This window comes from Equus asinus, chromosome 20, assembly GCF_041296235.1.
Source record: "Equus asinus isolate D_3611 breed Donkey chromosome 20, EquAss-T2T_v2, whole genome shotgun sequence".
NCBI lineage: Eukaryota > Metazoa > Chordata > Mammalia > Perissodactyla > Equidae > Equus > Equus asinus.
The window spans coordinates 110976732-111048820 of record NC_091809.1 but is presented as its reverse complement, the minus strand read 5'-3'; the positions used below and the strand labels follow the sequence as shown (position 1 = coordinate 111048820).

The following is a 72089-nucleotide window of genomic DNA, read 5'->3' as shown; positions in this document are numbered from 1 at the left end:
AAGCTAAAGAGTCTATCTACTCAATACAGACTGTTATATGCATAGTATATTAAATAGGATCCTCATGGTAACCACAAACCAGAAACTATAACAAGCAGGAAAAAAAGTAAGACAAAACAAGTCAAACATATTACTAAAGATAGCCATCAAACCACAAGGGAAGAGAGCAAGAGAAAAAGAAAGGAACTGAGAAGAACTACTAAAACACCCCAAAAAAAGAAAAAGTGACAAAATGGCAATAAATACATATTTATCAATAGCTACTTTAAATGTCAATGGATTAAATGCTCCAATCAAATGCCATAGGGTGGCCAACTGGATAAAAAAACAAGATCCATGTATATGCTGCATACAAAAGACACATTTCAGACCTACAGACACTCACAAACTGAAAGTGAAAGGATGGAAAAAGATATTCCATGCAAATAGCAAAGAAAAGAAAGCGGGGATAGCAATACTTATATCAGACAAAATAGACTTTAAATAAAAAACTGTAATAAGAGACAAAGACGGGCACTACATAATGATAAAGGGAACAATCCAACAAGAAAATATAACACTTGTAAATATCTATGCACCCAACATAGGAGCACCTAAATTTATAAAGCAATTATTAACAGACATAAGAGGAGAAATAGACAGTAACACAATAATAGTAGGGGACTTTAACACTTCACTTACACCAATGGATAGATCACCCAAACAGAAGATCAATAAGGAAACACTGGCCTTAAAGGACACATTAGACCAGATGGACTTAGTAGGTATATACAGTACATTCCGTCCAAAAACCACAGAATACACATTCTTTTCAAATGCACATGGAACATTCTCCAGGACTGCTCACATATTAGGCCACAAAACAAGTCTCAATAAATTTAAGAAGATCGAAATAATACCATGCATCTTTTCTGACCACAAAGGTATGAAACTGGAAATCAACCACAGAAAGAAAACCAGAAAAGCCACAAAAATGTGGAGATTGAACAAAATGCTACTGAACAATGATTGGGTCAATGAAGAAATCAAAGAAGAAATTAAAAAATTCCTGGAGGCAAATGAAAATGAAAACACGACATGCCAAAATCTGTGGGATACAGCAAAAGCAGTTCTACGAGGGAAGTTTATAGCAATTCAGGCCTACCTCAACAAAGAATAAAAATCCCAAATAGACGATCTAAAAGTGCACCTAAAGGTACTGGAAAAAGAACAACAAACAAAGCCCAAAATCAGCAGAAGGAAGGAAATAATAAAAATCAGAGCAGAAATAAACGAAATAGAGACTAAAAAGAAAATAGAAAAAATTAATGAAACCAAGAGCTGGTTCTTCGAACAGATAAACAAAATTGACAAACCCTTAGCTAGACTCGCCAAGAAAAAAAGAGAGAAGGCTCAAATAAAATCAGAAATGAAAGAGGAGAGATTACAATGGACACCTCAGAAATACAAAAGATAATAAGAGAATACTATGAAAAGCTATACACCAACAAATTGGATAATCTAGAAGAAATGGATAAATTCTTAGAAACATACAACCTTCCAAAACTGGACCAAGAAGATGTAGAAAATTTGAATAGACCGATCACCAGTAAGGAGACTGAAACAGCAATTAAAAACCTCCCAAAAAATAAAAGTCCAGGACCAGATGGCTTCCCTGGTGAATTCGACCAAACACTCAAAGAAGACTTAATACCTATCCTTCTCAAGCTCTTCCAAAAAATTGAAGAGGAGGGGAGGCTTCCTAACTCCTTCTACGAAGCAAACATTATCCTGATACCAAAACCAGACAAGGACAACACAAAAAAAGAAAATTACAGGCCAATATCACTGATGAACATCGATGCAAAAATCCTCAACAAAATACTAGCAAATCGAACACAGCAATACATTAAAAAGATCATACATCATGATCAAGTGGGTTTCATTCCAGGGATGCAGGGATGGTTCAACATCCGCAAATCTATCAACGTGATACACCACATTAACAAAATGAAGAATGAAAATCACATGATCATCTCAATAGATGCAGAGAAAGCATTTGACGAGATACAGCATCCATTTATGATAAAAACTCTAAATAAATTGGGTATAGAAGGAAAATACCTCAACATAAGAAAGGCCATATATGACAAACCCACAGCAAATATCAGTCTCAATGGAGAAAAACTGAAAGCTATCCCTCTAAGAACAGGAACCAGACAAGGCTGCCCACTGTCACCACTCTTATTTAACATAGTATTGGAAGTCCTAGCCAGAGCAATCAGGCAAGAAAAAGAAATAAAAGGGATCCACATTGGAAAAGAAGAAGTAAAACTGTCACTTTTTGCAGCTGACATGATTTTATATCTAGAAAACCCTAAAGAGTCCACTAAAGAACTTTTATAAACAATAGAGGAATACTGTCAAGTCGTGGGATACAAAATCAAAAACGAGAGAAAGTTCAGACAGACAAAATTTGAAATGAAAAAGGAGAAATAACAACACATATCACAGAAATACAACGATTATGAGAGAATACTATGAAAAACTATATGCCAACAAAATGGATAATCTAGAGGAAATGGATAAATTCTTAGACACTTATAACCTCCCAAAGCTGAATCAAGAAGAAACAGACAATCTGAACAGACCAATCATAAGGAAAGAGACTGAAACAGTAATCAAAAGCATCCCAAAGAGTAAAACCCCAGGACCAGATGGTTTCCCTGGGGAATTCTACTGAAATTTCAGAGAGGATTTAATACCTATCTGTCTCAAGCTATTCCAAAAAATTAGAGAAGATGGAACACTTCCTAACATATTTAATAGACCAACATCACTCTGATACCAAAGCCTGACAAGGACAGCACAAAAAAAGGAAAACTAAGGCCAATATCACTCATGAACATAGATGCAAAAATCCTCAACAAAATTTTGGCAACCCAAATACAGCAAGACATCAAAAGAATCATACGTCTTGGTCAAGTGGGATTTATATCAGGGACACAGGGAGGGTTCAACATCTGCAAATCAATCAACGTGATATACCACATCAACAAATGGAGGAATAAAAACCACATGATCATCTCAATAGATGCAGAGAAAGCATTTAACAAGATCCAACAGCCATTTATGATAAAAAAAATCTCTTAACAAAATGGGGATAGAAGGAAAGTACCTCAACATAATAAAGGCCATATATGACAAACCCACTGCCAACATCATACTCAATGGGTAAAAACTTAATGCCATCCCTCTGAGAACAGGAAGAAGACAAGGATTCCCACTATCACCACTCTTATTCAACATAGTGCTGGAGGTTTTGGCCAGAGTAATAGGCAAGAGAAAGGAATAAAAGGAATCCAAATACAAGGAGGGAAGAAGTGAAACTCTCACTGTTTGCAGACGACATGATCTCATATATAGAAAACCCTAAGGAATCCATCAGAAAACTATTAGAAATAATTAACAACTACAGTAAAGTTGTGGCGTACAAAATCAACTTACAAAAATCAGTTGCATTTCTATATTCTAATAACGAGCTTACAGAAAGAGAACTCAAGACTACAATTCCATTTACAATCGCAACTAAAAGAATAAAGTACTAGGAATAAATTTAGCCAAGGAGGTGAAGGACTTATACAATGAAAACTATGAGACATTACTGAAAGAAATAGATAAGGACATAAAGAGATGGAAAGAGATTCCATGCACATGGATTGGAAGAATAAACATAGTTAAAATTTCCATAAGACCCAAAGCAATCTACAGATTCAATGCAATCCCAATCAGAATCCCAATGAGATTCTTCATGGAAATAGAACAAAGGATCCTGAAACTTATATGGGGCAACCAAAGACCCCAAATTGCAAAAGCAATACTGAGAAAAAAGAACAAAGCTGGAGACATCACAATCCCTGACTTCAAAATATACTACAAAGCCATTGTGATCAAAACAGCATGGTACCGGTACAAAAACAGGCACACAGATCAATGGAACAGAACTGAAAGCCCAGAAATAAAACTGTATGTTTATAGATAGCTAATCTTCAACAAAGGTGCCAAGAACATACAATGGAGCAAAGATAGTCTCTTCATTAAATGGTGTTGGGAGAACTGGACAGCCACACGCAAAAGAATGAAAGTAGACCGTTGTATCATGCCATACACTAAAATAAACTCAAAATGGATCAAAGACTTGAAGATAAGTCCTGAAACCATAAAATTCCTGGAAGATAATATAGGCAGTACACTCTTTGACGTTGAACTAAAAAGGATCTTTTTGGACACCATGTCTTCTCAGACAAGGGAAACAATAGAAAAAATAAACAAGTGGGACTTCATCAGACTAAAGAGCTTCTGCAAGGCAAAAGAAACTAGGATCAAAACAAAGAGACAACCCACCGATTGGGAGAAAATATTTGCAAATCATACATCTGACAAGGGGTTCATCTCAATAATATATGAGGAACTCACACAACTGAGTAACAAAAAAAAAACAACCCAATCAAAAAATGGGCAGAGGACATGAACAGACATTTTTCCAAAGAAGATACACAGATGGCCAATAAACACATGAAAAGATGTTCAACATCACTAGTATCAGGAAAATGCACATCAAAACTACACTAAGATACCACCTTATGCCTGTTAAAATGGCTATAATCACTAAGATTAAAAATAGCAAATGTTGGAGAGGGTGTGGAGAAAAAGGGACCCTCATCCACTGTGGAAAACAGTATGGAGGTTCCTCAAAAAACTAAAAATAGAACTACCATATGACCCAGCTATCCCACTACTGGGTATCTACCCAAACAGTTTGAAATCAACAATCCAAAGTAACATATGCACCGCTATGTTCACTGCAGCAATATTCACAATAGCCAAGGCATGGAAGCAACCCAAGTGCCCATCAACTGATGATTGGATAAAGAAGATGTGGTATACATACAAAATGGAATACTACTTAGCCAGAGAAAAAGACAAATTCGTCCCGTTTGCGACAACATGGAAGGAGCTGGAGGGAATTATGTTAAGTGAAATAAGCCAGACTGAGAAAGACAATCACCAGATGACTTCAGTCATGTGGAATATGAACAAACATATGGACAAAGAAAACAGTTCAGTGGTTACCAGGGGAAGGGGGTGGAGGGTGGGCACAGGGGGTGAAGGGGAGCAATTATATGGTGATGGTCAAGAAAGAATGTACAGCCGAAATTTCACATTAATGTAAACTATTATAAACTTAACAACAACAAAAAAGGAATCAACCGTTCCTGCTCTTAGCTTCTCTGAACACCTTGACTCCACAGCCCCTGGCTCCAGGCTGGCGAATGTGCTTGCTGTCTATTTAAATCACAACTTAAATTTGTGAACTATACTTTCTTCAGTAAGCAGGCAGGGAAGTAAATATGGGAAACATTTACTTTTAAAAGAGATCAATTAGCCAATGACAATGCGTGATACATTGGTACCCTGACTGCAGGTGGCAAGGGCGGCTTTTCCTCCCAATGACAGTGGCTGAAATATCCATATAAGATGATCTTTAAATATTTGACTGTTGCCTTAAAATAGCTACCCCGGTTTTTTAAAAAGAACATAATTTTAAAACCCTTAGCTTATTTTTAATTTATAGTCCTTGAAAAAAAAATAAGTGGCTGGCCCAATCATTTATATGCCTGGGCAAAAGCAATACATCTATATAAAAGCACAGTGATGTATTTCTGTTGCTGGTTTAATGTGCTGCTCCTCGCCCTGTATGTTCTGATTCATTGGAGAGCAGCAATCATGTCGACAGGCGCTGTTCTTCAGTTCCCATCAGCGACAACTAAAGGCCAATTCAAGGTTGTGGTGGGGTCATGAATCTAACACAGTTGCTGATAGAACAATTTCCCTTCCGCACGCATTGTCAGTGGGACACACCGGGAATAGCCGGGGAGGCCGGCTGTGTGTATCTCTATCTTCTCTCTTCTCCTTTTGTTTCTGAGCCAGGGTCTGCGGTGTGTACCAATCCAGCATCATTAGGGAATAGACGGCCACTCCGTGGAAAATTGCTAAGGGAGAAAATTTCTAATGCCTCAAGAATTTGGGGGAAAAAAATCCTGTCCCTCTGTGCAAACAAGCCATCTAGCCACGCATTACAGCAGGGGCGAAGGCAGAGAGAACACGAGAGGCAGAAAGAAAGGCCTGCTGGCTGGAAACAAGAAAGGTCTCTGGGCTTACAAAGAAAATGTTTACATTCCAGAGACTCCGAGGGTTAATTAAATCACTGAGTTCTCTGTTCTTTCATTTCCCGAATTGTGGAATGGTGTCTGGTGAGCGAGGAGGCTGCCTCTGCTCCTTTCCTTCTAGGCTGCAGCCTAAGGTTGGCCAGAAAGCCGAGGCTTGCCCCATCGGTCCCCAGGGGAAGGCAGGTTTCATTTAAAACAAAGTCCAAAGGTACAGCATCTTAGGCGGGGCTTCCCTGGGCGGCGGGGTAACTTTTGTCGGCTGAGTCAGGTTTCTTGGAGATTAAAGCCATCTGGGAAGTGGGGTGAAGGCGGAGGATGAGGAACTAAGCTGCTTGTGGGACAGTCCCCTCAAGCAGATGGTCCCAAGTCACGGTGTTCAGAGTGTCAGGCGGCAGCAGCGTTTCGTAGAGGTTTAGACACAGGCCTGGGATCCAGAGGGGCCAGGACGGTTTAGAACCCACTCAAGGACAGGCGTCCAGAGCTCGGTCCCCAGTGGCTCCCAGTCTCAGACTCCACAGGAAGGGGGGTAACCTGAGCATCTCTCTCCTCGGGTCCCTCAGGGCCCCGCGCAGCAGCTGCCCCACGCAGTCCTGCTTGTAAGAGTGGGAATTCGTTGATCTAATGGAATCAAATGTTTTTAAAACATAAGGAAACAAATTTAAAATGAGTGGGTAAAATGCTTTTGATAGCTATAAGTTGGCAAAGATGGAGCTAGTTCCAGCCACCAGAACATAGCTAACCAAGATAACTAACCACAGCGTAACTAGCCACGCCTTTCTTCCTACAACAGACAGCTACCTAAAGGAATAATAATAAACCTTGATTAAACTCAGCTAATAAGTCCATACAAGAGACAAATGCCCCACGACAGGTCTGAGCTCACCTTAGGGACAGCTGCTCTATTTTCCTTTCCTTTTTTTTTACAAAAGAAGAAAGGCTTACTTTTTAAATGCTATTTCTCCCCATGATGACATGAATACAGTGTTGTGAGAGAACGCTTTGGAAGTACTGAGAGATGGAGGAAAGAAATTCACCAGCCATAGGCCCACAACACTGTGAACATTTTAGCGCTTTTCTGCTTCACCTCTTTCATATGTACGATTTTAGTCAGTTTTCTAATAGTCATACTGCATACGTAATTTTGAACCCTAATTTTTGAAATTTAACATTCCCATGTAAGCATTTTCCCATCTCTTTATGCTGAATAAATATCATTTTAATGGCTGCTTAATGTTCCAACAAGTGGATATTCCGGAGTTTACCTAATGACTCCATTATTACCAGACATTAGGTGGTTTCCAATTTTTTGCTGTTACAAATAGCATCATGATAAATATTTGGGGACATTTTCCACATTTCAGATTATTTCCTGAAGGCCGGATCTACAGAAGTAGGATTGCAGGGACAGAAGTAGGATTGCAGGGTCAGAAGTTGTGAAAACAGTCAACACTCGAGAAATGTTGCCGCATATCTTCATGAAAGGGTTGATCTCATTTTCAGCGCCACCCGCAAGGAGTCCCCGAAAACTTCGAAGTGACTAAAAGCCATTACGGAGTTTGGCCAGGGCGTCTCGGCCTCCACCCAGGTGACTCCCAGGGCAGGGGAATTCTTTTGTGGGGGCTGCCCTGTGGGTGCGGGATGCTTAGCAGCATCGCTGGTACCCACCCACTGCACGCCCCAGTTGTGACAATGTCCACAGGCAGTGCCAAGTGTCCCCTGGGGGCAAATGCACCCCCCCCCAGTTGAGATCCACTGTGTTAGACAAACTTCTGCCTGGAGGAGCTCCCTCTCATGCCAACATGCCAAGGGGGCGTGTGTTTGATCCCCGTGGCTCGTCCCTCATGCCTGTAAACCAGGGCAATCATGCTCGGTCCAGGGCTGGCTGTAAAGGTGAGTAAGATAACACGTCAGGTATTTCACGTGAGGCCCAGCACGTGGTGAGGGCTGGTAGCCATTAGCAATGAAGGTCGTGGTGTCAATGCTTCCGGTGCCTGTGAGAGGGGCTGGCCCTTGCGTGTGAATGATGGAGAGCTGGCTATCTCCCTCGGTAAATCACTGATATTCATTCATTGACTCATTCATCCAATATGTACCCATTGAGCCCTTATTACACACCAGGCATTGTTCAAGGCACCAAGGATGCAGCAGAGAATAAAACGCTGTCCCCATGGAGCTTACATTAGAGTGGGGGATGACTAAGTAAGATTGAAGAAGTGGATTAACTGGTATGTTAGGAAAGGGGACAGGACTTGTTCGGGGATGGGGGAGGTGAAATTTTAGGCAAGGAGGCACAGGACATCTCTACTGAGAAAGCAACATTTGAGTTAAGACCCGATTTCACCACAGCAGTGTGAGCAACCCACACAGAGGGAACAGCAAGTGCAAAGGCCCAGAGGCAGGAACAGCTGCGAGTGCTCAGGGCTAACATGGGGGGAGCATGCCTCAAGGAGGCTGGAAAGGAAGGAGGATGGTGGGTGAGTGGCTGGTGGCTTGTTGATGGGGACAGAGCCTTGGCTTTTGCTCCAAGTGAGATGGGAAGCCATGAGATATCACTGTATCCTTGAAAATAATCTCTGATAAGAAGTCATTGAAGGAGGACCAGGTAATGTGGGAGGGTCTGTCGAGGGGCTGCAGACTGCAAGCTAAGGGTGGAGAGGTAGGAAAACCTGCTTCTGCTTGTTGACAGCACTGATGCAGCCAAGCTCTGAATCTCGCCAATTTGGGAATTCCATCTTATCTCCACGGAAAGACCCGACTTGGCTGAAGGTGAAGGTTCAGGTTTCAGAAGAGAGTCGAGAGCGGGAACCTGGCTCATCATCCCAGGATGTGGGCTTGTTTGATTCCCTTCTTGTTTGTGTGTGTGACGCCCACTGTCGGACTCAGGGCTCCCCTCAGAGTGTGGGACCCGGCCCTCTCTCCCCTCTATCTACTAGCAACAAGGCTTTTCAGCAACCAGGAAGGTATGTCCATTTCTCTTTCTCCTTAAATGATGGGAAAACGAAGACCTGGGGGGGAGAAACTGAGACAATAACTAAAAAGATCGAAGCGAGGTAGGGAGGGTTGAGGGCCCTCACCCACAATTTGTTCTTATGGCCGCTGCGCAGCTGGACGAATCATTGGAGCCCACTTCCCCGTCTCTCGGGGGATTTGGAACGCTGACTTTCTCGGTAAGGCCGTGTCAGGGGTGTGCATTTCCCAACAGGCTTTTCTTCCAGGATTCTGACTCAGATTTAAGGTGTATCCTTTATGCATGTCAACAAGTATAAACACATGCTTGAATGTTTTTTCTCCTTTCGTCCAAGTTGATATTAATCAGAATTCATTTCAGATAAAAATCTCGACATGCACTTGAACTCACAGGTGAGACTGCCTTCCGTTCCCTTCTTGTGTTATGGAGCGGCTCTCCGGCTAGCTCCGGCTGGGCAACTTGACTCTCCTGCAAAAAATGGTCCTCAGGAGGGGCTACAGAGTTGGGGACATCTCTGACACCCACTCTCGCCCCGTCTTGAAGGTAAGAGCGATTGACGGCTTGATGTTTCATAAGGTTTGCCGCATTTGAGGCAATTCTGTGAATTTCAAGCTTTTAAAACATCTCTTTATATTTTGTAAAAGTAAAATTGTTCAGTCCAATACTGCCTCCTGCTATTCACGTCAGGGGTATCACGGCAGGATTTGTTAAAGGACCAAGGACCCCTGCACACCCCTTACGAGGCAGTTCTCCTCCAACAACATCGCACAGGCAGATTGCTCGGGACTGCATTTACTCATTCCCGACGCTCATTACCATACTGCATCTTGGATTAATCTCTTGACGATGCTTGCTCGTCACTTTGTGAACTTCATCCCCAAACAGGGAATTACTCACGCTTCCGCCCAGTGGACAGCCTTCATTTACTTAGGCTGACAAAGGTCTGTGGTCCCTTGATCCAGTCACCTGTTCCTGACTCAGTGTACCTTCTGCAGAGGCATCTGAGGTATTGGGAGCACTCTGCCAGCCTGTCTGATGACTATTAAGTCTTTCCTTGTCACCTAATGAGCCTGCCTTTTAAATATCTATAACCTTGAATGTGAAGAAAATTGGCTATTTGTGTCGCCATAAATGCCTCCTGGCAAGTGAACACTCCCCCCCCGCTGTGTTAGGATGGTGTGCGTTTCCACCGTTTGCCTCAGTTACTATCACTCCACAAGGTGTTCCAAGAGACGCACCAGAATTCCCTCCCTGGGCTCTCCAACCACAGTGGGTGACTTCCGTGGCCTCGGGAAGCATCCACAACAGCAGCCGGGCTCATTATTTGGTTTCACGGTGTAGGGGCTGGTTTCTGATCATCTACAATAGTGGACCAGACCTCCGGACCAGGAATGGAATCTTGGCAAGTGACACAAAAGGATCTTTGCAAAGGGGATAAGCAGATATGGGTTCAGCTGGAGAAATACTAAACTTGAACCAATTGGAGTACTCAGAACGATCTATACTAATGTGCTGAACTCTGAAAGGAAGGAAATTCAAATATTTTCTTCCACTGAAACCATGACCCAAACCAGTATCACCACCACCCCACCAAACACAGGCTCTGGGAAGGGAGAGAGGGTGCAGAGTGTTGAACCAGTGAGTAAGGACCCGTGGGTAAAAACAAGGACCAAAAGATAAAAAGAGAATTTCAGATAATTCTGCACAGTAAACCTGAACTAAAGCAAAATAATCTCAGTCTTCCTTTTTCAGTCAAAGACTGAGCATTCTGGTAAATAAAATGGAATGATTTGGGGAAAAGGAATTCACTTTAATGGAAATACAATATTCCAGCTCAAGAGTAAACTTACATATAATCAAGTACATGAGCGACAGTGGGTCAAAGTGTCCTTTTAATCTGTAATAAAGCAAGTGTCCTAATGAGAGCGGTATCTAAACTGCCCTCCCCTTCTCGGGGGCCACACTGAAGGTGAACAGCCAGGCTTAGGGGCAGCGAGGCGGCCTCCATGGCAGGGAGGAGAACGCGTCCTTCCTGTGCACGCAGTGCTGGGAGCCAGGAGCACGTAAACATCAAGGGACAGGAGTGTCCCTTTTCTGCTCTTTACGGTTGTGAATCTGGAACATTCCAACTGCCTCCGAAACTGGCAGCAGATAGGGTTAACCAGCTATGAAAGAACGGAAAGGCCGTCTCTGAAGGGACAAGCCCTTTCAGGCCCTGGGCCTTCTTCCACCTCTTGTACGAGGCTGTGTCCACCCCACATCCTCCCAGCCGAGGGGGCGCTGATGCTCGCCAACCCGGGGTTCAGAAGTGTGTGCATAGCTGCTCCACGGCTTGTTTCTGAAGCAGTCCAAACCAGAGACAGATCAAGATCCAGCCCAAATAGAGAAGTTTTAGGCCTGGGGTGAAACTCAGATTTTCTGATTAGAGAAAGGAGAACTAAGGCGAGAGTGTGCTAATGAAAGATTCCAGGCAGAGACGTCAGGGCTGGCTGCCAGCTCACAGACGGAGCTTGGCAGGCAGACAGTGGGCTCTGACAGGAGTTTCTCTGTGCATTTTAGAGGAGGAGGATAGATCTAAACGCAGCCAACCTATTGATTTATTCTCTCTGGACTGGACATGGCTTTTTATTAAAGAAAGCAGATATTCAATAGTGTTAACTAGTAATGAGAATTGACTTTTTGCTAATTGCACAGACCTTGGCATTAATACACTTTAATGGAACCTGGGCTCTGCGTCCCTCCGATCAATCCTGAAGTTTTTCTCTAACTCTTTCTGGTCAAAGGACATGAATGGCATTGTAACCGAGGGCGATCTTTTTAATCCCTTTTTTTTTTTTAATTCATGGAATGAATACGCTGAGGACCTTTCTTTATTCCAGAGGAGCAGAGAGAGGATACTTTGTGACCTGTAAAATCCACAGACACTCTGTGGTCTGCACCGACTGCGGATGCCGGTGCCGGCTGTTTGGAATTCCGCTCGGAACGCAGGAACAGAGCTTGGCTTCCATGCACCTGGCTGGGTCCTGCCCTTGCTGGATTCTCTGAAGCAGAAGACTCATCACTTATTTATCATTCATTTGTTAGATTTATTAAAAGTAAACAGGATCCCTGACAGCTGCTGGGCTCGCATACGGATCCGGAACCAGGGAAGTGGGAATATATGCTGCTCTCACGGACTTCTCATAGAATCGACCTCAGCCAAAGGCAGAACAGCATGGGACTCCAGAGCCTGCCAAGCGGGAGGACATCCCTGGAGTTCCCAGGATGGCAAAGCCCCGTCTCCAGTTCTCAGGACTCACTGCTGGATTCTTGCTCTGGCCGTGCAGCAAAGATGCCCCTCTAAGCTGAGGATGCTTCACCCGCCCTGGGCCTGTGAGGGGGAGGGTTGCGTCGTCTTCATCTTTGAACACGGCAGCGCTTGGAGTCAGAGTGACACCCAGCTCAATTCATGGCTTTCCCTCTTTCTAGCTGCACGGCATTAAGTAAGCCGGGCTCTCTGAGCCTCTGTGTCCTATTTGCAAACAAAGGATAACAGAAGCACGTGCTCTGCAAGGTTGTTGTGAGATTAAAGAAGATGTTATTTAAAGCTGTCAGTTCACTGAGGGCACATAATCAACCCCAATGCATGGTAGTTGTGATTACGATGTTATTCTTTGCTGAGGAAGACTGGCCCTGAGCTAACATCTGTGCCCATCTTCCTTTACTTTATATGTGGGACACCTACCACAGCATGGCCTGATAAGCGGTGCGCAGGTCCACGCCTGGGACCCAAACCCAGGAACCCTGGGCTACTAAAGCAGAGCGTGTGAACTTAACCGCTACGCTACTGGGCCAGCCCCATGATTATCATTATTGTTGAATCTTTTGCACTGAGACACTGGGCATTTGGTAAATATAAGTTCAGTGAATGGTTCATTCTTTGATCCAACTCTTTCTGTGCCTCTGTGTGCCGGGCACTGTTCTGCAGTGAACAGACACATTCCCTGACCTCACGGAGTTTACAGTTTGGTGGGACACAGGCAATGAACACGTAAATGAGCGAGTAAACTATCTGAAATGTAATTTAGGATAAAAATAGGTTCTGTGAAAGAAATTAAGCAAGATAAAGGAGACAGAACAATGACTGTGTATAAAGTGTGAGAGAGGGAGAGAGACACACAGACACACCAACACACAGAGACACAGAGACAGAGAGAGAAGGCGACAAGTGAAGGATGTTGGGGAGACAGTGAGTATATGAATGCAGAGGGATTTCCCCAGGTACCGTAATGCACCTTGATTCATCTGACCGTGTAATTAACTCAACAACCTCTCCTCTCCTCGCCTGGTGGGTTTGTGCTGTAGAGTCTCCCTACACAGTGAGCTGAGAGAACTCCCTTGCCTACACCTCCTCACTCCCTTTCATTCTTGGCCTTGCATCCTTTCTCCTAAAGTACCCACACCCAAACCCAGGACTTCACCTCAAAGATGAACACTATAACCTGGAAATTCTCCTACCACACCTTTACTTGAGGGAGTCGGTGAAATGCCCCTTTCTATGTCTGACTTCCGTACCTCCAGGCCTGCCTTCTGGAAGTGGACAGCTGTGGATTCAAAACGTCTTGAAATTGGAGGGAGTCTTGCTTTCTGTTTGGCTCTGCAAAGCGTTACACAACTGGACTGCCATATTGAATTATTTTCAGCAGTAGAAATTCTTCAGTGCCCCAACTCAGGCCAGGCTCTAATTAGAAAGTAATAATGTTTGGGCGAAGCTCAGATGCACTAAGTTGGTGCCGAGGGCTTGGTGGGTTTTGAGGTAATTGGTTTTACTCAGTTGCTGATGCTTCACTTGGACAAATGAGAAATCAAACTACAGCTCAGTTTGCAGAAAAGCCCATGTCAGCAGTTTAGTCTGACTACTATTTCAGAGCTTGTTATGTTATTGGCAATAAAATGCAACTAATATACTGTTAATTAATATTGCATCCTACAGCTAATTTATCACATTATTAATCAGAGCGATAAAGCCCAGGAAAATGAGGCTCACCTTTCGTGTCTTTTCATCTCTTTTAAACACTTGTATTTATGCACAAATACACGTATTGGTCAACACTGCCAAGTGTTTGGTTGTTCCTGGACGAGTGTATTCTATTTTCAAACAGTAACTTGCCCCTCAGGAATATTTTATTTAGCAAGACAAGACTTAAAGTGAAAGGGTAACCATTTCTGATCGTAACCTTGGCTTGTGCTTCGAGTAATTATCCTTTAATTGCATTACCCTATTTGAAATAGAGTTGTAATTGGAAAAAAACAATTTGACATTCCCTGATGCTTACTCTGACATGCACTATTTGCTTTTTATTCAAATGTAAATTTTCTCCATAATACTATCAAAGAAAGAAAAAAAATTAAGCAAAATTGAAATGTCAGTAGCAATTTCTGACATGCAGGCAGTGTCATTCACTGGTGCTGTCTGGAAGGCAAGACTTTCAGTTCAGATGGAAAAAAAACACCAAACTATGAAATTAGCATGCTCTGAGGAGACGGAGAGATGGATGGCAGAGCCACAGACTGAGCCCTCTGGGACACGTGTCCACTTTGCACAATGGCTTCAAAATATCAAACAAGCCGCCAGCTATAATTTTTGGATGAATAATCCTTTTTTGCTTTACAATAAAAAATATTTTTTCCTTAAAACCCGAAGGGTAATAAACTTAACTCCAGAGTTTTTTCACCTCAGGCTTCCTGAGGAGGTAATTTTAATTGGGGGCCTGTGATAGGTGACAGGCAGCCGCTAAGACGGCTCTGATGATTCCGGTCTCCTGATGGCCGCAACCTTTTGTAATCTCTTCCCTTTGAGTGAGGGCTGGACCTCTTGACTTGGCTTCTAATGAACAGAACACGGCAGAAGTAATGGGATGTCACTCCCGAGATTAGGTCGCACAAAGTCCTGTGGCTTCTACCTGGAGCTTCCCTGTGTTGCCCTCTCGTGTGCTCACTTGGGAGGAAGCCAGCCACCATGTTGGAGATGCCATGTGGTAACGGAGGCAGGCCTCTGGCCACAGCCAGCAAGGAACTGAGGCCCTCATCCAACAGCCCACGAAGAACCAAAACCTGTCCACAGTCTGGAAGCAAATCACTCCTCAGCTGAACTTTCAGGTGAGCCTGCAGCCCCAGCTGAAACCCGATAGCAGCCTCAGGAGGGAGCTTCAGTCGGAGGCACCCAGCTGAGTGGCACTTGGGTTCCTGACCCACAGAAGTTGTGAGGTAATAAGTGTTTGTTATTTTAAGCTGCTAAGTTTCAGAGTAATTTGTTATGTGCAATAGATGACTAACACAGGGCAGGAGAGAGTGGTCATCAAACAAATAGATAATTGTAGATATGTCTGGCTTGCCACATAGTTTGGTAGAGAAAGAGATAAACAGGGGTGGACGAAAACAGCATCCAGGGATGTCTCCTCAAATAAGTCAACCGACCTCACTGTGCCTCAGGGTCCGTGTCACGCAGGTGTAATTTACTCACACGGTTTTTGTGAGTTGGGAATGAAATGATGACTGCCAGAGCACAGCACACACACGAAGTGATTGGGATGAGACACGGCCTGTAGGGTGGACCACGCCTCTCTCATCCCCTCCCGGCATAGGGCTCGCAGGTGGAGGACGAGCACTGAGTCAGCCGCCTGAACTCCAATGCAGGCTTTGTCACTACGTGGCTGTACGACCTTGAGAAAGCCCCGTAAGGTCTATCAGCTCAGTGTCCTGATCGGAGCAACCTTTGGGACACTGAGAGGGAGGGAAATAGGACCAGTAGGTTCTGACCGTGAAGAGCAGCCTAAGAGCATGGGTATAGTAACTGGGACTCTGGTCAAAAGTGACAGAAGTCCAGTTTGAAACAGATTATCTCTAGGATCTACTTTAGGTTTAAAAATGTTGATTTTTAGTATTTGGCTTTAAGTAGGTTTCCAACAGACTGGCATTGTAATTTTCCTTCACCTAAGAATCTACTTTTAAGGACATTTGTGTGTCAGCAAGAGTGAAAAAAAGGTGTTCTTCGAGAGCATGTTAGCTGAGTGAATCAGTGATGCACGTGGGCACTGAGTGAAGGCATCGATGTCACATGCCAGGCCCAACAAGGTTGACCACCCATGCCCGGCCCTGGTCATCCAACTGCTCCCCGCAGCGTTTCTCCTCATGCCCAGCCTAGAAGACATGTCTTCATTTCAGAAGGCAGCTCACAGCCTCTGGAGTCTGAGTTGTGCAGCTGTGACCTTTATGATGTCACGGGGTCAGCGCAAGCCCCTGCACCACCCGGAGAGGAGAGTCCTCAGCTTGTCCCCTTGACAGCTCACTCGCCTCACCCTGGCCCTGGCCTGTGCACGTCCCCTGGTCCCATCACAGAGCAGTAGCACCACCGTCTCCCGCAGGCAGAGAGAAGGCTGCCCCAGCGGACGGTTCCGAGGATCTCGTGGCGGTCTCTCTGACCACACCGTCTTCCTCATCCGCCTTCATCAACATCCAAACGTCTAAGCTTTGGGTCACTTCTAAAAGCAAGAAGGTTTGGGGAAAAGTATACAGGATTCGGAAACGAAAAATGAGAGTTGAAATTCAGGTTCTGGCAGAAAATAACTTGGGGGAATTTGGGCAAGTCAATTAACTTACCTGGGCTCAGCTTCTCTGTTCTGTGAAGTGAGGAGAGAGTCTCTGCCCGTCTCTCTGCACATTTGCGCGGCTCAGGTGAGATACTGCCTGAAAATTCTTTTGCAAGGGGAAGAGCAGTACGTCAGCGCTGATGGGGATGATTAAGGGTAAACACATTGCCCTCTGCATTGGCAGTGAGGAGGCGTCTGTCCAACCCTTGTGACTCTGGGAGGAAGGGAGAGAGGCTGAGAAAATGCCAACTGATGAACACAGGGAGGGAGCAAGGCTGTATGGACCAGGACCGTCAGATGGAAACTGAAAGAAACCCAACCCAGGATTTCTTAGGAAAAAGAAGAAGGAACTTTCTGAAAGGGCATCAGATCCTGGAGTAGAACAAGGGTGGTTGGTGCTCAGGGAAAATGGAAAAGGGACTCAAATTCAACCAGGATTCACTTTTCTCCTGGGAGAGTGTCCTTCTCTACTCTCTAGACTGCCCTGGGAACCTGTCCTGGGAAGGTGACTGATGGGCACTGCCAATATTCAAGTCCTACAGCTCCCCCACCCGGAGGTGGCCGTTCCTGTCCTTAGTTTCAGTTCTAAACATTCCACTGATGGATGCTGATTGGCTTGGCTGAGGTCAGAAGCCCCTCCTGGACCACTTGAGCCAGGGAGGCAGAATCTCCTGGGGACACCTAGTGACCGCCTTGCCCACGGGATGGAAACACTGGGAGCCTCTGCCGGGGGGCTGGGTGCCACATACAGTTGCTCAGGTTGTGCGGTGTGCTGTATACAGCAGCTCCATCGGACGGAGGAGAAAACCAGATGCTGGGAAGCGATGGAGCCAAGCCAGAGCTGGGGCTTCTGATCCCAGATGTCATGCCCCCCCCCATGGAGACAGTGCTGCCTGTGGGATCTGAGAACCTTTGCAGAGCTTAGCAGGTAGTGCTCCTCCCGTGCCCCCACGCAGACCCATCTGAAGAGCACTCCATCCCATCCAACAGTTATCTGCATTGAAGCCATCCATCCTGCCTTTTACGTTCGTCTCCAGATAATGCACCTTTTCAACCAACACAGGGTCCTTGTTAACCACACAGAGAAAGCCAGCTCGATCTGTTCACCTTTGAATAGATAAAGCCTAAGAGGTATAGGGGTTGCATTTAACTTCCAAGTCCTAATCTTCACGCTTTCTTAGGGAAAACTTCTTCAACTGCCTGTCTTCAAGAGACTTTCAAAGCCCTCCCTCAAGTGATTGTTAAGTGATACTAGAAATACATTTGCCTGCATCTGGAGATGGTGGGTAAGTAGCCTATAATTTATCATTCTGCATTACAGAAAGCCTGGAGAATGTATTATAAAGAAGCGTTCGGCTTTCCTAGGTGGTACGTAAACCAGATTCCCAAATTCCCAAACCAGAGGAGCCCTGGGTCATTAGGAGCATCTGAACACCGACCGTGGAGGAACCACCGCATGTCCAGTCATTTCCGAGGACCTGCCGTCTCTAGCGTCATGGGGGGAAGTGCCCCACCAGCAGGCTCTTGTCTCCTCTCTGAGACAGAAGCAGTCAGTGGGAGAGAGGTCAACCGAGGCAGCGGGTGGGAACTCAGTCTCCGGAGTTACGCCAGCCTGAGTGTGAGCCCAGCTCCCCTCGACCAGCTCTGTAGCTCATGCTTACTGCTTAACCTTATTCACTGATGCAACAGGTACTCACTGAGTGTGTCCTCAGTGGCAGCCAGGGCTGTGGGTACTGAGACAAAGGAGGGAACCAACAGAACTACCTCATGGAGGTTCCATTTGTCTGCAAAAGGAAATGATTGGAGCCCCCAGCTCATAAGGCTGTTTAAGGATTACCACTCAGCATGGGACCTGGCTCACACTTGTTCCTATAAAAGTTAATAAAACAGTCTTGATTCTAGATTTTAGAAAGACTCAGGGCTGTTCATTTGTTTATGTTTCAAATCTTTCCAAACTGTGTTTTTCAGAATATCCTTGAATATTCAGAATATTCTTGAGGGTTTTCCCTTGATGGGGCCCAGCATGCCTGAGAAATAGTTTTTGGTGTTTCAGTCACGTGGGTGGGGACCGTGGCGTGAGGCAGGGCAACAGGGGAGTCTGTTGAACCCAGCCGTGCTCAGAATCTGCACAGGCGGCCTTGGCGTGACACTCGCAGGGGCTCTGCATCCCAGTTTTATACGAAAGGGATTCTGCTGATATTTTACCTCTGGAGTTTCTGCCCGTCTAGAACACTATTGGAAAGTTTCAAAGGAAGCATTTAACCTGAATCCCGGATGTTGTGGCTCCATTCACTTCCTTTCCTCTTGCCCTCCTGGTCTCAGAGGTGGGGTTGAGTTGGCCGCCCCAGCCAAGAATCCTCGCTCCTGCCCAGGGCTGGGCCGCTGTGCTCTGCCGTGGGCCTCTCTGTGATGCACCAGAACCCAAGCCGTGTGCGGGCCCATCTCTCCTCGGGTACAGAATCACCGTGTCTCTGACAGCCAGTGGGCTGTGCTCTTCTCCCCTCCCAGAGAATCACGCTACCTTCCTTTGTCTTTTTATTGTTGTGGATCCATTTCCCAGTAGGGTCTGGGGTCCATTTCCTTGCTCCCAATTTTTGAGATGGGGCGAAACAAGAAGCAAGGTCAAATCTTATGGAACTGCCAATATCAAGTATTTTTGATCTAAGGGAAGCAAGCAAGGAAGGAAAGCTTGAAGAAGCTGCAGCTAGAATTCGGTAACTACTCATCTATTCTTCTCTTTAGCAGTAATTGTTATAGTTTATTGAATGCTTCTCTGTACCAAGCAGGGGGCTGAGCAAAGTTTAACATACATCATGTCACTTAATATCACAACAAGTGCAGGAAGTCCCTCCCCGACCCCTACCCATTCAACTATTCCCATTTTAAGGATGCAAACACTGAGGGTCAGAGTGGTCAAGAGGCTTGCCCAAGGTCCTTCAGCATTTGACCACAAAAGCCAGGCCTCCTCTGCCCTGTGAGAAGGAAGGGGTGCGAATCATTAGCATCAACAGCTTCCACCACCTTTTTGTAACGCTCTATTTTCATGATCATTAGAGTAATAGTGTTCAGTGTGGGAAATGTGAAAATTGTAGAGCATAGGATAAAAAAATGACATCAAATCAAAGAAAAGATCAATTAACAGTTTGGAGTTTCTCTCACTCTGTTTTTCTGCTTTATTCCAGTTTTAAACAAATTTGGAAATGTCCTGTTTTTCTTGTTTCTCATACTGCCTTAAATAACAACTAATGCTATGTCATGAATGTTGCCCCACGTCATTAAAAATTCTCCAAAAACTTATTTGGTTGCACTATGTGGATACCTAAATATCGTACCATTAGTTGTTCAACTGTTTTCCTCTTGTTGGGAAATTAGTTCACAAAGTTTGCTGTCACATGATCTTTGTACAAAATCACTACTTTTAAGCCCCAGTGGCAGCAGGCTTGTCATTTGGAGGTGATGACCCTCTGACAAGAAGGGTCAACATTTACAGTCTGGTGGTTTAGTCACGATGACCTCCATGGGGCGCTGAGTTGATACGTTGCACCCCCGGGAGCTGGCACAGCCGGGCCTGGGGTGTGAGTGCACAGGCCGCAGGCCACCGACAGGCCCAGGGACAGGACCTGCAGCTGCTGCCCTCCTGGGGCCGCTCTGGACTCGGCCCGGTGAGGCTTTCCCGGGGGCGCGTGGCTGCCGTCCTGCCCCTCTGAGAGCGCACCACTGGCGGCCACAGAGCCCGCTCACCCTGGCACCCACCGTGGCACCTGCCGTCACCTGGCGGGGCCCAGGCTGTGGACACGGCACTTCCTGCGGCCCCCAGGCCTCTGTCTGCCGTCTGCGGCTGACTTCCCACCCCGAGGAGCAGGCAGGACAGTGAGCACGATGCTTCCTGTTTCTCTTCCCTCCCTTCATTCCCCAAAGCTATTCTTATTTAATCAAACACAGTTGCCCACACAGAAAGCAAAGGAGGGGCCGACCACCTTACTGGGGCAGAGAGAAGGAGGAGGAGGAGGCAAAGCCCACCCCTGGGCCGCATGACCAGTGTTATCTCTGGCTGCAAGCTTTCTTCCCTAAAGTACAAGTTTCTTTCACACTTTAAAATACCTTATTGAACAAAGTTTATCGAACGTGTTCTGTGTGCCAAGCACTGGGTTTAATGCCACGGAGAATGCAAACGGCCAAAGCTCATCTTAAATGAACGTTTCCCATAACTTTGCTCAGATTGGCCGCTTGTTCAAAACGTTAGGATACGGCCTATATTAATTTTCCTAGAGACTAGAAACTTCTGGCCCTTTACAATACAGTTCTGAAAGTCTTGGACTAAAGTCTCTAGCCATTTTTATTTTATTTTTCCCCTTTGTGCCAGAGTTTTCTGTTTCTTATTACCAAATTTAGCAAATAAAAACATAGGACACCCAGTGAAACGTGGATTTCAGATAAATAAACACGTTTTAGTATATTTCATGCACTAGTGTAAGTCTGTCCCAAATATTGCCTGAGATGTACTTAGACAAAAAGTTATTTGTTGTTTATTTAAAATTCAAATTTAACTGGGTGTCCTATATTTTATCTGGCAATTCTATTCCTATTGAACAGGAAATCACCATTATCAGCGTCTGCAAGAGCTCCTCAGCCGGCGCACGTACTCCTCACACCATCTCTACAGTGTAGGAACCACATTCACAGTTCCATGCAAGGAAACGGAAGCTTCTAGAAACCAGGTGACTCACAAAGCCAGGAAGCAGTAGGGACGGCGTTCAAACCTGGGTTTGTCTGAAACCAAAGCCCATGTTGCTTTCTCTGGACTAGAACTACTCACAATGGAAGCATGGACTGGTTCTGGAATATTCCACCACCACCTGTGCTTCCACAGAATATCTGATTTCCAGCTGAAAGAGTGACTCATGTAAAAAGGAGGTGGTTGGGAAAGGGAACTTTTCTCTTCTCCACGTAGTTTTTAGAAGAAGCATTCTTCCTCCGGATCCCTGGAGCAGGTGGCCACTGCCTCCACCTCGGGAAAGTTGGATCGGCGCTGTTTCTCCAAGCGGGTGGACCGTTTTGGCGGAAGTTTGTGGTAGAACACTGCCCTCTTCTGGACTTCTGGGCATCATGCAATGGGGTGGCTACAGAGGATTCTCAGAAGAACAAAAGTGCACCTGGCTTACGTGCCCAGAGACACAGTGAAAAGCTGCTCCTACTGTTCATCAGGTGTACGCCTTACTCTTCGGACTGACTCCTCAGAATGGAAGCAGAAAGACATTTTGGAACTGGCTGAACAATGATTTCCTATCCTTTCTTTTTTTCTTTTTTGAGGAAGATTAGCCCTGAACTAACTGCTGCCAATCCTCCTCTCCTCCTTGTGGAGGAAGACTGGCCCTGAGCTAACATCCGTGCCCATCTTCCTCCACTCTCATCCTTTTTTACGGAGGTGGCTGAGTTCTGTGGACAGAAGTAGGTAAAAATCTTTAACCACAGGACAGACTTTGAGTAATCGAAGTAATACACCTAAACCATCAGACGCAAAGAGCTCCAACGAACCCTGAATAGCAAGAACTTCGCATGCATAAGATGGATAGAGAAAGAACAGAGTGACTGGAGGTCGGCATTTGCGTTTTGGAGTCGAGTAGACTTCATTTGGTTCCCTTCTCTTCCATTTATAAGCTATGTGACAGGCAAGTTATGAAACACTTTGAGCCTCAGTTTCTTCATCTGTAAAATCATAATTATAAAAGTGGCAGCTTAAGTGAAATAAGCCAGAGAAAGACAAGCACTGCATGGTTTTGCTTACACGTGGAATCTAAAAAGTTAAAAAAAGAACAAAACAACAACCCTTCGAAACAGAGAGTAGAAAAGTGGTTTCCAGGGGCTGGGGATGAGGGAAATAGGGAGAGGTTGGTGAAGTACGAACTTTCAGCTATGAGATGAGTAAGGATCTAATGTAAAACATAGTGACCACAGTTGATAACACTGTATTGTATAATTGAAAACAAAGCAGCAGCTAACGTAGGACAGGTAGGAAAATGAAACGCAATAGCACCCAGTAATACCTCAGCGCGTAGCCAGCAGTCAGACTCGACAGCTGTGAACTGGCATTTCACTATTCTGCCTGCCCCGGTGATTAATCGTATAGAATCGGCTATTTTAAATTGGGAAGCACAGAAGGCAACAATGTCGCAATATAAAAACAGTTTCTTTTTCCGGAGCGTCTCACTTTATTTTTACCGAAGTTTTGGCTAACAGCAAAGGTTTAACAAATCAAATATTTCTCTAAATTATCCAAATTTTAGAGCTGTATACGTTTTCAACTAAATCAATGATATCTCTGCAAAGATGTGGAAGAGGAACTTCAGGAATATACGAACCTAGGAAATGCACGGCAAAGATAATATGTACTTTGTTTTGTCTAATTTAAAAATATGTCGGCATACTAAAATATCAAAAAAAATGAAAGCATCAAAACATCCCATCACAAATGATTAGGAAGATCCAGCTTTCTAAAATACTATCAAGTATCAGAAAGTCACTATACACTTCATCTTTTGGCACCACCACTATCGGAAGTGACACACAGCGCTGAGCTGTGCACGGTTCCCTGTGTCTGCCTTCTCCCCTGCAACCACACAGAAAGAAGGGTCCCGTAAGGGCACAAGGAAGAAGAACCGGAGCTGTCAATGCTTACGTTAACTTTGCTAGCAACGTATTATAAAACACAAATTTGAGGCCATGATATACCTTTAATTGCCTGACAAGTGAATTAATTCAGACTCAGCTATTAAAAATATCTGATCATTTCAAAAAATGGGCAGAGGATATGAACAGACATTTTTCCAAAGAAGATACACAGATGGCCAATAAGCACCTGAAAAGATGTTCAGCATCACTGATCATCAGGGAAAATGCAAATCAAAACTACACTAAGATACCACCTTACACCTGTTAAAACGGCTATAATCACTAAGACTAAAAAATAGCTAATGTTGGAGAGGGTGTGGAGAAAAGGGAACCCTCATCCACTGCTGGTGGGAACGCAAACTGGTGCAGCCAGTTACAACATTCACTAAGGTGGGGGAGACGCCATGCCCTCACGGGCCAGGACTTGGCGATGCGCCACCCCTGGAACCACAAAGTGAGGTCAAAGGCATACGAACTACATGGGCTGAGAGCTTAAGGGTGGTTGCTGAACGACAAATTTCAGTGCTGACACCAAAAGGGGAAGTTGATACTGGGCACGCTTTAACTGGTGTGGTGGAGACAAAATAAAAATACCCAAAAACCCAAAGTAGATTCAAGCATGTTTCAAGGAGGAACCACGTGGATTTGATAATGTGAACAGGAGAAAGCAGTCAAAAATGACTGAGCCATATATTCATTGACTCACCTAAGGCCAGAGATAGCAAAAAAAAAAAATCCGAGGAAGGGTTTATACTGTTTGACTTAGAGCCAGGACCCTTCTGGGAACCAATTTGGAATATAGACTAATTAGGTTATTGTATTAGCCAGGGTTCTCAGGAGAAATGGAAGCAACAGGATGTGCATATATATGCAGTGAGAAAGATGTATTTAAAGGAACTGGCTCACGTGATTGTGGGGGCTGGCCAGTCCGAAATCGGCAGGCAGTCTGGGGACCTAGGGAACAGTAAATGTTGCAGCTCAAGTCTCAAGAGTCTGGAGGCAGAATTCCTTCTTCCTTGGGGTGGGTCAGTCTTTGTAAGGCCTTCAACTAACTGGATGGGGCCCACTCCCGTTACAGAAGGTAATCTGCTTCACTCAAAGTCTGCTGATTGAAATGTGAACCACATCTGAAAAATACCTTCCCAGCCACATCTAGAATAATGTTGGATCAAACTGAATACGATGGCCTAGCTGATGTGACACAAAACCGACCATCACAGTTACCCACTTGAGTTGTGAGTGATCCCCACATGGGGCCAGGAGGGAGCTGGCCTTCCAGCGCTCAGGCCAAACCCTAGTCCAATTAAATCAAATCTCCGGAGTGAGGCCCAGGTAAACACATATTTTGATGTTTCACAGGTTATCCCCGTGCACATCCAAGGTTGAGAACCACCGAGCAGAGCAGTGGTTCCTCAAGCATGGTTTCCAGACAGGCCACTTCATCCTCGTCTGCAAATGTGCAGGAAATGCCAGTGCTCGGCCCTGCTGAGACCTACTGGCTCAGAAACCCTGGGCTGGCCCTGGCCTGGCAGGCAGCTGGGGCTGTAACAAGGCTCCCAGTGATTCTGATGCAGGCTCGAATATGCCAACCACTGGTCTGGAGTTCTCCAGCGATACAGACTGACACAGGTGGGGGCGTAACATGACTCCTCCACTCCCTTTTCTCTTAACTGGAAGGGCAGGTGGGTTAGGAAGGCTCTCTGGGTGATACAATTCACTCCTCGTTAAGGTTTTCTTAAGTAATGGAGTGTTTGTTGCAAGGAGACACACGAAAGTAAGAGGGATCTTGATTGTGTGGCCAGACTTCATTGAGACTGGGCATTTTCAAGATGCCCACGGCTGTACCCATCCGACAGCGGCTCTGGCAGGTCCGTGGCAGCTTCCTGGCTTGTCGCCTCCCAAGAGTTTAGGTGTAGAAGCTAGTGCTCCAAATAATGCCTCAGCTCTTATGTCTTTTCTCCTCTCCTTAGACAAACTGCTGCGTTCTTGCTCCTTTATCTTCGGTTTAAATTCCGGGGAGAATCCGAATGGCTCAATTAATCACTTTTGTCATTTGGGTGGTATTTCCTTAATATTTGCCTAGCCTAGAAGCCCTACTGGCCAATTCGAAGACTGGCTTTCCTTGGGTCAGGTTGACCACCCTACATCAGTAGGGACTGGGGAAAACGAGACACAGCGTGTTAAGAATCTTGTAGGGCCATTTCCCTCAGAAAGTCTGAGGAGCCTCCTAACATGGGCTGTGGGTGACACACAGCGGGCAGCTTGGTCTGTTCCAGATGCTTAGCTGGCCTCTGACCTTGAAGTCTACGTGTAGCTCTTTGACACAAAAAGACATCAAGGAGAAATTAAGCATTTGTTCAACTGTACCTCTTGGGGATGAGTTGGAAACTTACTGGAAAACTTTGGAAAGGTTTCCCTTTTGATATTTTCTATAGGAAAATCTTCTTGTGGCTGAATTTAGGAACGCCATGAGCTGTACTATCTTGGAAAAAAATAATGAGCCTTATTTGCATGCACCAGATCGTAGGGCCTATATTTTACGTAGAAATTCTCTTTGCATAGTCTCATTCATTAAGCCATAAATGACTAGAAGCTTGATGGTATTTTTAAAACCTCATTTACCAAAAAGAAAAAGAAACAGCTCAAGTGATAGTTTTCTCCAGATCATTTCAGATCAGCACTCCAGGCTCTTTTAATAACTGATCTGATTTCACTATGCTGAGTGGAATTAACAACAGGAAAAGTTCAACCCACATCCAAAGGCTAACTTGCCTTTGGGGAAGGCACAGGGTTATCTGAAAACCTTACTGATGCCACAGTTCACTGAACACCCTCGAATCATTTTTCCCCTCAATGCCAAAATTAAATTTGTACTTTATCTAGACTCTTGTAGGGTCTTCTATTTATTTACAGGGTACCAGGATTGCCTCTATTGGTTATCTTATGTCACCAAATAACCAATTTATTTCTAAAATAACTATAAATACTATCTTGAAGTCCAAATCATAAATTTGAGGTACCAGAAGATAATGAAAACCAAAATGTAATTTGGATTTATCAAATTATTCAATGTAACCGATTCTTGCTAACAAAGGGACGTCTACATTTTGAACTGTTCAGGTCTGCTTTTCAAGTCCATACTTTTTTTTTTTTTTTTTTACTGACTGTCCTGGTTTTCCTGGGACTGAGGTTTTCAGGACATGGGATTTTCAGTTTCACTTATTTATTTTACTGAGGTAACATTGGTTTAGAGCGTTATATAAATTTCAGGTGTACATCATTATATGTAGATTCCTGCGTCGATTCCATCATGTTCACCATCAAATGCTAATTACCATCCATCACCACACACATATGGGCCTAATCACCCCTTTCAACCTCCTCCCGCCCCGCTGGGCCCTGGCAACCACCAATCCAATCTCTGTCTCTATGTGTTTGTTGTTTTTATATTCCACCTATGACATCATTCAGTATTAGACTTTCTCCCTCTGTAAAGTCCGTAGTTTTCAAACTTGATTTTAGATAAGCTTTTTCTCAATAAGGCAAATACCCTGCACCCTAAGCTAATGCCTCATTTTTATTTCATTAAAATATGCCCTCACCTCAAAATGTGCCTCTGAAAAGAAGTAAAAAAAAGTATCATCCAGCATGCTTATGATAAAAACCACGAGCCTGACAGTTTTGTGTTTTCAGGTACTAGCCATCGAAATTGAGTTTTGGAAGGTTTTGGAAATTTTAGCAATGTTTGCAAACATTTTATTTGTAAGAAGTCCATTTATTTAAAAACCACAGTCTAGGAAGATTATGGTGACTCTAATAAAGCATATTTGTCTGCCTGCAGTGATGTGAAATGAGAAAACTGAAGTTTCTAATTACAAAGTGTTTCACAAAGAAATCACTCCCTCACAGTTTCTTGGGGAAGAATATTAATATATTAATACATTTAGTAGTGCCACTTCACAGGGCTGGAGTTCAGAATTTTCGAATTGCATGTAAAGATGTAGTGCTACCAACCCAACCGAGTTAACAACCTGCTTCATCTGGTAAATTTCCATTATCTTCTAGAAGTTAAATTGTCTTGGTAAAACAAGTCAATCCTCACAACTGTGCCATTACAGATAATTTACAAGCTGGGTATATACTCTACAGAAGTCTACTATGCCTTTCAAATAAAGTGTTCAATGAACTGTCTGATGATTTTTAAAACATAGATAAAAGCATCATTTTTCCAAGTCTCTCCATTTCACAAAAATAAATGAAAAGAAACCCAGAAGTGCCTACATAGTTGTGTATCCGCACTCAGATTCTTAAAAAATAAAACCTAACATGGTTGACTACTGCTGGGCAAGAGCTAAGGATGCTAGAGAGAAGCCATTCTACTTTGAAGGTTTTTCAAATATCCCACTTCAATGTAGTTACTGGTGTTCAGAGTTTAATTTAGAAGTGAAGAGATTAAGTGGTAAGTGCCAACAGCAGAGTTTATTTTCAAGAAAATACCAGCAGATGTCAGCAAAAACTAAGGCAGTGTCACATGAATCTGTACAAGGATGTTAAGCCATTTCTAGCAGTGTAACCCCAAGGAAATAAAAAATCTCTCATTATCCAAGCTTAGTGCATCTAAGACACCTCCGCTTTCTCCATTGTTACTCGAACTGTAATTACCTTTTCGGTGGTGGAAGGGGTAGGAATGAGAGGCCACAGCGGGATCTGATTTTTCAGGGTAGCAACAGCTCTTTCAAAGTGAATTACTCTTTGTTCAACAGAACCCATTTACACCACCAACCAACATTACAACAAACCAAACTATAGACAGCCATCCTGGCTTTAAAAAAAAAAAAACTCAACTGGTTTACAGAATATTTCACCTCACCCAGGCACTCCAGTACATGCGCAGGAGTTCCGAACATAGAGTATTTGTCAGTAAATGTCTGAGCATGGGGTATTTGTGACTAAATGAAGGTATTTTTGCTGGAGAGATAATTCATAGTTTTCACCAGCTTCTCACAGGAGTCTTTGACGTCCAGAAAGGACCATGGTAGAATTTAGTAAAGTTATATTCTATTAATAAACCAGTCTATATATGTATGTGTGTATGTTTCAAAATACATCTGCTAAAAATCCGTTCATCGAATCCACGCCAGGAAGCAGTTGCAGAAGACCATTAAGGCTACAGAACAGCTTGTTAGAACTAGACATGATATTTTAAAAACAGAAGAATCTTGTGTATAATATTCCAAAGGTAAGTAGTTATTTTCTTATATTTGCAAAAGACAAATAGGAAAAAGATCTCGTGGGATACCATTTATTTTATTCAAATAGATACATGCATTTTACTTTAGCATTTGTGGCCAACAGTGTGCGAGACCAATGCTTGCACCCTTACATCGACTTCTCCACTGGTAGGACCCAAATACAGCAGAAGTTAAGCGTTTATTTAACTTTTATTTTTGCTTTTTAGATTAATAGCATTCTAAAACAATTTATCCACCTTGCATCATACTTTTGCAAAATATAAAAAGGATCTAAATTTCATTGTATTCTAAATTTCTGTAATTTTGTATTAAAAACACTAAGTGGACTTGTGATATAACTTTTCCAAAACACAGCTTTATTACAGCCTACTCTAAATCAGATATACCTTTCTCTGTAAACATTCTGCATGCTCATTAAAAATTTGATCTCCTAAATAAGCATAATGAACAAATATTAGCAAAATTGTTCTTCAAGAAATTATCCCTTGAAAAACTTAATTACTACCATCTTTCAAAACTAAGAGAAATGAGCCAGCTCTGATGTGCTCTCACCAGTTTAGTGGCCTGAGTTTGTTTCCCAGGCGCAGAACCACACCACCCATCTGTCAGTCGCTGTGCAGTGACAGTGGCTCACACACAAGAACTAGGATTTACAACTAGGCTATACAACCATGCACTGGGGCTTTGGGGAGGGGTAAAAAGAAGAGCAAGACTGGCAACAGATGTTCGCTCAGGGCCAATCTTTCCCTGCGAACAAACAAAAAAGACAACAGAGAAATGTTCTAAGGAATGCTGAACTACAACAATTTGAATTTTAAAGCCATTTATTCCATTGAAAAGATATTCCTGTTTTAAACAAAAGAATCTAAGATTTTAATTTGTCCCTGTGAAGAGACTAAGCAATATACTGAATCATACTCAGAAGCAACAGCAATGATGGTAGTAATGGCAAGTGAAAAGGTCCAATGATCCTGGAAGTTCAGGTAAAACTGGAGTCTGTGTTTGTATCCTCTGTAACAAAATACTTCCTTAATTCAGAAAAAAAAAATCTAGCATTTGATTTAAGTATATAAGGCTAAAATAGGGGCCGGCCCCATGGCCGAGTGGTTAAGTTCATGCGCTCTGCTTCAGTGGCCCAGGGTTTCACTGGTTTGGATCCTGGGTGCGGACATGGCACCGCTCATCAGGCCACACTGAGGCAGCATCCCACATAGCACAGCCAAGAGGCTCATGACTAGAATACACAATTATCTACTGGGGGGCTGTGGGAAGAAGAATGAAAAAAAAAAAAAAAGAAGATTGGCAATAGTTGTTAGCTCAAGTGCCAATCCTTAAAAAAATCTAAAATATTATTTTTGCTAGTGCTCTGTTGAAACACATGGATCAAAAAATTGATTAACTGTACTTCTGATAACGTCAGTGAACGATTATAACTTAAAAATGACATTTAATTTCATGTTGAAAATGGCATTCCGTCAAAGCAGAACCAGTCATTTTAAACAGACACCAAAATGCACAGGAATAAAAATCAACCTCTACTGGGCAATTTAATCAAATCAGCTCTATAAATTCAGTTTCAATGGCTACAAAATATTTCCAATTGTTGAAAGTTCAGTTGATTAAACTCTATTCAGGGAAAACAAAGCCCCAGTTGAGTGGCAATGTCCTAGGTGATGAAAGATTTTAAACAGAGCGACAGGGAGCTGTCTTAAATAAGAGAAGAAGCGATCATTCGGCCCCACCCTCCTAACGGCACCCGTACAAACTCCAATGTCAAGATTCAACTTCCAGATAACTGATACTGTCTCAGCTACTGCTTCTCAACCTTTTAAAAAAAATTTATTCCTCCCATAAGGAGCTTTATTTAGTCCTTTTAATCCTAATCAACACTTTATAAAATTTCAGTATCACAGATACAATGTATATCTGTGTATGTATTGTGTGTATATCTGTGCTTTATATAGAGAAAGAGTAAGATTTTTACCACCAAGAACAAATTTTCACCAAGAATACATGTTAGAAACAATGAAAAAGGTTTACAGTATTAAAATATTTATTTTTGAAGAGTAAGTGGGGAGAATTGATATATTTTAGCGCTTTGATATGTAGATTATCCCCAAAATAGTTTAACACTCAACCACTTAGTTGCGTCAAAATTAATTTTCCCGGAAGTGGGTACTGTTCTCAGCCACAGGCCATCCTTCCTTACAGGGCAGCGTGCGACCACAAAAATGGCCATTCACAGCAATCTTAACCTTCAATGGGGAAAATTATGATTGTTCTGTGAGTTTTAAAAATCTGTCCAAATATTAAAAACTCTTATTGTCAGTTATAAATGTAAAAGAAACTGAAAAAATTGTAAAAGGTATTTTAGGACAACATAACTTAAAACATTAGAATCACTGAGAATTTAGAGTTGCTATCTCATTGTAAAAAGCTAATCAAGACTAGTTTGAACAGCACTTGCCTTCTGTTTTGGTGAAATAACCTACAATGCATAGCGTCTTTTCTGTACCATGGCCAACTGTCATGCTCCTTTATCTCTGGATGAGCTTCCACCAAGGCCTGCGACATTTCTGCGACCCCTCTAATGTGGGGGTCTCACCCTCACGGCCTCTGGGACATGCTCACCCTTTTCATCACCACCACTCCCCTCCTTCCGCTGGTGAGTCTGCCTTCCCTGAGCCCCCTGCTGCCCTGCCAGGGCCTCTAGGACAGCAGGGCCAAAGCCCCATGTCAGCGATTTCTTCCGCACCTCCAGTTTTGGTCAAATCTCCCTTCTGGCGCTATCATTTTTCATTTCTTTGCTGCACTTTCATATTTCTTGGCCAGGTTTTATCTACTTTTGTAAAATGTCACATGGGTGACAAAGAGACAACACACTCTGTGCTTTGCTGTCTGGGAATACGCTGAGTAGCAGAGGTGCGGCCCATCACCGGCAGAGTCTGAGAGGAGGACGGGACTGGTCCCGGTCCTGAAGCACATCTGCTACTCACACAGTGACCGGCACACGGAAGAGCCCGCAGGGGGTTTGCATGTCACGTAATTACAGTCCATACACTGTGGTGGCTGAGACTCGAACTGTGCTCTCAGGGCACTGGTGTCATTTACCTAAATCACTGCCATCGAGACTTGTGGACGGGGAACTGTGCAAACTGAGGAATGCCTAGAGCCTACTTTTTACATTGACCCTGACAGGCTTAGGGCTGACTGCTGAGGAAGGGCCCACCTGAATTCACATCCAATAATGAAGGCTAAAGCCCCCAAACGCAACGAACGCACGCTGAGACATGCAGCGTCTTCGAATTTCTGTCACTGGGCAATCAACTTCAAAATGTAGCTGAGAATGGAAGAATTTTAGAACCAGAGAAGGGCCTGCAAAGATCCGTAACTTGATGCCACAGATTAGCCAGCGTGTTTGTTATGAATGATCTCTCCTCCTTCAATCTCGATCTGCTCATACAGCCACTTGCGGTCGCAGCGGCACTCGGCGCCGCACTTGGTGGAGCCGCAGGCGGGACAGGCGTAGAAGCAGCCGAGGCAGTCCTCGTCCAGGCAGTCGCAGAGGTCCATGCCGCTGAGGATCAGCAGGCCCTGGCCATCGTAGACCTTGCTCTTCGCTGGTATCACCTGTCTGGACAGCAAGATACAAGTGAGCCGCACCTCAAAAGTACACCATTTCCAAACCAAAGACGAGGTAATGAAAGCAATTTAAGGAGACGAAGTGTTTTGAATGAAGGCTGAAGTCCTGCCAAACGGCTATGTAACTTCCAGACACAAGGCTGCTCTAGTTAGGATGACACGCGTGCCACGTGGGCAGACAGAGCCCTCACTGAAGCGCCGAGACCAACCCGGGAAGCAGGGTCTGCTCTCGGGTCCACTCGGAAGCGTGCTCAGCCGAGGCTGGCTGGTCAGTATGCCGCGTTTCATGGGCGGTCAGTCTCTTCACTGCTTTGTGAACAGTTTTATTTTGAGGACGGTATACCACCTATTGATTATTATATTGTAATCAATCTGTCTCTTGTTCTTTAATGGACTCTAGCAAATCTGGCCTAAAAATACTTGAATGACTCAATGGAATAAATGACAGATGGAATAAATGGCATATCTAGAATATTCTGAATGATTACACTAGGCTTTGTCAGTTTACATTTTACAAATGGTCAATTTAAAATGTCATATTCTAAACAATTTAGTTTCCTCGTTCATTCTGTTGACTGTACCATAACTGTTTCTATTTCATACATGTAAAAAATAAAAAGCAACCCCGCATTCTAATAACCCTCACTTTTTAGCTGTCAAAGAGCAGAGACACACCAATTACATAGTATTGATGCTTTTCAAAAAAGTGAATTACTTTAATTCTAAGTATTAAATTTTAATTTTCATGCCAAAAGTTATTTTCTTGTTCACTTTACTGATACTTTCTTAGAAACAAATTTTTAGAGTTCAAAGGGATGCCTTAATTTCATGAGGCCCTCAGAGGTTTTACCAATTTCAGATTATCCAATTTAAAATATTTACCCAGAAAATTCAACACGTCAGAGAAAGATGGGCAAAGGAGACATGAAGCAACAAGTCAGCGTGTGCCTTACGTAATCCAGGGCCTACCTGTCTGAGCCAGCGGGCGCATTCTTTGTAAGCCTTCTTTTCTCTCTTTTACCAGTTTCTGGAGCAAACTCCGTTTGCTTTCCTGGGTTTGCAAACTGTAACGACCTCAAAGCTTTAGCAGTTCTTCCCTGAATAAAGGTAAACAAAAATTATCAACTCAATCTTGACATCAGACCATAGGTAGATTAATATTTCACTGAATGTGAATCCAGACTATTCCTTAACCTGGAAGACAGTCTGGAACTCACAAAACAGAAAAAAAAGGTTCTAGAGCACAAGTGCAACGAAACTTACAGGGTCTGGACCAAACTCAAAGCGTACGGGTCAACTTCCCTACACCACTTTCATGATCTAGGTTCAGTCTCTGGCACGTTGGGAGGGGGACGCGTGGAAACAGCCAACATGGCGAGGAAGCAGAAAAGCCGCATCCACCCGCTGGCATGCGACTGAGGTTCCCAACAGTGGCCCTGAGTCCTTAAGAAAACGTTCTAATATTATTACGTATGTTTTTAAAAACAGAAGTAATATGGTTCCAAGTTCTGAAAGAGTATTACAATCTTTTAAAAAGCTTTGGTAGGGGCCAGCCTGGTGGCACAGTGGTTAAGTTTGCATGTTCCGCTTCGGTGGCCTGGGGTTAACTGGTTCGAATCCCGGGTGCGGACATGGCACCGCTTGGCACGCCATGCTGTGGCAGGTGTCCTAAATATAAAGTAGAGGAAGATGGGCATGGATGTTAGCTCAGGGCCAATCTTCCTCAGCAAAAAGAGGGGGATTGGCAGCAGATGTTAGCTCAGGGCTAATCTGCAAAAGAAAAAAAAAAGCTTTGGTAAAATAAAGTTTTGATGGTTAAGGATTTAAGTTCGTTACTTGGGGGAGAAAACTTTATGTGATACATTTCATGAGAGCAACAGATAAATAAAGTGAAAAAGACATCTACAGTGACAGAAGCAAGCACCTTGGGGACCTCAAGGTAACTCTGGACCCTGAGATCTGCCTCTGAGGGGAGAGCAAAAGGAAAGCACTATATGGGGCCAACCCACAGGCCATGTGGTTAAAGTTCCATGTGCTCTGCTTCGGCAGCCCTGCTTCAAAGGTTTGGATCCTGGGAGCTGACCTACTCCACTTAGCCATGCTGTGGGGGTGACCCACATACAAAATAGAGTAAAACTGGCATAGCTGTTAGCTCATAGCTAGTCTTCTTCAAGCCAAAAAAAGAGGACTGCCAACAGATGTTAGCTCAGGGCGAATCTTCCTCACATACACACAAAAAAAGAAAAGCACTACATATAATTAGTATTTTAATTAGGTTTATTAATATAATGAAAAGGAGAAAATCAAGAAAAATATCCCAGCAGCAAGAATTATAAATCAGTTATAAACAAAAGTTTTGAGAAGTGCTCCTATGACACACTTGCCCTTATTCTACACCAAAGACAGCACTATGAAATCTTCAGCTGTTCTGATACGGTTACATAATCTGACTGACACTCTGTGAATACGAAAGAGTTATAAAATATTTAATACTTACAATGTAACAATGCCTGCTTTTTGACCACAAGGAGGCCTAAAATTAGCCTTGACCATACCAAGCAAGAATTCAGAGCTAGAAGCAAAGGAAGCTCATGAGCATCTTAAAAACCCCAACAAGCATAGGACAGTGCCAAAGAAGAAAGAAAGGCTGAAATAGTTACTGCAAGTCGCTTCTCTGACGTTCCTTTTAAATCACTAATTTTCAAGTTCTTCATAAAAAGGGAAATTGATCCTGCTTTATAGACCGTAGCTGGCTGGCATGTCCCACTGAGTTACTTTGGTATCAGAAGAGAAACTAAGACAGTTAAGTCCCGGCTTTGCCAGAACATTGTAAAGGTTACTCTTACTGTCTTAGCACTAGGATTCGTAGCTCAAGAGTCTCAGGCATATTATGTTACTCCTTTCCCAAACCTATCTTCTTTATTATCCAATCTGGGTATATGGAAATATTTAGAAAGACCATTTATTTTCACTTCCCTAACTTTATCTTTACTGCATGCTAATTAGTATAATAAAGAATAAAGTAGATGTGATTTCCTTATAGCTAAACAACCCCACACTGCAGAAATAACACAGCAAAAAAAATGACTACTCTACATACGTCTGAGTCAGGCTTTCTCCTTTGCCGGTCTTCAGAGTCGACATCCACACTTCCGTTGATTATCTGTGTGCACTTCGGACAGAGCTTCCAACCGGGCACAAGCTGTCTACCAAATTTCGCACTCAGAAAAGTGGCATCATCTAAGTCAATTACATGCAAATTCTTTTTGGCTAGTTTTTTGTGGATGTTAAATGGGTCACAACATGACTTCTGCAAATCCTCAAATCTGTCAATGTAGATTTTTGCATGATGGAAGCAAATTGTATTGTTCCCAGAAAGTGTCATTCCAGTTCTAAGCTGAAGTAAAAGCATATCATTTGACGACAATTCCTGCAAAGTCTTGAAACCTGTGTGACGAGTATAGTAGGTTTTATGGCACTCATTCGTGGTACGGAGCTGGACTCCCACGGAACACGGATCCATCATTTTTGATTCTAGCCAACTTCTGCTTGATTTGGTCTTGAGAGCTCTCTGTTAGGTCATATGCTGGTCGCCCTAGAGAAAGAGCAGAGTCAGATTTGAGCTGCACTTTTTATCTGGGAAACTGAAAAACCACTTGATAAAATTCAGTGCCTGTTTAAAAGAAAGAAAACCCTTAGCAAGCAAGGAATAGAAAAGTATTTACCAAAAGCCTAGAATAAACGTTATGAAATTTAATCCTAGAACATTAGAAGCATTCTCTTAATGCTAGAATTCTACAAGAACACCTGCTATCAAAATAAACATGGAAATATATCATGGGGAGTCTGACTACAGTAATATGCCAACACTCCAGGAATTTATTTATGAGTTCAATTCTACTCCAATCAAAATCCCCCCAGGCATTCTCACCACTCCCCTCGGAGGCTAGCAAGCTGGTTTACGTGGAAGAGTAAAGGTCCATGAAAACCAAGATAATCTTGGGAAAAAACCAGATATTTATTTTCTATAAAGCTATTAGTATTAAAACAGCGTGGTATTGGTATAACATGGACAAACAGATCCATGAAAAGATGGGGGCTCGGTGTGTAACGTGTTGTTATAAATCAATGGGTGTTACACATTAATGGGAAAAGGATTTAATGAAAGATGCTTGGATACCAGCTAACCATATGGAAAAGGACAGAATATGATCTCTTTCTCACAAAGACTCAATTCCAGAAGGAGCAAAGAACTAAAATGAAAAAACCCATAAAAATGTTTACAAGAACACATAGAAGAGTGTGAGACAGGGACGGAGAAGAATTTCTCAGACAGGAAAGCACATATCAAAGGAAAAGACGGATTCATTTGATTATACGGCAAAATTAAACATTTCTGTATAACTCTAGAGAAAAAAGAGCACACTTGAAGGCTGTTGTTAGGATTATTATCCCAAATATATGTAAAAAATCCTGACTTCTACAAATCAGCTAGAAAATGACAAAGAACCCATTAGAAAACTAAATCAATATAAACAGGCAATTCACCGAGGAAGCGAACAAAAAAGCCAATAAACAGATCAAAGATGTTCAACCCCACAGTTATCAGGAAAATGTAAATTAAATATCATTTCTCAGACATTTTCTCAAAAATTAAAAAAATCTGATAACCTAGTGCTGGCTAAAATGTGGCCAACTCTTAACATGCTTCTTATGTATTGGTAGGAATGCAAATTGTTGCAACTCCTTTAGAATGTCTTTGGCAATTTCTCTCAAAAGTGAAGAAGTGCACACCCTAGAACCTTGCACTTTCAGTTCTAGGTGTCTGTGCTAGAGAAATTATGTCCCATATGAGCACAAGTCATAAGCAAGGACTTCCAGCAAACACTGCTTTTTTCTAATTTTTAGGATCATTAGCCCTTAGCTAACATCCACGCCCATCTTTCTCTACTTTATACGTGGGATTCCTGTCACAGCATGGCTTGACAAGTGGTGCGTAGGTCTGCACCTGGGATCTGAACCTGCAAACCCTGGGTCATGGAAGTGGAGTGCACGAACTTAACTGCTGCACTATCAGGCTGGCCCCAGCATTCACTGCTTTTGACAGTAAAAAACTGGAAATAACCTAATTGTAAAGGATAAGAAATTGTGGGTTACTCATTCAGGGGACTCCTACAGGACAGCTAAGATGAATTAAACTGTGTGAATTATATGTATTAACATGGATAAATCTCAAAGACAATCTTAGGTGAAAAAAGTTGCAAAAGGATAAATAGTATATCATTTATGGAAAAAAACCCACAGAATAGTATCTAGTCTATGGATGAAAATACGAATACATACTAAAATCTACATGAGAGTAAGAAATCCCAATGTGCGTCTGCCTCTGAGGAGGAAGGCACTTTTTTGGGAGATATTTACAGAAGATAAGGCTTGGTGGCATGTACACAAGCGTTTCATTACTTTCCATACTTCCTATTTGGAATTTTTCATGATTAAATATTTCTGAAAACAAACACAAAAACTTAGTTGAATTCTTAACAGGAGATTAAAAAAACTGCAATCACTAGGAGAAAAACTGCTGTTGAAAACAGACGTGGACCATTGAAATCTGGTGGTGGCAAGGTATTAAAAAATCTAGGATTCCGCAATCTTGCAAGGGGTTTTACAAGTTTTGCTCTACGTTTAAAAACTGGTTAGAAATCTAAGGCGCTTTCTGAGGTGTTTTCTGCAGAGAGAAACTGTCAACAGTAGAATCATATGCAAAGACAAGACTCTGGTCTCACATAACAAAAAATGATGAATAAATACATATATTTATGTTTAATTAACATACTAAGTTAAAAAAGTTGAAAAAATACAATTTAAAGTGTAAAAAAAGGACATTTTAATGTAAAATTTTTAAAGCTGATTAAAACAGAGTATATTTATCTTCTTTTATTCTATATTAATCAACTTTTAAAACTTAACTGCCAAGTATAGGACCCAGTCGCATCACATAAAATGGTCTGTATGATACAAATAATTACATTTCTTTAAACAGAAAAGTGGGTTAAAATGAATTAGGGAGTGGAGAAAGAGGAAGCCAGAGATACGGTTACACCACACCACCAGCTATGCTGCGCTGCACCGTAGCAGACACGGGATGCACATCTGGCTCTGACCTTTCTTAACAGTCAGTACGAAGAAGGAAACCCGATGAGCATCGTCTAGCACCTTAGGGAAACTGCTAATGCTTAGTGTCTCATTAAGCCACAGATTCCTTCGATTTGTAGGTAACTGTCACCAGTTTGAAGCCACTCATCTATAATAGGGTAGGACATAAAACTAGCTCTTAGCAGTCAAAGACTCGAGCTACCCTGACCATATTTGATAGGAAAAGTATTTTCTGACTCAGGAAACTTATTTTGGAAATCCTGTCTGTCCACAGTAACATTTTTACCCATTAGGGAACTCTTTCCCCTGGCTACGGGGCCTTCTGTTCCTTTATTTTCCTTCAATTTTGGCTAAATTACTACACAGCTCACAAGAGTTTATTAGCAGACTCTGCAAGTTGCGCCGCTGAAGTTGAATACCTCCTTCTAAGTGATCTTAGACTCTCTTGGAAACACAACTGATTAACTCCTATTAAACCAATTTTCCTGGTAAGTATTTGCTTGGACATCTTCCACAACAGTATCAATTCTTTTATTAACCTTAAACTACGATGGACCTGGACTCATAGCTCGAGAGCGTAGAGCTTTCTTTTCTTTTCTTCAAGAGAGCCATGCCCCTATCAGTCTTTGAAAACATCCCCTTCTGGTAAACAGTGGCCTCCAAACATTTGGAGTTCCTGTACACTTCTGAGTACTATAATTTTGGGAGGAACACTTGAAGGAATTAAGCTGCCTGCACACTTATACTATTTTCTAAGCAGCCATCCCTCAGGTGTCAGTGTGAAGTTAGAATTATTTGCTCCTGGAGTCGCCAGGTAAAATACAGGATGCCCAGTTACATTTGAATTTTAGATAAGGTACAAAATAATTTTCATTTTAATTATGTGCCAAATATTGCTAGAAAGCAATTCACTGTTTGTCTGAAATTCAGATGTAACTGGGCATGCTGTATTTCTATTTCTAATTCTCACCACCTCATTTACGTTACACTTTTGGGCATCTTCCAGTAAGCAGATAGCTTTCTTCGGTGCCAGTGTCACATGCTCCCCCTCACCTGCTATTAAAGGAAGCCTGAGCTCCCTGTGACCAAATGGCAGGACCTGCTCCGTTTAAAATGAACCTATCCTGTCCGACAGGAGAGAAACTGCCAGTTGCAGTAGAAACTAAATTTACACACTGATTAACACTCAACGGCACCCTGGTCGCACTCACTCGAGTGAAACGTCGTGGTCACAGCGTGCACACGTGCGGACGCGGTTTCCCGCCGCAAGTCTGGGCCGGTCGGCTCCCCACCCGCGAGGCTGCGGCGCAGGCGGGCGGCTCCGGGGCACAGCACTTCCGGCAGCAATCCTGCAAGGCGACCGCCGGCCTCCTAAAAATGACACCCTCCAGCTGCTCCTCCCCTTTGTCTCTCCCAATGTCCTCCTTTCTGTCCTCCTCCAGGAAGCTCCAATTCTGCTGGAAAGCCTTTGGATCTGTTTCCTAGCAACTGTTTCCTCTGGTCACTTTCGCCCGTGTCCTGGCAATGTGGCACACGATATTGACTTACTTTCTTGCAGCAGCAGTCCCGCAGCTTCGTGTTGCTCCCTGAACCTGATGAACGGTGCTACATTCTTCTGTAATCACCATCTGACACCTTCTCTAATTAGCCGCCAGAAATGCACTACCACTTACTGTCGAGGGACCAGTGCTGGCAGGAGCTGGGAACTTGCTCGAAATGCAGTGTCTTGGTCTGGGCTCCAGACCCACTGAATAAGAATCTGCATTTGAAAAAAGATCCCCAGGTAATTCATAAGCACACTGCAGTTTGAGATGCACTGCTTCAGGCAATTCAATCAAAAAAATATATTTACTACACATCTATATTTATACTGCATATCAAAAAGAGTAAGAAAAACACACACGCAGACCTGTACTTGCCTTCTAGGAAGCCTGACGCTGGGGAAGATGACCAGGGAGGGCAGCTGTAGATCTGATCCAACAGGCACAGAGAGCAACACCTGCTCCGAGGGGAGACGGCACTGCTGACAGCACAGCCTTCAGGGTTCTCCTGCTCTGATTGCAGGGGGCTCTGAATCTTTCTGTGCCTTTGAGCTACTTTACAACCAACTAGCATTGACGACTGACAGCGGCGCAGGACAACTCTCGTGCCCCCTGTAAACTCCTCCCGGTAGGGGTTCAGCTGACGCCTGGCCTCACTGGGAAGACAGTTTGCCTCCATTTGCTCATTTATTTCACTATTGGAGATCGACAACTGAGTCTGTTCCTGATTGTCATTTGAACTGGTTAAAACAGCATAATTTTATATCTGCGTGAAAGTCATGACTTTACTTGTCCCTATTTTTGTGGAAAATTGTCTTTTAACACAGGAAAAGATTAATTTGCTCCAGCCAGTCACTTTGACTTGTATAATCCCTCGTATTCCTTATAGAAGAAAAAAAAATTCTGCTTCTTATGGGATAATATACATAAAACCGGTAAATGTGTTCATTTAGAGCTGATTAAGTTAGATTAGTCCCCTTCCCCCTGGGCCCTCAACCCTTTTAGGAAACTTTTACTACGGTACAGCTGAAATCCTGGTCTTAAAAAAAAAAAGTACTTAAACTTTCAAACTACACCTAGTGATGTAGGATTTACAAGTACTAACAATTATTTAATTCCTGCATGAGTCAACGGGTCACCTAAGGCCTTCTGGTACAGATGTCTGGATGAATTTTATTTGTATATTTCATAATTTTCCATTTGAAATAGCAAAAATGCCTTTTGACAAGTTGACTTTGACCTGAGACTGTGCATCCGGTTCTTCAAGAGCCATAGTTAAGGAAATCCTCTTACTCTTCTCCATATGGTTCTATAAGACTCAAAAATGCCCCTTGTTTGCCTATTACCTGGACAAAGACCCTCCAAATTCCCATTCTTTGCCTCATTTATGACTTTAAGAATGATAGCTGAGCTGCTTGTCCCCACTGAACAATCGAAACAAAGCTGCTTGTTAAGCACTTCAAGTTTCCCTCCTTCCTGAGGTCCCCGAGCCTTGGCCTCCCCTCAGCCAGAACCGTCACACATGCCCTCTGGAGAACAGGCTGGCCAGGGCAAGACATTCTGGAACCTGCACTCCCATCAAGCAGTTCTGTCCTGGCGCTGCTTACTCCTTCCTGGAGACGCCGGGGGATCCTCTGGTTAGACTGCTCTCCGGTGCGGCAGCCCCTTCTCCGCTGTGCAGTAACTCTTGCAAATAAAGTCTCTCCTTACTAACTGTGGGTTTGTTTTTTATTTGACATTTTCTTTAAAAAGCCCTGCATTTTGGACTGTTTCTTGCCTTAGGATTGTCAACACTTGAGTGCCTAGATACAGGACATTTTGCGATTCTAGGATTAACATGTAACAATTTTACAGCACTCCCAGAAGAGTCGAGGAAGAATGAAATAAGTGTAGAGCAGACTTTTCGGAACCCTTTTGCTTCCTTAGGTAGTAAACGAAAGCATCTGCTCCTCACAGGTCTTGAACATTGCCAGTGAAGGGAATAAGCTTTAAGTATTATCTCCTGCTACCCGTCACCAAACTATAAGGCAGGCAGGCGAGACGGATTGAAGACTGAGCGAAATCCAGCAAGGCCATGATGCTGGCAGGCCTTCCTAATAACACAAGTCCAGGATATTACCCCAGGGCGCGTGCAGGACTTAAGGCAGGACACCCACCCCTGCTGCCAGTAACAAAACAATAGCAGAGGGAGGTGGGGATTAAAAAGGGAACTCATTTTTTTCCTTCCCAAAATTTTTAGGAGAGATGTGGCAATATATGCTCCAATATGTCGATTTCTCTTAATACAGCTTTTTAGTTTGTTACCAGTCTCCTAATTAGTGAGGAAAAAAATCATGAAGAGGAAATTTAACCAAACAAGACATTTACGGAATTTTTAGGCCAACTTATAAGAATCTTTCCCTTTCATGAAAAATGCCTTGGGGCGGGGGTGGAGTATAAGGTCTTATGATTTATAAGGCATTTTCTCAGGTTCTATCTTACTTAACGAAAATAAAATAATTTCATCTACCCCTAGTATGTGAATCAGCAGCTTTAATCATGGCACACACACACAGGTCATGCCTCTGGCCACTTTCCGTGCCCATTAAATTAAACTCCAAACGCTAACTACCTACTCTGTGTGTGAACGGGCACTAAGGGAAGGCAGAAAGAGCCAAGAGGAGACAGTCTCGATCCTTAAGATCCAGGCCCAGCAAGAAACGAAAAGAGAATTTAAAACAAGAATACAGTCCACAGGGCCACTTCAACATTTCGTTCCACGGCCTGCGGTTAGCAAGAGTTGGGTCCAGCGCCCAGCACAATCGTGGCCTCACCCACAACAGCTCCGAAGGGAGAACTGTCCCCCGTTTATAGAGAAGGAAACCGAGGCTTAGAGCTCCAGCTACCACGCCTAGCCCGTGCCTGATACCACACTCAAGGATTCGCTGAATGAATTAAAACACAAAACCTAACTTTACTTCCTATGAAGAATCCCTCTTAAATCGCCCTAAGGATTTACTCCGGGCTCGCCCAATGCACGCCCTCGGATTCCCTAAGGCTTTGTGCCGTGTGCCCTCAGGGCATTTCCGAACAATTCAGCAAACCTTCCAGGCTTCTACAACCCAGCTGCAAACTGTCTCTCTTCCTCTGTAGACAAGGGAAGAGGCATTTCAACGAAGACAGGTGTTTCCAGGCCACCAGGAATGACCAAAAGCTTCGCTCATTCTACCTCATTCTGCACGTGGCCCAAGCTGTCACAACACCTGTCAACACGAGGTCTGCACAGTAAGTGACTGCGCACCCGAACTGGAAGCGTCTGCTCAAAACACGTGCCCGCCTTCCCGGGAAACAGTCTGCACCCAGGGACCGGCGGTCCCCGCCCCAAAGGCCGCAGGCTCCAGGGCGGACGCGGCACCCGCGAGGCTCGCGCCTCCGTCCTTCCAGCGTCCTCCCCGCGCGGGCACCGCTGCCCTACCCTCCAAGACAGGCCGGAGCCGCCGTCCCCTCCGGCTGGGCCTCCCCCGCACTGCGCCAGGGGCCGGTGCTCGGCGTCTGCACCCTCGGGGGACCCAACCGGCCCTCGGCCCGCGAGCTCAGCGCTGGAGGGCAGGCGCGACTCGAGGCTCGCTCTGGACCCGGACACAGACTCCGCGGCCGGCCGCGTCCCGGTGTCACCGGCCCGGGCGCGGCCGCAGCTCCCCGGGCTCCAGCCACCAGACCCCGGCCTGCCGGTCCCCGCGTCCCCAGCCCCACACAGTGCTGAGCCCCAGCGATCGCGGGTGCGGGCCCGGCCTCCCGCCTCAGGCCGCAGCGATCCGGTCAGAGGCAGGGAAACCGCGAGGCGGCGGGAGCCCCGCTCGGCGCAACAGGCCCACCACAGCCCCGGGCCCGGCCTCCACAGCCACGACCCGACCGCGCCGGGCCCGCCCGGAGGGCCGCGCACCGCAGGGAACAGCCGGGGACCCGCACACGCCCCCGCCCAGCTCCGGGACCGCCGACACCTCCTGCCCCCCGCCCAGAACCCGCCGGGCCCCTACCTGCGCCGCGCTCCCCTCGCCGGCGTCGGCAGCTCGGCGACCCGGCGGCCGACTTCCGCTCCTCCCCACCACCACTGAGGGCACGGCGGGCGAGGCTAGAGGGGCCCGGGGCCACCACAGAGAGGCCCGGGGAAGCCTAGAGCGGAGCCGCAGCGTCCGGACGGAAGGGGCGGGGCCCCGCGGACATCCCTGACGCCGAGAGATGACGTTGCTCAGAGGCCGCCAGGGGAGGCCGTCTGCCCCGTGGCCGGAGTGGAGGTTGGGCTGTGCGCCCGCGCGTGTGGGTTTTTTTGTCCTCGCCCCGCCGTCCTGAGCGCGGGTGGCAGCCGGTGGCCCCCGCGACCCGGCCCTCGTCGAAGGCCTCAGTGTGCTCCCCGGGCGAGAGAGGCGGCCTGACGCGGGGCGGGGTGCACGTCGGGTCCCTCTCCCGCGGCTCGCCGCCGGCGCTCACGGCGGGTCGCCCGTGCGGGGCTCTGGAGCGCCGGGGCGCGGCCGGCGTCGGGCCTGGGGGCCACACAGGCAGGGCCCTGGGGGCTGACCAGCCGAGCGGCGTTGGGAAGCCGGGCTGCGCACGCCTCCCGGAGGTGGTCTCCTCCGCGCCGCCCGCTGGGCTGCCCCGTCCTGGGCCAGGGAGGGGGAAGGGGAGCGGGACGGACGACCCCAGAGCCGCGTCTGCAGCGGGGCGCCTGCGGTGGTGCTGGTACGCGCTTGTGGCTGGCACAATAACGGGGAGGGTTATCCTGCTTTCCAAGAGGCCGCGGACCGGCGGGAGGGACAGGAGCGAGCAGTTAGAGCAGGACGCGGGGCACGTGCGGAGCGGGCGTCCGGGGGCCGCTGCTCGGCCTGCGCCCCGTGGGAGCTGGCGGGCGCCTGTCCTGGAGGAGACGGGCCCCCAGACCCAGTCCGACGTCGGGGGCTTCGCAGGGCCGGTGCGCACGTGCTCCGCGAAGCTGGGCTGCGAGGGCGGCCAGGGGCCCGGGGACGCTGGCGCACACCTGCTGGGCTGCCCAGACGGGGCGGCGTGCCCGCCACAGCCGCCTCACTCGACAGACGCGAGTTTATCTGCGTTTCTCGGATAGAGCGCGCATGAGACTCGACTCCGTGTCACCTGTGGGTGGCTGATGGGGTGACGTAGCTGCCGGCCCGGGCGTGGCGTAGTTACTCATACCTGGGTTTCTCCATCCCTTATTGACTGTAAATGACCCTCCGTTCCATCGTATTTTTGATTTGACTTTGGCTTGCCTTAAAGTTTACTAACTTACTGTGTATATTTAATACAATTCTGCCTGTGTTTTGCAAAGTACATGCTTACTCATATTCTATATATAAATCATCCTGGGAGTTTTGCATGTATCTCATAAGCTGCTAGTGTACTTAACACTTGTTCTGACTAACACTTCTTGTGACTTTCTTCCATCCTTAAGGAAACTGCAAGGGATTCAGTATAGCTGGAGTAGGAAGCTGGAGAGCTAAGTAGACGACAGATCAGGCCTTTTCTCTGCCACATTAGAGATCCTAGACTTTATCCTGAAGACGATGTAGAGCTAACTGAAGAGTGTGGAGAAAGGGGAGAGGTGGACTCTTGCCCTAATGCCGGTGGATTAATGATGAGGGCTCAGTCAACCAAGGCAGTGGCTCTATGGGGTGAGAGGTGATTGCCCCCTCCACCCCCAACGTTGAGTAATGTCTGGAGACATTTTTGGTGGTTCCAGCGAGGGGCATGTTACTGGTATCTAGTGGGGTGAGGACAAGGAAACTGCTAAACATCCCACAATGCACAAGACAATCTCTTACAAAAAAGAACTGTCTGGTTCAGAGTTTAAATAGTGCCGAGGTTGAGGAACCCTGAACTAAGGGAATTAAGAAAGCATAGAGAGGCTAGAAGTGAAGCAAGCAGATTTAGTTGGGTTTTTTAGTTGATTAGACAGAGGTGAGGAAGGAGGAGTGATTTTTAGGGTTCTAGGTTGGGTAACGGAGGACAAAGGGAGGGAATGGGTTAGAGAGAATAGGGACAAGGAGTTACATGTTGAATATGTTAAGTTTGAGACAGCCAACTGAAGATGCACTGTAGGCAGAAGAGGCAGGAGCTGAGAGAAATTTGAGCTGGAAGAAAATAATTTTCTTAATAAGAAATGTTCATACCAGATCAGAATCTCTGCAGAGAAGGTCCAAGAATCTGCATTTTTGGCAGGCGATTGGGTGATTTTGCAGCACACTAAAATTTGAGAACACTAGAGTTAGGTCTCAGAAGAGCAGTCTGAGAAGGAGCAGACAGTGGGCAGCGGGACAATGCGGGGAGCAGAGTCCCCCCAGCCAGGGGAGGGGAGAGCTTACAGCAGGGCTCTCAGCACAAGAGCTTGCTGTGGAGCAGCACTGCCCATTGGAACTATAATGCAAGTCACATGTGTAGTTGTAGATTTGCTGGTAGCAGTATTAAAAGGTAAAAAGAAACAGGTGAAATTAATTTTAGAAATGTATTTTGTTTAGTCCAATATATCTAAAACAGTGTTTTAACGTGTAATTAATATAAAATTATTAACTGACTATGTTATATCTGTTTTTTCATACTAAGTCTTAGAAATTTGGTGTGCATTTTATACCTCCAGCACCTCTCAGTTTGGGCTAGCCACATTCGAAGTACTCAGTAGCCGCATGTGGCTACCATATTGGATAGCACAGCTGTAGGAGATCAAGTAAGAAAAGAACTAAAATCTAGTCCCTAGCAATAGCGATAGTAATATGGTGGTCGTAGATGGTGGGAAAAGAACCCTTTCAGTGAAGTGGTGAGGAAAGAAGCCAGAATATAGCCCGTGAGAGAATGGAGAGTGAGAGATGCTCACAGCTACCACAGAGAACATTGTCAAGAAGCTCTGCTATTAATACTATAGTCTGAGGGGCTTTTCAGTATGAATTTAAGATCAGACAACATGACTCAGTTTTCTGTGTAGGTTTTAGCAGTTACATTTGAGCTTCTGCAGAATTGCCTTCCCACTGGAAACAAGTAGAAAATTGAGCACAATATATGAAAGAACTGTTTTCAGATATTGGTTAACAGGCAATACAGAATTGTGACCCCTGAGAGGAGAGAAACAGATAAGCTAAGTCTACAGTGACCCCGGCCTCCTCCCTGGAAGCGGTGTTCAGGGCGCAGAGAAGGAGGGGAGGCTGAACAGGGACCAGCAGTCTCACTGAGCAGAGGGGACAGATGGAGTTCAGGGAGCCGGTGGGAGGAAGTGGCACAGAGAGTGTTGGAGGTCTGCCCAGGGGTCCCCTTGTACCCTTGGCTGAGTGTTGATCTGTGCAGTGGGAGAGTGAAACTGTGAGGCTTGGGGAAGAACACCAAAAAGCAGCAGGCCTGATAGTTTCTGGTGCGTACGCAGGGCTGGGAATAGTGTCTTCCCCTCAGCCGGAGTGGAGCCCTCGTCATAAGCACGTCGTGTGCATCAAACACAGTAAGGAGAGCGGAGTCTGGCGTGCTGGCCCGCTCTCCCCGTGCTCAGGCCTCTCTGTGGTCTCTGCTCAGGCTGGGCTGGTCTTGCTCACAGCATGGCGGCTGTAGGGTAGTGGATTTCTTACAGGTGCCTCGGCTCCCAGGGCTTGTGCTCCAGCAAGTATGGTGAAAACTGCTGTGCCTTTTATGACTCGTCCCCTGGAGTCACGTCGCATCGCTTCTGCTGCGTTCTGTTGGTTACGTGGGAGTCACTGAGCTTGGCCCAGATTCGAGGGGAGCCTCCACCTCCTGATGGGAGGCATATCAAAAAATCTGCAGATATGTTGAAAAAATTTGTAGAATGGGGCCGGCCCCGTGGCTGAGTGTTTAAGTTTGCACGCTCCTCTTTGGCAGCCCTGGGTTTGCAGGTTGGGATCCTATGCGTGGACCTACACACCACTCATCAAGCCGTGCTGAGGCAGCTTCCCACATGGAAGAACTAGCATGACTTAGAACTGGCATAGACAACTATGCTCTGGGGCTCTGGGGAGGAAAGAGAGGAAGATGGGCAAGAGATAGTAGCTTAGGGCCAGTCTTCCTCAGCAAAAAGAGGAGGGCTGGCAGCAGATGTTAGCTCAGGGCTCATCTTCCTTAAAAAAAAATTGTAAAATGGCATAGTCTAGTATCAAATTTAATTTAATAGTTACCATAATTTCAAAGTAGTGATGAGTATAAATGATATTTCGAGATATCTGTAACAAATGTCATTTGATGACCAAAAAACCTGTGATTTCTATTGGTGACAAAATTATGGGCACTATAGACACAGTTGTTGATGCTGCAGCAGTACTTAGAGGTACTGCTAATAATGCTGTAATTTGTTGTCTGCGTTTGTACGTACATGAAATGTTAAATTTCAGAGGTTAGGGAAAATAAAGATAGCTAACTAGGGACTTTGTAAGAGCAGCATTGAGGGCCTCCCTGAAGTTCGGCACCATGAATATACGGAAACATAAATCCATGACAGGTGAGAATTTCAACTTCTCTTCTAGTGTATAGATGTCCTTGTGTGGGACCAGTGAAGACACACAACTGGGTTAATTGAAGGTAGTGGAGTTGCCAGTCAGATGCCTCAGAAGGACAGAGAACAAGGGAGTTTAGGATTTTGTCAGGGAATCTCTGGATGGTAGGGGTTTTAAGAGAAGACACCATGTAGGTTCGATTTACGGTAGTGTTCCCACAGCTCACAACTGTTAGTCGGGTAAGAGGAATGGTTGGAGTGATGACTAACAAAGCAGGGAAAGCTGACTGGCTGTCGGAACGTGAGGAGAACTCAAGTTCTCGAAATCAGAATAGAAGGTAAGGCGGGGAGGTCGGTGCTCAGACTGAAAGTTGTGCTCAAAGAGGAGCACTGGAGCCGATGGAGCAGTTTCCTGTGAGGAGAAGCCTGGGCTTCTCGTCAGAGATACTTGGTGATGTGCAAAGGGACTGAGAATTAGGAAGAATGTGGAACCTTGAGCATGGGATGGGTCCTGAGTCCGGGATGAGGTGGCGTGCTCTGGAAGGGAACGGGAAGTGAAGGAGGCTGGAGTTGGTCGCTTCCTTTGTGTGAGCTTTCCTATTGAAGAGGAGTCTGTGAGTCTTAAGGCTGTAGCTTGCTACGTTTCAAGTCTGCGTAATCACTACCCGGTCAGGAAGTCACTAGTATCCCAGAAGCCTCCTAACCCTGCCCCCAGTTACTGTCCCTTGTCTCTAAAGGTAACCACACTAACTTCTGTCATCAGAGACTAGTTTTGCCTGTTTTTGAACTTTGAAAATGTACCTTATGTACTCTCCCCTGTCTGGCTTACTGTGGTCAGCATCATGTCTGTGAAATTCGTCCATGTGTGTGGCAGTAGTTCTTTGTCACTTCTGAATTATGTTTCTATTACATGAAGGTAACAGAATTTTGTTTTATCCATTTCACTGTTGACAGACATTGGGTTGATTTCATTTGTGGCTTTTATAAATAATTCCTTGAACATTCTGTCTTTTGCTGCACATGTATCTACACTTTTGTTGAGTGGATGGTGAAACTGGTGGATCCTAGACAGTGTGAATGTTCAGTTTGAATAGATACTGCCAGAGAGTTTTCCAAAGTGGTTGCACCAATTTACACTCCTAAACATGTTCAGCGACACTTGGGATCATCAGTCGTCATTGTTCATTTTCATTTTAGTTATTCTGGAGGGTGCGTAAGTAATTGTTCTCTAAAGCTAAGTTGCTTCAATGTACCACTTGGGGCAAAAGCAAACCTCTAAGTGGGCTCTAGAATTAGGTGCCTGGTTTGCATCCTGGCTCGGCTATTTGTTAGTGGGATAATTTATGGAAGTTACTTTAACTCTCTAAGCTTCAAATCCTCATCTGTAAATTAGGAGTAATATCATCTGCCTCAGAGAGTTGTTTCAGGGAGTGAGGGAGTGAGTCTGTGTGTAGCAAGCATATAAACATTATACATATTGACATGTATGTATTAACATGTATTAACATAATATACCTATTATATGTATATAGAATGTGTTAAAGTCAGCAGATGAGGCTCAAGATGGAGTTGTTCATGCTAAGCCCTGTGTCAGCAAACCAGAACTTAATTAATTTGTATGCTTGGCTGTCCCAGAAGAGAAAGTCTGCGGTCAACCAGTCAGTGCTTGTCTGCTCAGCACTAGTTACCTGCCCGGCTCCAAGGCGGCCCTTTGCTCCATGTTAGGAAGATAACCTTGCTTTAGCCAATTGGCAAACACCTAGGATGACTTCCCTGTTCCTGCTCCCTTCTGCCTTTGGAAGCCTTTCATCTTATACAGCTCCTCAGAGCTCCTTTCTGTCCGCGAGGCTGGATGCTGCCCGATCACAGTGAAGCTCTCCGAACCCCCGCTGTTTGGGTTTTTGTGGAGGCTTCATTATGTAGGCACGATTGATTAAATCGTTGGCCATTGATGATAGATCTCAATCTCCAGCCCCACTCCCCTCCTGAAGGAGAGGGCTGGGCGGTGGAGCCCAAGGTTCCAACCTTCTAATCACAAGGTTGGTTTTCCTGGCAACCCGCCCCCATCCTTGGGGCTTTCCACTCGTCTACTCTCAGCATTAACTCAGGTGTGGTTGTAAGAGGCTTGTTATGAGTAACAAAAGACACCTTTATCATTCTTACTCTTAGGAAAATTGAAGGGTTTTAGGAGCACTGAGAGGAAAGGGGCCGAAGACCGTATATTTCTTATTATAAATCACAGTGTCACAGTATCCTTCATGTATTTATAAAGTGTCTAGCACATAGTGGGCTCTCAATAACTGGGAGCTATAATTATTCTTGCTGTAATCTGTGGACCTCCAGTTACATCTGGAGCACAAGTGATCAGCTCGCACACGTGCTCTCATTCAGTGCTGTGCTTGAATCTTAAAAGGTGATGTTACACTGAGAAGGAAGTGGAGTTGTTGTGTGGTCCTGTGTCCCCTGACTTCCCTCTCACTACTTGGTACCCTCCTTCCTTGCAAAATGTTTAAGAGTCAGTTGACTTTTAAAAATGTGATAGAGGCACTTCAACTAATGACTGAACAGTAGGACAGATTGAAACGGCATTTTTAGCTGCTTCTGATTTTTCTCATTTGAAGCAGAGATTTCAGACTGTTGTGTGGGTGGCGTGGGGAAGGAAATACAGATCTGTTCGCAGCTGCTACTCAGAATACTAGCCATATAACCAGGAGAGAATTGGCTCAAGTTAAAATCCCGGGGCTCTTCATGGCCATCATAATCATTAAGGTATCAATTAGGATTCACTTGGGTGTCCACAGTGTTTGGCACTACGTCAAGGAAGGAAGCTGATGATTACAGAAATGACTTCAACCATTTTGCTTCTGTCTGAGAATGACCCAAGTGGTGAGAGAAAAAGCAGAAATAAATCATTAAAATTTTGTAATTCGGCAACACTTAGAATCATAAAATATTAGAACTGGAAAGGGATCCAGCAGTTCTGTTGCATAGTTTCTTCATTTAGAGGTTGATGAGACTTGGTTCCAGAAGTGGTGGTGTTACATAACCAATATAGAAGTGACAGTAAAGGTTACACAACCGGCAAGTAGTGAGGAACGCCAAGGCTCGTACCCGGTTCTTCTAACTCAAAAGGCAGTGTTTTCCCCACTGTATCAGGCTGTACCTCAGTATATAGGTAAGAATCATATTTTTAGAAAACCAGAGCATGTGATACCACATATATCTTCTTTCGAGTTACTCTCTTGGCAAATTAGGAGTCAAGCCATTAGCTTCTCCTTGTTCTGCCTCATATATTAGCCATTATTAGTGATAGAGAAGGTACTGATGGCTCTTGTGGGGGTGCTTCGGTTGAAGGGGGGAGGTTATTAAGATGGACAATATGAATAATTCTAAATATGTTTGGGGTTCCACGAGAAGCCGCCTTTGGGCCGCCTTTTGAAGAGCAGTACTGCCTAGAGCCAGCAGAGGGGGAGCAGAACATTGTTTTGCCAGTTTTCACAAAGTTTCTCCTCTGTTTTCCTTTTGTTCATTTTTTGTGCATATTTGGTGCATTCCTTGACAGCAGTGGGAAAGTGCTGTGCTTTCCTGGCCTGTGCGGAGGGCAGAGAATGCCCCTATTGATGAGTTAGAGCTTTATTTACTGGTCAATAGGCTATCAAATGAGCTGGGTTAGGGAAGTTCTTAAGCATAGTAGCAGTTTATTTGTGTGGCTTTCACATGCTTTTCTCCATAATATTGGGTTAATGAAATGATTTTAAGTATATATAATCGAATTAATTATATAGATTCTCTCATTTCTGATGATCATTTCAGAGAGAAAGTAACAATGTAATAAGTTGTGGAATTATCTCGTTAGTCACTTGATTTTGGTGTGCAAGAGGATAAATGTATACTGACACCAAAGGAAGTTTGAAATGGTGACTTTTTTGAAGAAGAAGATTAGCCCTGAGCTAACATCTGCCCCCAATCCTCTTCTTTTTGCTGAGGAAGATTGGCCCTGAGCTAACATCCATTCCCATCTTCCTCTACTTTATATGTGGGACGCCTGCCACAGCATGGCTTGACAGGTGGTGCCGTGTCTGCACCTGGGATCCAAACCAGTGAACCCTGGGCCACCGAAGCGGAGTGTGTGAACTTAACCACTGCACCACCGGGCCAGCTCCAAAATGGGGCTTTTTGTAGCTAGAGTTTTAGAAATAAAATTCATGTGTCAAGTAATCACCGACTCATTTTTCCAAAAATCTTCAATAAATTTACATTGTTGCTTTGTGTGTTTTTCTATCCTCAGAGTTTGGGGTCTAAAACTGAATATGATACACACTTGTCCTCAAGAGTTCATGAGAGACTGACACAGAAACAGGTCATTGAAGGTTTTACCGGTGGCATTAGCCAGTTAGACATACCTGTAGGGCAGTCAGAGTGCGTAGAACACAGGCATCCAACCCAGTGAGGACCTGGAGTGCTTCCTGGAGGAGGGCCACCCAAGCCAAGGTGTGAAGGATGGGTAAGAATGTCCTCCTTCATCTGCCCTGTACTCTTTTTTGTTTTTTGAGTTTTACTTTTTTGAGGAAGATTAGGCCTGAGCTAACATCTGCCGCCAATCCTCCTCTTTTTTCTGAGGAAGACGCCCTGAGTTAACATCCATGCCCATCTCCCTCCACTTTATATGTGGGACGCCTACCACAGCATGGCTTGCTAAGTGGTGTGTAGGTCCACACCCAGGATCGGAACCAGTGAACCCCAGGCCGCTGAAGTGGAACACGTGAACTTAAATGCTGCACCACGGGCTGGCCCCTGCCCTGTACACTTGTCTCAGATTTTCTAGTGCTTCCCTCCCCGACCCACATGGTTACGGCGAGAGCAGCCATTGAGTACACTATTACATGGCATCCATAGGCCGCCGGTTTTGTCCACAAGTATACACCTGAAACAGCTGATCCAGTCAGTGTCCCTCCAGATTTTTCAGCGTGGCAACCAGTGAAACTTGAGGATGTCAACTGCTTTGTTTTCTGTTGTTTGGTAAAGGAAAAACGACAATCTGAGTTAGGTTGACACACAGGGAGAATCAGAGATGAGCTGTGGAGAGAGCATTCTGCAGCATTCAGGCCCCTGGTCCTGTTGCTACCTGCGATAGATGTCCAGGCACTTCGTGCCCTTCTGTTTCACGAGACACCAGTACCCTTAGAATAAATTTCTCTTTCTTTCAAGCTGGGTTGAGTTGGCTTTCTTTCCTTTGCAACCGCAAGAATCGCAGCTGGTATAAAGAGCTACTGGGGCAGAGGGTGAGGGGCAGCTCAGGGGCTGCAGGATCAAAGGCACAGAGACATAAAAAGCATGGCCTGCATAGAGAAATAGAAATTGTTCAGTATTATTGAAACCCAAAATGAGAGAAGAGTGCTAGAGTTGAGGTAGGAGACCTGCTATTTTAAGGAGTGTAACGTTACCCTGAAGGCAGTGAAGAGCCACACAAGGGTCTACACACTGAGTGACAGGGTCAGATTTGTGGTTTCTCCCACAGTTCCCTCATCTTTGGGCTTATCCCATGTTGTTCCCTCAAGGACCCTCAGGGAAGGGCTGGGATGTGGAAAATGTGTTCTCTTGCTAGCCAGACTTTATGCCTTGCATGTAATTGCTGTGTGACAGCCTGTCTCCCCTCCACTCTGAAAGTGCCACTAGAGTGGGGCACGTCTACTTTGTTCTCCGTGAGTTCCCAAAGCCCATCTTAGTGCTCGGAACACGAGGTTATTCAATAAAGACTTCCTAAGTGAATAAATGAGGGAATGAGTAAATAGACAGTGCTGAGGTGGAGGAGATAAATTCAGTATGTGTTGGAAGTAAGTAGGGCGTGATGAGTTAGATAAAACCAGCTGCATCATTGAGCGCTGATGTGTGCGCAGCAGGAAGCTGAGTGCTGCCTGCATTACCTCATTTAATCTTCTCAACAGTCCTCTCTGGAATATGGACCACACCTTTTCCCATTTTACAGATGGGGAAAAAAGAGCTTGAAAAGACTAAGTCCTAGGTTGAACCATGTGAAATTTCCACTTAGTCACTTGCCCAGGTTAGTTCCTGGGTTGGGAGCAGGGACCTCTGTAGTACCCATCTCTGAATCCACATGCTGTGTTACTGCACATGGATGTGAAGGGGGAGGGAGCAGAGAGCCAAGAACGATTCCCAGCTTTCTATCGTGGGTGGATGATGTGTCTCCAACTGAAGTGCACAGCAGAGCAGGAGGACATCTACTGAGGGAGATGATGCTTTATTTTTTTTGAGGAAGATTAGCCCTGAGCTAACCTCTGCTGCCAATCCTCTTTTTGCTGAGGAAGACTGGCCCTGAGCTCACATCCATGCCCATCTTCCTCTATTTTATATGTGGGACGCCTGCCACAGCATGGCTTGTCAAGTGGTGCCATGTCTGCACCTGGGATCCGAACCGGCGAACCCTGGGCTGCCGAAGTGGAACGTGCGCACTTAACCACTGTGCCACCGGGCGGGCCCCTCTGATGATGATTTGATTTGGGACATCTGCAGAGTGAGGCCTGTGGGATAGCCACAAGATGGTGTCCAGCTGCAAGTTAATCTGTAAGCATTTGAAGACTCCTTTGCTGAGGCATTGGATGTCATTGGTCACTAGGTTGTGAGTGAAATGAAGGTATTTAGTGGGGTCTACCTAGGCAAGAATGTGGTTTAGGATGGGTACTGGGTGGAGGAGAGCACCCCGGGGAATATTACATGGAGGTACAGAAATGATTGACAGGGATGAGAGAATGAGAGAGCCAAGAGAGTGCAGTGCCATGGAGAAAAAGGACATGGGGAATGGGAAGGAGGGAATGCTGTACAGTGTCATGTGTGGCAGAGACTGTAAGAAATAAATATATACTGAAAATGTGTACTAAAACTGTCCGTTTGACTTGACAACCAGGAGTTTATTGTTGACCTAAATAAGGACCATGTTAGTAAAGTCATTGGGCAGAAGCCAGACTATAGGTGGTTGAAAAATGATTGGAAAGTGCGGCCAAGAAGAATAAATAATGCTTTTAAGTGTTTTCAGTGAGAAGGAAAAGAAAGAGGTCAGACATTAGCTAGATGAGGATTTTGGAAGAAAAGAGACTTTTAAAAAAATTTTTTGGAAGAGAGAGACAATTGAGTATGTTACCAGCTCTGGGATAGAAGTCAGTTGAGAGATTGAAGATACAGGAGAGGACATTAGAGAAAAGGACTCACAAAGGAGAGAGGAAATAAGATAAAGCCCAGCCATGGAGGAGTTCACCTTGAACAGGAGTTGGGACACTGAACTTCTGAGCTTAAAGGAAAGTAGGTGGAGATGTGTGTGAAGGTATTCATGGAAGCAGAATTTTGAGATGCATGAAGCTTGATGGGCCTGGGTCTCTTGATTTAACAGGAAGCCAGGTTGTCTGCTTTGAGGAGGAGCTTTAGAAGAAAGTGTGGCATAGTCATTATGAGGTATGGGAGAGCAAGCCGACCAAAGATGAGAAAAGGATTGAAACTCTGAACGAGGATTCAGCCAAGGTGAGAGGTCGTATTTGGTAAGGGTAATAATTAGTCCAGTTTTGAGGTGTTCTTCTCAGTGCTCAGCTTTTTAGTTGACTGAGGAATGAAGTCAGATCATTACATTGATCCAAAGTTTGGAATTTACTGTGTCAGTTGTAGCTGAAGGACAGTTGTAGAAATGAATCAAGGGTGCTGTTGACTGGATATGGCCCCTCGGAGCTACAGGTAGTTCCAAATGTCTCCTGGGGACAGAAGACAAGGCTTTGACTTGTGTGGGGCACAAAGTGAGAACCGAGGTCCCTGCGTGAAGGCAGGACCCTGGAATTGCTGTCTCAGTGAAAGAGGAACTAAAAAAACTAAATATTAAAACTAAAAACCAAAGAAAATTCCCAAGAAATCAAAGCTGCAAGCTTTTTCCATATGGACTGTGAAGTCTCATTTGACATTCTTCCTAGGATTTTAATACGAGCACTAATCTTTCACACCACTGGAATCCTAGGGGTGTCCAGCAGAAGCAAAACTCTTTGTAGCAACACTTCCAACAGTCCAGGGCAATAAGAGGCTCCCAAGAAGAGTTAGTTTAACGTTGTTTGACATTAACAGTTTAACGTTAACATTGATAAATCACAGAAGAAAATAAGTCACCATGAGAGAGAGTAATGAGACCCAGTGAAGAGGAATATTAGAACTTCAAGAACTTGAGAAAATAGAATAATCTGACAGATCCTATACGGTAGTAACTATGCTCAGTGTTATTAAAGTAATAATAGGAGTAAAATCCAAAAGGAAAGAATAGGATATTATGATATCAGAACATGTAAAGTTGAAAAATAATTGAAAAGAACTCCTAAAAATGAAATCACTTAAATTAAAATTTCGATGGAAGGGTTAAACAATTGACAAGTCATAGCAAAAATGAGAATTACTGAACTGGAAGGAAGAGTTGAGAAAATTAACCAAAGTGAGCAAGATAAGTAAAGAAATGAAAAGTAGTGGAAAAAAGACATAGAAGATAGACTGAATAGGGTGAGCATATGTCTAATATGATGAGAGCTCTAGAGGAGAGGGAGAGAATGGAGGAGAGGCAGGATTTAAAGAAATTTCCATGACTGAGTGTGTGTTGGTTGTAAGCAGCCTGTAGTTAAGTTTTGTTTCTTTTTTCAGTCTGACAGTCTTTGTTTTTCACTTGGAGTATATATTCTTTTTGTAATGAACATAACTAATGATATATTTGGATATATACTGTTTTCTTTTTGTCTCATCTGTTCTCCGTTGCTTTTTTCCTCCTCTGTTGGATTAATCAAATATTTTGTGTTATGCATTCCCTTCCTCAGCCTGAGAATTATGCATTCTGATAGTGGCTAAAGCTGTGCTAATCTGTACAGTAATCATTAGGAACACATGGCTATTTAAATTCAAATATGAATGTAAATTATTTAAAATAAAATAAAAAATTCAGTTCTTCCTGTCAGGTGCTCAGGAGCAGCATGTGTGCAGTCACTGCTGTGTTGCATTGCCCACACACAGAACATTTCCATCTCTGCAGACAGTTCTGCTGGACAGCGCTGACCCAGCTCATCTGAGGGTCCGTTTATGTCATCTGGATTTTCTTCTTGTCTCGTTTCTTGGTGTGCCTTGTCATCTTTCATTAAGCGATGGATGTTGCATGTGAAAGAAGTGTGTTGGGTCCAGATTCTTTTATCTTCCCTCAGAAAGGCTTCATTCTGTCCTCTGTCAGGAAGCTGGGGTCGGGGTCAGACCACCTTAATTTGATCGACAACTGAGTTGCCATGAATCATCTGTGTTGCAATTTTTTAAGATGAATATACTTTTGGTTTGCCCCAACTCCTGAGGATACAGCCTTCCAAGAGTCTTAACTGAGAGCCTGGGGTGTTTATCAGGGCCCCTTCTTTTTTCTAGGTCATATACTCTGTCTCTTTGGCACAGTCACACTATTGAAAATCCTACTTTGCTTTTAAGGGGCTTAAATGCTTAGCCTCTTGCTTTGTGTATCTTAAAAATGTGACTATGTGCCAGGTTGTCTCCCCCTCTGTCCTTGCTGTGTTGGTGACCCTGGACTGCACTTCTGTCTTTTGTGCCCTCTGAGTTCACCAGAAGCTCCCTCACTGCACTGCTCTGCTCTGCCTGGGTTTGCCTTTATTCAGCTCTAGGAAGGGCAGCTGTCTCACCTCTCTGCTTCCCTCTCTGCAGGGTCTTGGCCCTTTAAGTCCTGTTGCCTGAGCAGCTCTCAGTGCTTTCAAACAGAGATATTTTTAAGTCTTTTTTATTTCCTAGTTTTTCTGGATGTGAGCATTCATTGGTTTGCTCCAACCTATGCTCTTATAGCTGGAAATAGAAGCCCTTCCACTTTGCTTGCAGTCCTGGTAAATTCTGGTGCAAGCTCTGCCAACATTGACAGGAGAGTCACTGTATTATTACCGTTATTTCTGTTATGTCTCTTTCTGTGATATGACTGCTGCTATGCTTGTATCTGTAAGCACTTAATGAAATATTGGGGATGTATTGGAAAAACTCATAAGATTTAACTTTTTTGGGCAAACTTCTAAGAGCTATAATAACAAGTACCATTTATCAACCACCTATCAAGTGCCTTTTGTGTTAGATAAATGTTGCTTCTAGTCATTACCAATAATTCTGCAACATATATTATCGTTCCAACTTTACTGATAAGACAGGCAGGGCTCAGAATGGTTAAATAACTTCCCCTTGGCAGATCCAGTCTGACTGACTTGGAAGTCCTCAGCATCATTTCCCAACTATTCTTGAGAATGTGGCACAAGCTTAGGAAGACTGTGTTCCTCACACTTAGCCGCAGTCACTTATTATAATCCTCTCTGGCCTTCTAGGTGATATCCCAGAGAGAGAAATAGAAATAGTGACAACAGGCCATGATTACTGTACTGAGAGGTCCCAAAATCATTTTAATGGGCTAAACCTATAAGTATTAGTCATAGCCTAGTAACCACCAGCATGTTCTCTGCTTCAGGCAGAGTTTAGCTGGCTGGGCATAGCTGCAAAAATCACAGATGAGGACTCTTTTCCTTTAAATAAATTAGCAATGCCATGGCATTCGTTATCTATAGTAGCTATTTTAAGCTTAAAGTACCATGCAGAGCCAAGTGGAAGGTGCTGGACATTATCTTTTGTTTTACCTTCTGGCTTGGAAGAAAGTTCCATGACCCCAGCACTGAAAAGCAGGCAGGACCTGAATACTCTTCTGCCTGGCTCCTTGCTGAAGTGCAGATTCTGAACCACCCGTCGCTAGTCTTTATTCCCCAGCCTTCATCTACAGTACTCTCCGTATTCATCCTATTCTTTGTGATGTTTTATTCTAATCTGAAATAGAATGATGGGAAATTAAATTACGGTTGTGAATAACCTGCACTTCCTAAGTCAGATGTTAGGAAAGTGATGGCTGAGGAATGATTCTAATTCATTGAGAACCAAAGGGTTTGTTTTAGACCGTAACTGTCTGGAAACATTTGGAAATGAGTGAGTCCTGATATTACAAGAAAAAATCTAATCTTATGAATGGCTTGTTACAAACATACTCATAGTTCAGAGAATGATGTTAAACATTTCCTTCCTCTTGCCATTGAGTCACCTTTCAGTCCAGAGTCACCATTGATGATCCCCAGGAAACATCTTCTTTTTCGGTCTCTTGCCCTTTTATGTCCTTTGTTCCTTTCCTTCTCCCTGCCCACTGCTGGGTTCTGGTAAATTTTGCTGCCCCAGGAAACCTGTTTCAGACTCCATCTTTGGATGGCAAGGGTGAACCTTTATTTTCTTAGATGGGCCACCGATAAAGAAAACACATTTTTCTTTAGAATCATAAGTCAATCTTAGAGCATCAGCATAGTTACATGTTTATAGGAGAAGGTCCTCTGTGTGTCAGCGATGAGAGTAGGAAGTGATGGGGTAAAGGAGACAGAGGCACCAGTGCTCGAGAGTTACTCGTAAAGACAGTAGGCGTGGGACGACTGGTGAGAGCAGATCTTAGTAAGTTTTTTTCTTCTTTGTGTAACAAATATGAATTTCTCTGTAGCCCTCGGGATGCAAGTCATTCATTTGTATTTATTAATCATGTAGTTTGTATCAGGCACTAGGTTGGGTGCAAATAGGTATGTATGATGCTTCTGCTTTGGTTTCTATGCATTCTAGTTGGGAAGACAAGAGCAAACATGTTGAAACCAATGAACAGTGTTGAGTGCAATGAAGAGAAAGTAGAGGATGTGGTTATGGGGCTTGTGCAGTGTGAATGGTGCCTGCACTAATTAGAAGTAAGAGTAGAAGTCACAGCATGGAGATGGCATTTAAAGCTGTAGAAGTCTATGAGATCAACAAGGGAAAGAGGGCACAGACATGAGAAAAGCGATTCTTGGACTACGCCCTGGGGGACTCACTTTTTTTATTTTGGTCTAATTGAGGCTAAATCTGCTTCCATCTGCTAAGATTGCTTGAAAGTTTATTATCATGCATTTTATCTCACAGACTCCTTTCCCTTGCTCTGTTTTAACAAGAACCCCGGGGACTTACAAGGTCCTTAATGGCCAACATGGCAGCCTATTCAAGGTTAATCGCTCCACTGTGTGCTTCCTTTCCACTGTACAGTTTGACCAGGGGAGCCTCACTTAGACTCCGGGAGTGTACCGCTTCCTCCCTCCTCATACCTTCTGCAGCCTCTCACGTCACAGGCGCTTGAGGTGGGCTCAGTCCTGACACCCATGGCGGATTTGCATCCTAGAGAATCAACGGCCAGCAACCTGCGAGGTGACACTCCATAAAGCCTCTTCTCTGCTTTCCAAGGCTGCTTTAATTCTCCAAACGACCTAGACCATTGATGCCTGAAGACCTAGTGAGAGGCTGTCTTCATCGTAGGGGATTCCTGACTGGCAACCCCTCCTGCTGGCTCTGAAACACACTATGATTGTTTATTCTTCCTTACATCTTATGAGAGCCCAGGCCTTAGACATGAAGGCCTGCACCCCGCTGGGTGGCGGAGATGGCATCCTTCCCTGCTCCCTTGCGAGCATAGATGGAGAGTAGCCAGAAACAAAACAAGATGATTATTTCAATAGATTGCTCTGCCACTTTAAGTGGCAGAATATATTTTAAATAAGTTTAAATTCAAAATAAATGATTCACTGCCGGTTGGAATGGAAACTAGTGCAATGTTTCTGGAAATTAAACTAACTGAATAAATATGACCATACTCTATGAACCAGCAATCCCACTTCTGCGTATATGTCAAACAGAAATTTCCCTACGTGTGCATCTATAAGGATATTCGTGACTGTTGGGATTCAGAGGCAACCTAGGTGGTCATCCCTAGGGGAATGAAGAAGTGAAAATAAGGAGTTTTCTACTTATGTGATAGTGTCCTCTGTCACTAGAGACACTATCCTTGTTTCTTTGCAATTGTTTTCTTGCCTAATTGTACTGGCTACAATATTTATTACAATGTTACATAGAAGGTGACTTAGTTTCCTCCTGATTGTAGTAGCAGCTTGCTTATTTATTCTCCATTGAGAATTATGTAGCAGTTGGGTTTTTCTGTAAATTTTCTTTATTGGGTTGTTTTTCTTTCTATTCCTAGTTTTCTGGGAGTTGTTATTCAGAATGGATGTGGTTTTTGTTCAGTTCATTTAATGAGATGATCATATGACTATTCTCTTTTTATTATGTTAATATGATAAATTGTATTGATTGATTTAAAAATGTTAAACCAACTTTGCACTCCTGGGATAAACCTCAACTTAGCTGTGATATATTATTAGTTTTCTATATCGATGTATTCAATTTGTTAATAGTTTGTTAACAACTTTTGCATCTGTATTTTTGAGAGTTATTGGTCTGTACTTTTCTCCTCTTGTAATGTCTTTGGGAGGTGTTGGTATCAGGGTTATATTGGCTTCATGAAATGACTTGAGAAGTGTTCTCTCTTCTGTTTCCTAGGAGAGTTTGTGTAAGATTGGTGTTATATCTTCCTTTTTTTTTTTTTTTTCTGAGGAAGATTCGCCCTGAGTTAACATCCATGCCCATCTTTGGCTATTTTTAGTATGTTGGCTGCCAGCACGGCCTGGCCACTAACAGAGCGGTGTAAGTCTGTGCCCAGGAACCAAACCTGGGCCACCAAAGCAGAGCATACTGAACTTAACCACTAGTCCACTGGGGCTGGCCCTGGTGTTATATCTTCCTTAAATGTTTGATGGAATTCTCCATCTGGGTGAAGCAGAAAATGGGACTGCCATTCTCTTTATATGAAGGCTTCTAATTACAAATAACAATTTAAATTTCTTTAATAGATATTAGTCTTCAGATTTTTTTCCTTTCTGTGTTGGTTTTTGGATTAGTGCCATTCAGACAATTTATCCATTTTATTTAAGTGTGGAGGAAACGCTTTTGGTACTAAAGGAAACTACTTAATCCTCTGAGAGGAAAAACTAAGACATGTCCTGCAGAAATCAAGTTGGAAGGCTGTTGAGGGAAGCCACGGAAAATGGACTGAGGGGCGGCCTCTCTAGGGTCTCTGCTGATTGTCTCAGCTGTTCACGGAGTCCCTGTTCTGGGACTGGCAACGGTGCAAACGTCCCAGTGTGTGTTCAGCTGATAGCAGTCTGATATTTGTTCCTTTCACTGCAGTTGCCTTTTGACCAGCCACGTGGCATCTTAGAATCCAGCCAAGATTTCAGACCCCGCAGCGGATTTCTGGCATTTTTTTCTCTGCCTGGTTATGTTCCCTTCTCTCTGATCCTCTGCCTCACAGACTTTAGCTGCTTGGCCTCCCGAGCTCTGATTCCTGTCTCCCGGGTTCTGCAGTCGAGCCTTCTTGACGTGGCTTCTGCCTCCCTGCCCTGCAGTCTGGACTGTTGCTTGGGCGGAAATGGAGGGTAAACATGGGATCACAGTCCTGCACTACCTGCTGTCTGAAAGAAGTCCTTCCATAAATTCTGTCCGGTTTTCTATTTGTGATGGGATGTCTGGCTCAGCATCAGTTACTCCATCAGGACGAGAAGAGGATGGCCATTATTTCCCAGAAGCCTATAGCCGTCCTCTCCTAGGCCAGAATTAGCTGGATTTTCATATTCATTCCTGAACCAATCACTCGCAAGGGGTGTGCTATCACCATCCGTGATGCAATCGAATGAGAGGCCACTCATGGAGCTGAGGATGGCAAACCTCCTTAAGGCCACATTTTAAAAAGAGTGCATACCAAAGGGGTAAGGGGGAACTTCTCTGAGCGAGTTAAATGTTTTATAACTTGATGATAGTGCTGGTTACACAACTTTGTGCCTTCAAAACTCATCAAATTCTAAACTTAAAATTGGTGAATTTTATTGCAGTTAAATTAACCTCATTAAAGCCAATTAAAAAATGATTGTTGACTGCTTTTGATGCAATACACAGAAAACTGTATTTTAAGAAGTACAAATAGCAACAGAAAAAAGAGCCTGAGCCGTACTCTCAGCCTCACAGCAAGCATTATACAAGGTAATGTTTTCGCTAGAATTACTAACAGCCAAAGACAGCGAGTGTCTTCCTAAGCCAGAAGCCTTGAGAACTTTTTTCTTGTGTCGTTCTGTCATTTTTTTTTTTCCTGGTCACTGTCCTCTCTCAGGTGGCCAAGTTCTCTCTCACACCCACTTGAAGAGAAAGTTCTTTTCTCTCTTTAATGAAATGGCCTCCTTCCCCTCAGAGAAGCCCGTTCTCTTTAGCCTCCTGTAATAGCCTGCAGACTAAAGCAACATGGTGCTGTGTCTTACTTCATCTTCCTAGAGCAATAATCTTTTCTTTAGTATCAGAAGTGTTTAGTCCTTATGTTATTTGGGACCATTGGTGAAAGAAGCCATCATAACTTTGGAGTTGCTACCTTGTAGCAGACAAAACTGGCTGTCTACAGAGCATCCATCCCTCTTGTTTCCACTTAGAACTCCGAGTCTGTCCCAGTATCCTCTCTCATGCAGCCCATGTGACTCAGGGGAAGTTGACTGCATCCTCTTTCCATATATTATGAACTCAATAAATCTCTGTTGAGTGAATTGCATTTATTACACTGTATCTTAGCTTCTCACTTGATCTCCTGTTTCCCCTGGTAGACTTAGGGTGGTTTTGTTTATTAGGGAGTGTTGGTGTAGTGTGAAGGCCTAGAGGCAGGGCCTCTGGAAACGTAAGAGACCTGAAAAAAACCAAAAAACCAAAATGGGGCTTCGAACTAGACAGCATTGGTTAGATTGTGTTGCAATAAAAATTATCTCCAAGACTTATGTCTTGATACAAAAAGCTTTATTTCTGGCTTACGTTACACGTTTACTGCAGGTTAATGATGGGGGAGGGTCATTCTGGGCTCCACAAAGTCACTCAAGAACCCAGGCTGGTAGAACCGCGACCATCCTTAGGTTGCATCATCTAGAAAACATAGCCTTCCTGATTGCCAAGGCAGAGAAAGATGGAGTCCGGAGAGTTGAGCACAGGCTTTTCTCAGCCTCATCGCTCACTCCCCTGGGCAGGACCAGTCACCTGGCTTTGCTCAGCTACAGGCACTGATTCGCACAGCTTTCTATTTGCCCAGAGGAGAGGAGGGCCAGAGGGTGGTGAATGTTATTATTATGTCTAACAAAAATTCCAATGTGTGAAAATAAAACTGAAAATCCACATGCATAGTTTCAAATTAATAAAAAATCCAAAATTAAAAAATAAAATCCAAATTAATTAATACTTAATTAAATGTCATTATTAAGTTGAGTATTCATAAACATTTCCATTGCATTTAAAAAGTTTGTTTCTTAGTTTCAAAGTTCTCGGTAGGCGTAATTGCTATAAACTCATCACAATTCACGAATTATAGCGCAACTTATATCCAATGATGTCAAACACAAAATTGAAAGACTGCTTTCCTGATGTTTACTGCTACATTTAAGAATGTTTACTGTAATTCGTGATATGGTCTCCATGGTTAAGAAATCCCAAGAAAGTCTTTTAATGGCCCTTAGTATACAGTAAATTCCTTGAGGGCGTGGTCTTTCTTGCTCGTTATTTTATCGCTGGGGTCCAGCACATACCCTGACATAGTGGAGAAACTTGTCAATACTTGTTAAACTGCTGAATAAATAGACAAAATAATTCAGTCTTCACTTTTGAGAAAGGATAATCTTAGTGAGCAAACTGAGAAGTAGAAAAACTCATTGCCTTTCTGTAAGTGTTGTCAGAGTCCCAGTAGGGAAGAGTTGGAACACACAAAGATTGAGTAATTCGAGGAGAATTTAATGAAGATGTGGCAGATCTGAAGGGAAAGGGGAGAAGCAGGTGCTGGAGAGACGGCCACCTGCAGCAAAAGTGACTTTGGGTCAAGAGACTCGGCTGGCCCGCAGGGACCTTTTCTGAGGCAGAGACAGTGAGGTGGAAAGGTCCGTGCCGGGCAGTGGGAATAATGTTTAGCAAGCCAGAGAGGCGTGAAAGTCCTAATGCGTTGAAGCCGTGGTGAGAAGTGCAGTGCGTCAGGAGTCAGAGGGCAGACGGGGTCTAGAGAGGAGGCTGATGAAGTCAGAGAAGCAGAGAGGAGCCGTACTGGGCAGGGCCAGGGAAGTGGGCCGTCCCCGGATGGCATGGCCCGTAGGCTGGTTAGGAAACCAAACCCTCCACAACAGTCCTGGAGATTATGGACTTCTCTCCAGTTAAAATAGAAATATAACCACAGGGGCTGGTGCCAGAGAGATTTTACAGGTTAGCTGCTGCTTTTGCCTTCAAAATGTGGCTCAAGTATGTTTTTTTTTCTTTTGTAGTCCAATTTCAAATCTTTCACATAAATTGAGAGAGACTGCCAAGAATGTATCAGAGCATAGCCCCTGCTTTGTGGTGGCTAGAGAATATCTGGATTGAGCGTGGGTGATGAGGGGTCTGGCTGGAAAAGAAAGCAGGGGAAGAGAGGGAGGGAGTCTGAGGGCCAGACCTTGAGACCCTGGACCCAACGTCCTGGACCTCAAGCCGCGGTTTCTCACGTGCTCCCGCTAACCTGCCAGGGTTGCCTTGGTGTGGGTGCTCTGGCTTGGTCGGAGGCTCTGACTCAGCCACTGTGCTTTGTCAGGAATGGCTGCGGACTCTCTGTGGCTCCCACCCCAGCAGACGATTGTCGGTTCCCCCACCAGGTGCTGGAGCAGTGGTGGGGAGTTAAAAACTTTGCTCTGCAGGATCCATCCAAAGGCCAGGAAGCAGAGTGGAGCTTCCTAGACGTGAGTGGTAGTGGGAGGTAGCTGTGTGGGTGAGCTTACTTGGAGTCGCTGCTCATGGTGTCTGCAGACTTCAGCTCCTGACCTCTAGTCTTGCATTCCTGGGCCGTCCACATGCCCAGATATCCCTTTCAGAGCCTTTTGAGTTCCCCTGTATTCCTGCTTGTCTGTCTCATGACTAATTTCCAGCCTGTTTACTCTTCAGCTCCTCTTGTGATTACCACCTGGGAAGTCTTAGGTTCAACTATGCTACCATAAGCCAGACTTCGAATAAGCTTTGCTTAGAAGGATATGTCGGGAAAAGTAGCATGCCAAGAGGGCAGTCAAATGTTTGTCTTCAGTGGGAGTAGTTCTTGAAGCAATCCGTGTGGTCGTAGGAGCCAGTCTTTTCATCCCACCCATGTTTTAGCTCAGGTGCGAGGAGAGGAGATCCAATTGGGCAAGTACAGTATCCACCCTGACTTAGAAGCCTTGTGTCCCTGATTCCCAGCAGGAATTTATACTTCATATATGTAACTTTCAATCCAGATGTTACTTAACCAATCAGGGGTGATTTTTACCATAAGCATGGTTGCTTAGTAACAGCTGCTCTTCCACCTTTCTCAGATTTCCAGGGAACAGTACTGAAACGTAAACGTAATGTCAGATCTGTAGAAAAGGAGGAAGGGTGTTGTTAACCCTTTATCCATAGGAAGTTGCACTAAGAAGATATCATTTGAGCAAAGACTTTAAGGAGGTGAGGGAGTTAGCCATGTGGCTATCCCGTGAAAAGTTCTCCAGGCAGAGGGAACAGTTGATACAAATACCCATGATGGAGGCGTGTCTGGGATGAATGAGGAAGATCAGGGATGTCAGTGAATGAGGACAAGAGTAGTAGGAACTGGTTAGAGGTAAGCGATGAGGATACAGCTTAATTAGTGCCTCTTAGGACGTTGTCAGGACTCTGGATGTTTCTCTGAGTAAAACAGGGAGGCATTAGAGAGTTTTGAAAAGGAGAGTGATGAAATTTACTTATTTGAGAAGGATCACTCTGGCTCTTGTCTTGGGAAGAGAATGTAGGAAAGGGGGGAAGCACCGTGACTTGTGAGGCAGCTGTTGCAGTGATTGGATATGGACAGTAACTTGGGCTCACGTAGTAGCAGTTGAAATGAGGGGTACTAGTCACATTCTCGATATATTATAGACGAACTGTGCAGTTCCACATTTCGTCTCTGCAAAATATAACCTAATAAGCTTATTCAAATATCTATATAAATGAATAGAGAACAGAAAGAGCTACAGCAAGCTGTCCTGAGAAACTTGAAGTATGGCCAGTAAATGTTCAGTCTTTGGGAGTGAAGCAAGTAAAAAATCATAGTCACATTGCCCAGAGTGATGGTGAAGACCCCTGAGGGCCGCATGGCAGCGTAGAGGCCGGTGCTGGTGTCTCTGAGGGGGGTGAAATTTCTTATGCTTCTGTGATGCAGCTGACCAGGCAGGCATTTACGTTGCCTCCCGTCTTTGCTCAAGTGCCACGCTATTGGCCAGCTCCTTCCTGGTCACCCTCGTTCAAACTGCACACTGCTCTCTCCGACTCTTCACTTCCCCCGTCCCACTTCCTCGCTTTGTTTTCTCCATAGCTTTGATCACCATCTGAGATATAATGTATTTTATTTATTTATTGGCTGTTTTCCCACTACAATGTAAGTTTCTTGATGGCATATACTTTTATCTGTTTTGTTCACTCCTGTGTCCCCAGTGCTTGACAAGTACAAGGCACACACGTATTTTTTGAATTAATAAATGGTATATTTGATAGAAACCAGATGAATTTCAACTACCTATTTTTTTCTCCTGAAATATTGTTGTTTGCTTTTGGTCCAAGCCTGGTTTTTTTTTTTTTTTCATGCATGTCTTCTCAATTATGGCAAAATTCTAACTATATAAAAGTAGAGAAAGTAGTGTAATTAGGCCACATGTAACCATCACCCATCTTCAGCGATAATCAACTTGTGGTCAATCTCATCTTATCTATTTCCCTATCCTTATCACCACCTTGATCCACAAATTATTTTGAGGCAAATCCAAGACATCATATCATTTCAGTTTGTATCTATGAAAGGCTAGGACTCTTTTAAAATACACAGTTATAATACCATTGTCATACTGCAAAAAAAAAAAAAAAAAAGAGCTGTAATTCTATAATGTCAGCACACACACAGAGAAAGAATATTTCCGTAATGTCAGCAAATATATCCAATCGCTGTTTAAGGTTTCCCAGTTGACTCACATTTGTTGAAGGTTTGTTCGAATCATAATACAAATCAGATCTCTGTATCACAGTTAGTGGATGGATCGTTATCTATTGCTACAGTAACACTTTTAATAAACCCCACAATACTTCCCAGGTAAAACAAACAAATGAACAAGGACTTCCTGGGGATGTGTCTGGACTCAGCTCGGTGGTTCTTTCGGTGGTGTCTGGGCTCATCTACATGTCTGAGTTTGGCTCCTGTTGGCTCTGTGGACTGGCCTCACCTGGGATACTTGGATGCTTGGGCCTTGATCCACGGCTGTCATTATCCGGGAGGCAGAACATCACAGGCATGTTCTCCTAGCAATGGCGAAGTCTCTTTTAATCTATTGGTTTCCCTTCCATCTCTCTTTATTTTCCTTGTTGCAATTTACTTGTTGAAGTAAACGAGTTTACTTGTTTTTGGGTTTTTTTTCTGTTGGCCCTGAAGAATCTGATTTTTCTGATTTTATTCTTATAATGTTATTTAACATGTTTCTATACCTCTTCGTTTCCTATGGATTATAGGTAAATCTAAAGGTTTGATCAGATTCGGGTCTGATAATTTTCTTTTGCCAAAAATATGTTATAGCGTGTGTTCTGTATTTCTAACAGGCACATGCTATTTAGTTGTCTTTTTGTGATGTTAGAGGCCATCATTGATCTTTGCCTAATCCTGTCATTTCGTTAAGAGCAGCACAATATTGGTATTCTAATCCTATCACTGCTTCTTGTTTTTAGCTGGAATACCTCTGTAAAGAAAAACTTTCCCCTCAGCAATTATTAGATTTCTCTGAAATACAGTTGGAATGGGAAAGGCAGGGCAAATGAGTCAAGAGTGTGGAAAGAGGGGAAGAAGCTGTCCAATGAAAACCAGCACCCTGTCGTCAGAAGGGAAAGAGATGTTGGACAGCAGATGTCCACGCTGCTGGGAGCGGGAATCATTTGGTCCGAGGACTCTCTTGATGGCTATTATAACAGGGATGTTCATTGAATAAGCCGTTGGACATATGAATCACGTAGCCAGCACATTTTAAAAAAATTCTATTTTTTACCCAGCAACTGTGTGATAATGATTTGGTTTTCTGTATTAATCTGCCTCCTGAATTTTCAGTTATACTTGTCTTGCAAATGAGCAACTTTATTTCGGAGTCTTTTGAATGTGATTAGTGGGAACCAGGCTTCTCAAGTCAATCTGCTCCAGGAGTTTAATAGCAGGCAGAGAAAGGACTAGATTCTTGATGGTGGTGTGTTCTTCGAAGTCACGCCATCCCGGGAAGGCTCTTTTTACCAAGGGGAAGCCTCTGTCTTTCCTCTTAGCTCCTTCGACCTTCAACAGTGTTAGAATGACGTATTCCCCAATATAAATGGGTAAACTGGCTTTTTGATTAACAAATGAGATTCTGTTGTGAACTTGTAACTCTCAGGGTGGGTTAGTTTTCTAGAGTCTAAACATTTCTGAATGAACTGATAAAATAATTTAGAGGCCCTCCAAACCAGGCCCTTATTCCATTCACTGACAAATTATTATGAGAAATTCCTGAGTATGGCCAGCCCTCTCCTCTCCTTCATATCTAAAAAGAAAAGCAAAACAAACAAGAAAGTGTATAGTTTTATTATGCTTACAGGATATATATACAAGAAATACAAAATGTAGTAAAATTTATGGAAACCTTTGCAAGGTCACCCAAGAACTCAAGGTTGCCAAATGCAGTGGCCAGTTCCCTCAGCCTCCTGGCGGCAGCCCACACAGGTGACCTCTTTCTTGAAAGACTTTCTCTGTGGGGATTCCAGGATACTGTACTCTATGGTTTTCTTTCTCCTTGAAAGACTGTTGGCTTTCTGTTGCCCTGGTGGGACTGTCCTTATCTTCCTGACCTCTAGATGTTGGGGTGCCCCGGGCCCAGTCCTCACACCTCTTTTACTCTGTCTACGCTCATTCGCTTGGTGACTTAATTCAATCCTTTAACCTTAGATACCACCTCTGTGGTTCTCAAATTCCTATTTCCAGTGCTTATCCCTTCTCTGTACTCCAGGCTTTTATATGCAACTGTTGCCTTGACATCTCCAGCTGGCTATGTAATAGGCATCTCAGTTTTAATATGTCTTAAATTCTTGATTTCTACTTTATTGTCACCTCTTCTCCCAAAAAGGACAGTAAACAAGAGAAGCTGCTCCTAGGGCAGTTGGGGTTGTCAGTACACTTCCGTTGACTAGCTGATGCGGGGTCGGTGAGCCGAGGGTCAAAAGAAAGATTTCTTGGACTCTCAAGATCTGGCAGTAGTGCTCTTTTATTTAGAGAATAGTATGGAATAGCATGGGGACAGGGCCCATGGGCAGTCAGAGCTTCTGCGGCCGCCGCTTCTGCTGCCCCTGCTGGCATGGGGACAGGGCCCATGGGCAGGCGGAGCCACTACTGCTGCCCCCGCTGGCATGGGGACAGGACCCATGGGCAGGCAGAGCTGGTGCGTGGGGACAAGACCCACGGGCAGTCAGAGCTCCTGCTGCTACCCCAAGTTGAGGGTTAGGGCTAATTTTATAAGGCATGGGTATGTGAGTCATTTCTTTACAAGACAAAGGAAAGAACATGAAAAAAAGTTAAAATGGTATCAGTGCAGGTGGGGTCTGGTCATTGGGTGATCCCATGACTTTTAGACAAGAATCAAATCGTATTAAGTAAAGGTTAGAAAGGTTAGAAGCCACCACCCTAAATCAGTTACATGAGATTCCCAGACAGCAACCAACTTAAGTTCTTGCCTTCCCCATTAAGAGTTTCTAGGGACAAGGTCATCTCCCTTCTTCTTCCTGGTGCAGAGAGGGAGGCACCTTTTACAGATAGAGATTTACCTTACAAATGTAAATGTGTCCCAAGAAGGGCAAGTTCCATTCCCCAGAGTCTCCTTCCCTGTCCCAGTTTATCAAAAGCAATCAGCCCAAAACAATCCTGATGCCAAAGAGACATGTCCTGGGGTGGCCAATTTCAGGTCCCTACAAGGTCACCCCCCTTCCTTCACAAATGCAAATATCTCTCAAAGAGCAAGCAAAATTCCAGTCCTTGGAGCCTGCTTCTCATCTGCAGTTTTTTAAAATTAACCAGCCTAAAATCCTCATCATAGCTATGTAACTGTTAGGCAAGTTATTAGTGAAGACTAAATGAATTAATATATATAAGACATTTGGAAAAGTTCCTGATATCTACTAAGAATCGTTTAAGGGTTACCTGTTCGTTATTATTATTATTGTTTTGTTGTTGTTGTTATCATCTTGGTAAATGACATCTCCACTCAGCTGCTTGCTCAGGCCAAGTACTGTGGAGTCATCCTTGATTCTTCTCTCTCATACTCTGTGTAAAATTTACCGGCAATTTCTGTTGGTTCTGCGTTCAAGTGTGTTCTGAATCCTGCCACTTTCCACCACTTCCATGGCTACAACCCAAGTCAAAGTCATCATCATCTCTTGCCTGGAAAACGACAAGAACCTCCTCACTCATCTACTTGTTTCTGTTCTTGCCTGTGTGATGGTTAATTTT

The 72089-nt window shown here is 44.3% G+C and overlaps 1 protein-coding gene across 3 annotated transcripts; it reads right to left on the bottom strand.

Moving 5' to 3' along the window:
* Positions 1–30663: 30663 nt before the first annotated feature.
* On the bottom strand, positions 30664–44216 carry ARL14EP (ARF like GTPase 14 effector protein). Of its 3 annotated transcripts, none has more exons than XM_044752392.2 (5): positions 44082–44197; positions 39736–40283; positions 35469–35963; positions 33338–33465; positions 30664–32360 (listed from the first exon to the last, which is right to left on the bottom strand). In XM_044752392.2, the coding sequence occupies exons 3-5, from the start codon at positions 35892–35894 to the stop codon at positions 32132–32134; spliced, it is 783 nt and encodes a 260-aa protein (XP_044608327.1). In that variant the 5' UTR covers positions 35895–35963; positions 39736–40283; positions 44082–44197; the 3' UTR covers positions 30664–32131. The 3 variants fall into 3 exon arrangements, with proteins under 3 accessions (XP_044608327.1, XP_044608328.1, XP_014686925.1); XM_044752393.2 differs by having other exon boundaries at positions 40073–40283; XM_014831439.3 differs by lacking the exon at positions 39736–40283 and having other exon boundaries at positions 44082–44216.
* Positions 44217–72089: the final 27873 nt, after the last annotated feature.

Bases quoted from the DNA above. Each gene is read 5' to 3' on its own strand.
- ARL14EP (XM_014831439.3), bottom strand. From the start codon at position 35,894: ATGATGGATCCGTGTTCCGTGGGAGTCCAGCTCCGTACCACGAATGAG. The intron at 33,466-35,468 runs GTATGTAGAGTA...ACCTTTATTCAG, and splicing joins GGAGAAAGCCTGACTCAGAC to GGAAGAACTGCTAAAGCTTT. The intron at 32,361-33,337 runs GTAGGCCCTGGA...CTTGCTGTCCAG, and splicing joins GCGCCCGCTGGCTCAGACAG to ACAGGTGATACCAGCGAAGA.